Source organism: Chelonia mydas, chromosome 24 (assembly GCF_015237465.2).
Source record: "Chelonia mydas isolate rCheMyd1 chromosome 24, rCheMyd1.pri.v2, whole genome shotgun sequence".
In the NCBI taxonomy this organism is placed as follows: domain Eukaryota; kingdom Metazoa; phylum Chordata; order Testudines; family Cheloniidae; genus Chelonia; species Chelonia mydas.
The window spans coordinates 11,612,376-11,684,262 of record NC_051264.2 but is presented as its reverse complement, the minus strand read 5'-3'; the positions used below and the strand labels follow the sequence as shown (position 1 = coordinate 11,684,262).

The following is a 71,887-nucleotide window of genomic DNA, read 5'->3' as shown; positions in this document are numbered from 1 at the left end:
CTCTGGAATCCCTGGGTGAGTGTCTCTGGGCTGTGTGTGGTGGGAGGTCAAACGGGGTGAGTGGAACAGGCCTGTCTGGCCCTACCCGCCACGGGTCTACAAAGGCGTCTGAGGGCCACCCTGAGGAATTGCCCTGCTCCTGGCTCAGGAGGCTCTGCCCTAGGCCGCACCCCAGAATGCAGCCTCCAGGGATGACAACCATCTCCAGCCCAGGTGCCCAGGTTGCTGCAAGCTGCAGTGACAGCCGGGGCCCCAGGGCTGCCTGGAGGGGTACAAGCTACAAGGAGCCAGGGCAGAGTGAGAGCAGCCACTGCTTGCCACCCACCTGCCAGGTGCACACCACTTTACACCCGCACTGGAGCCACTCCAGGCTGACCCAAATCAGCCTCAGCTCCTTGCACCGCTGACAGCCACTTCCAAATGCCTGGTGTTCTCATTGCCCCAGCTGCTGTCACTACGATGCCCTGCCCAGCTGTTACCCCTCTGCTACTTCCCTGCCCAGCTGTTTCCCCCTCTGCAGCCCCCTGCCCAGCTGTTATCCACTCTGTTACCTCCCATCCCCACTGTTACCCACTCCACTACTTCCCTGCCCAGCTGGTACCCCCTCTGCTGCTCCACGGCTCAGCTCTTACCCCTCTGCTACATGCCTTCCCAGCTGTTACTCAACAGCTATACCCTGGCCCACCTCTTACCCACCTGCTACTTCCCTGCCCAGCTGTTACCCTTCTGCTACCCCATGGCCCAGCTGTTACCCCCTGCCCAGCTGTTGCCCCTCTGCTATCCCCTTCCCAGCTGTTATTCCCTCTGCTAGCCCCTTCCCAGCTGTTATCTCTCCTCTACCTCCCACCCAGCTGTTACCCCTCTCCTTCCCCCTGCCCGAGGTGTCATGGAGTCCCCAGGCAATGCTCTGGAACTGCTCCCACGAAGCCAGTCAGGACTCTGGGGAAGTCTCCTTTCTGTGAACAGGTTTCAGAGTAACAGCCGTGTTAGTCTGTATTCGCAAAAAGAAAAGGAGTACTTGTGGCACCTTAGAGACTAACCAATTTATTTGAGCATAAGCTTTCGTGAGCTACAGCTCACATCCGATGAAGTGAGCTGTAGCTCATGAAAGCTTATGCTCAAATAAATTGGTTAGTCTCTAAGGTGCCACAAGTACTCCTTTTCTTTCTGTGAACAGACTGTCTTCAGGACACACAGCTCACACAACTTCCACCTTCCTGAGTCTGACCTCGGAGCATTCAGCATCCTCTGCCCCTCCGTGCGCTTCCCACAGTGAGTCTGCCCAGGCGGGGTCCTGGGGAAGCCAGAGGTTCCTGCGTCCCAACTGTGCAGTCAGACGTGACTCTCAGCCAGCCAGTAAAACAGAGGTCTATTAGATGACAGGAACATGGTCTAACACAGAGCTTGTAGGTGCAGAGAACAGGACCCCTTAGCTGGGTCCATTTTGGGGGGCAGTGAGCCAGACAACCACATCTGCACTTCACTCCATGTCCCCAGCCAGCCCCAAACTGAAACTCTCTCCAGCCCCCGCTCCCCTCCTCTGGGCTTTGTCCCTTCCCAGGGCCAGGAGGTCACCTGATTCCTTTGTTCTCCAACCCTTTAGCTCTCACCTTGCAGGGGGGAAGGGCCAGGTCATCAGTTGCCAGGAAACAGGGTGTTGGCCATTGTCTGTGTCCAGACCCCTGCACACACCTGCCCTCTAGGGCTCTGCAATGATCATACACCCTTACCCCACCACCTAGATACTTAAGAACTGCATAGGGGAAACTGAGGCACCCCCACAATATTCAGAGGAAACACTAAGAACAGTCCCGCTTCGTCACACAAGGGTCATGAAGCTGCTGGGTGCTCAGCAGGTGGGAAAACCAGGCTGTTCTTGGGGCACCCATTTGTGAAGATCTGGGTCTGCATGGAGCAGAGCAGCGCAGGAGCCCTATTAACCATCCCCACCAGCCTATGTGCACTGAGGCCCTTCCCTGGCTCTTCCAGCTCTCTCCTCAGCTGCCCCCAAGACCTGGCATCTGCCCTGACTCCAAACGTGTCTTGTCTCTCCCTGCCGAGGCTGCTGGGCCTGACAATGAGCAGGGAAAGTGCCACTACTGCATCAACTTACAGCAGCAGCTAAAGCTTCAGCGTCTCGCAGGGAGAGGCAGGTGGAGCCACTAGGAGCCTCGCTGGGTCCTGCCCTGGGGTAACTGGGGCTGTTCCCCTTGCGACAGGCTCCCTGCATCTCCATCCCTGGATGGCCAGGTGCACAGGCCACTGGGCTCTGGTTTCTGATGGTCCCAAACATCCTCCCAGGCTGAGCAGGCACAACCAGCTCCAAATCCAGCCTGAGCTGCCTTCCCTCTTCCCACCTGCTGCCCAGCCCAGCTTCTCCTCCACCAGCCACTTCCCCCATGCTGCACATTGGCCCAGCCCCACGGCTCTGTGCATCCCGCCCGGATCCCCCCGTCCACATGGCTCTGTGCATCCCCCCCCATCCCCGTGGCTGTGTGTATCCCCCGACACCCCCATCCCTGTGACTCTGTGCTGGGAAAGCGGCAAGAGAGCATGTCCCCCCCCCAACACTAAGACATTAGCTCAATAATCTTCAAACGCCACCTTAAAACCTCCCTGTTCTCTTTAGTCTGTGACTGATTCTCTCTCTAAAGTATTTTACGAGGCCGCATATTAAGCCTGCAATATGCAAATACAGCATGTAAGGCAGCCTAACCAGAATTGCAGCTCGAAAGCATGCTGTGCCCAGCTCCTCAGGTTGTTAGTGACGGCTCTGTGCATTTCAATTCGCGCCACATTCCCGTTCCTGATGCAGTGCTGGCGTGCCCTGCCAGCCAGCAGCTCTGGGTTCATCCTGAACCCAGCTGGCCTGGGCAGGCACCAATGAGTCCAGGCGCCAGGGGTGAAAGTAAGTCTAGAGACTTACCGGTACGGGCTGTGCTGGGGCCGGCTCTGGCCCCTGGAAGGGGCGGTCCTTGGGCGGAAGGGGCGGGGCTGGGGGAGGTCAGAGCCAGACCCAGCCCACCCTGTACTGGCAAGTGCCTACTTCCCCCTCCCGGGGGTAACAGTGGTAGCCTGGGGCTCTGGCAGCGGTTTAAAGGGCCCGGGCGGTAGCGGTGGCCGGAGTCCTGGCCCTTTAAATTGTCCCCGGAATCCCACCGCCACTTTCCCAGGGCTACGGGGATGGGGCTCCGGTCGCCACTACCGCCCCGGGCCATTTCAATCGTCCCCGGAGCCTGCTGGAGCCCTGGGGAAGTGGCGGCGGGGCTCCGGGAACGATTTAAAGGGCCCAGGGCTCGGCAGCCGCTACCGCCCTGGGTCCTTTAAATCGCCGCCCCAGCCCCGCTGCCGCTACCCCATGGCTCCGGCAGCGGGGCTCTGGCAGCAATTTAAAGGGCCGAGGGCTCCAGCCGCTGCTGGGAGCTGCAGGCCCTTTAAATTGTGCCTGGGGAAGCCGACCCACCCCGGTACGGTGCACTGGCTCTTGCCGATATGCCGTACCAGGGCCTACCGGCTTACTGTCACCTCTGCCAGGTGCTCTCCTCCTCCCCCAGTGCAAGCACCTTCTACCCTTATGGGCTTGTACCAGGACAGTGTGTGGGCTGGCTTTATTTATAACCATGCCCACCCTGTACCTGCCCACCCCTCCCCCCTCACTGCCCCAACCACGGCAGCACAATGGCATCTGGGATAGTATGACGGTGCCTGTCCCAAGAGCTGGCCAGGGCTGGAGCAGGAGGGCTCAGAGGGGTCCCAGTCCCCAGTGCAATGGTGCACCGGGGTGAGCTATGCCGACACCAGCCCTGCCCGGTTGCGCAAGGTCAGCTCAATGGGGACTGGAATCCCCGGGGTGAGCGAGGCCCAATGAGGGTTTGATCTGAGCAGGGAGAACTGGCTCAGTACCAAACTGATGGTTCCTAAAACTCAGCCAGTCATCCTCCCCCACCCAGAGAAGGAGGGGCGCTGTGGGGTCTGGGCTCAGTGGGGCAGGGCAGGGGTCACACACTGCAGCGTCCCCCCGTCCCCCTAGGATTTCTCTGCTGGACGTCACATGTGCTTCTCCCTCTGTCCAGCACTGCTTGAGGGCGCGATGCAAGGCCTGGGCCCCTAGGCGAACCCTCCCGCCCTGCCCTGGGCTGCAGGCAGGCATGAGCGCTGGAACCCTGCACTCCATCTGGTGTGGGCTGTGTCCGTTCCCAGGAGGACGATACAGCACACCTGCACTCCCCAGTCTCAAAGCCAGACCTTGGACCCGCATCCCGGCCTGCCGCACCATGGCTCCGCAGCCCCCAGGGACCACCCACAGCTGTGTCTGTCTCCATGGAGGTGACTGTGGGGGTCAGAAACAGAAGCCAATCTCATAGCTGAGCACAAATATCTGCAGGGAGTGGGATGGCCAGACACTGAAGTGCCAGAGTGGGAGCAGGGGCATGCAGGGTGCTGTTTGGGGGCTCAGGGTGGTGGGCAGAGCAGGGTCTTGGCCACAGGTGAAGCAGACAGCACCTCTCTCTACCCCTCCTTGGCCAACAACGGCCCCATGTGCAGGGAAGGGCTGGCTTGGGGCCATGGGCAGAAGGGCGGCTCGGGGTGGGGTGGGGGCACACGTGACAAGCGTGATGCTTTATCTGTCCCCATACACAACTGTTTGTCTGTCTGTCCGTCTGGGGGGAGTGGGCCCTTGAGGCACCCATGCGCCTCACCCACCTGTTGCAAGTCTCACTGGCATCCCCTTTGGGTGGGCACTGTGTGCTGGGATGTAGAGGAACATGCCTGGCGCTTTGAGCTGCCTGGCCACCATTACCCCCTGCACTCCAGCAGGGGGCGCTGCTCTCTCAGCTGGGTTGGCCCTGCCCTTGGGTTCTGGGCTCCCCCAGTGACTCTGGATGCCCGACATACCTGAGCTTTGCTGTGCTGCTGGGATGCGTCCGGGGAGATGGTGTCCTCTCACCTACCTGGCGATTTCTGGCCGTGGATACGAGCAGCACCACCTTGCCCATCCCAGCTAGGCCTGCTCCTCTGCCGCCTGCCAGTCCTCTCTGGAGTCCCGGCGGTAACCTCTGACTTGGGAATCTTTGCTGCCCAGGGCCTATGCCAGGACACAGCTGGGCCCTGCCTGATGCCAGCTCAGGACTGATCAGCTTCTCCGGGGAGTGCAGTTTGGGAGCCCAAGTTCTCTCTGTTAATCATCCCGATGAAGACGTCGGAGGTCGGTGGGAGGGGTTCAGTCCAGGGTACGACTCCAGTGCATGAGTTGTGCTGGCAAAGCAGCCTGCACGTGTGGGACAAGGAGATCCAGCTCCGCCCCCCTCCCAGCAACCTGTCCTGAACCCCATCACACCCAGCCAGCAGGGTGCAGAAGGGGGAGGTTTATAACATGGTACTTGGACAAAGGCACAGAAGGAGGAGTCCCACCGGCTGTTCCAGGCCCTGCCCGTTCGAGCTGACAGTTCGCCCCATCCCACACCCCAGCCTCGCAGCTGTGTGCCCAGAGGTGTGGGAGCATGTGGGGCACCTGGCCATGCAGGCATTGTTCTGCGCAGGTAGACACTGCCCTTTGAGCTGGGGCAGGAGTAAACAGGGAAGCCCCAACCAGGATGAGCAGGCCCTGGTTCTGCACCACCACAAGGATACGCAAGTGTGACAAAGAGGAAGGCTCCCCAGCTGGATGAAGGACCCAGAGTCAAGACCAAGGATGGAGCAATCAGTTCTGACAAAGCAGTTCAGAATCACAGCTGGGACGATGACACTTGTTTGCATTTCCAAGCATCTTCCACACCCAGGTCCAGTGTCACGGACCCCAGGATTGTGCTATGTGCCCTGCTTTGCAACAGCATCTAGGAGGAACCCCTTTGTTAGGCCAGACCCCCAAGAGCTTTCACTTGTCCTTCAGGGTCGACCACACAGCCTCACTGCCTCCTGAGACTGAACCTCTGGGCTCCAGCTTCAAGTCGTGAGCTCTGCCCAGTGAGAGACAGTCTCCTGGGAGAGACTTGCCCACTCTGCAGGAACTAACCCACCTCAGCCAGTATTTGCAGTGACCCTCAAGCAGCGTTTTCAGAACAATCGGGTTTATTAGTTGACTGGAACCCAGCATAGGAAGTCCATAGGTCAGCGCAGACACAGGAAGGTGAAAGCAAGGACCATTCTGCTCAGCCCAGAGCAACTCACCAGCCAAGATGTATTTCTGACTTCCTTCCTCAGTCCTCTCCCGGCTGAGAGAGCCAGGCTCCTTCCAGAAGCCAAATCTTTACTTCCCCCCTCACGCCTCCAAGTCCTTTGTTCTGAGCTGGGGTCTCTGCTCAGCTTCCCTGCTGAGAGGCAGGGAAATCCTCCTGCCTCTGGGTCTTTGGTTGCTAGGTGTCTGTGTCCTGGTGACTCGATTTTCCATAGACATGGGTTGGCCTCACTGAGACAGCTAGGCAACACCCATCCACCTACGTCTCTTGGTCTGCCCTGAGAGCAAACTTAATCCTGTTGCCCCCACCTCCCCTCCACACCCAATAAAACAATAAATAAAGTAGCAATAAAATATATGCAGGATAAACTGAAGTACTGGGTCTCAGTTCCTTGCCGGTGAGGCTGGGTCTTGGTTCCTGGTTAGTGGGGCTGCCACTTAGTGCTGATTGGGGCTAGAGGACTATTTTCAAAATTCATAGTTTGATGGAAAAATCTGGCCCACATCTGGGGAATGTGTTGCTAGCCGTGGGCTCTAGTGCTGCCTCTCCAGGGCCTGGCCCTTCACCTCCACCCTGCTGCTCTTGCTCCAGCAGGCACTGGCCTTTGGCACAGCACTGAGGACCTGATCCAGCTCCACTGGAGCTGATGTCCAAATGCCCAGGGACTTCAGTGGCTTGGGATCCAGCCCTTGCTCACATGCCCAGTGCTTTGTCTCCTCTGCAACGGGGGACTAGCTGCAGTTTCCCCATGGCTCCTGAAGGTATAATTGTGCAGATGTGCAATAGGGTGTAATTAGGGGGAACTGGAGAATTAAATGTGGGCGTTAAACTTGCCACACACACAATTCGCTTTATGCTTCAGACTCAAATCATGTTAACAGCAACTCAGAAAGTAATAAAGGGAAGAAAAGAGGAAGAAGCAATAATTACCACTGAGCGGAGATTAATAGCAGCCTCGGTCAATTGTGACAGGCTTTTCCCTGTCTCTGAGCAGTAACATGCCGCTGCCTTTACTGTTATCTTCAGTACAGGTTCCTATGCAGCAGATGCCCCTTGGGCGTCTCAAAACAGTTGCCCCAAAAGCTGGCTTCCTGCCCAGCCACGTGCACTTGCCTCCCCATCCCTAGCATGTGAACCTGGGCCTTGGAGCATCTCACCTCTTGTAGCTCAAAGAATGTAAAACTAACTAGCATCCAAAAGCAGGAGAGAGCTTTCTCTCCGACACCACCTGCATAGCCATTCGTTGACTTCCACGATTCGACGGTCTCTACCCAGGCCTTTTCCTTCCTCGGGGAGGATGGACGAAAACACCACTTGCGCCTCAAACTCCTTTATCCTTCTTCCAATTTAATTCTGAATCTAATTTTGGGCCCAACTCTGTCAGTAACCTGTGTACAGAGAGAAGTTAATTTACCAAGCGATTTTTGAGTTGACTGTGTCCCTTTTAACTTATGGGAAAGGGGTTTCAATGTCTTTTCCCCATCCATCTAATTTACATAATGCATCCTTGGTGATGTCATCTTTGTGCTTGAAGGGGAATTGAACTGCAGATATGACATCACCTGAAAAGCCCAATCAGTGCTGAAGTCCTATAGGCTAAGAACTATACCAGGAGCAGTGTCCACAATCAGAGGAGGAATGGGGACAGCATGGAGCAGGAGCACCTGTCTAGAATGAATCACTCTACTCCCCCATGTCACATGCCCCATCATGCCCATACATAGAGCAGTGGCTCCAGACATGAGCTGTTAATATTCACTGCATCTGCACTCGGGATGTCCCAGACTCATCACACCTTGTCAGGTTGGACACAGGATATTTGTAGATAGGTGGAAAGAAATCTGGATTCAGACTGAGCAGACACCACCAAGTCCATGTGGACCGAATCCTGCCAGTTGCAAAAAAGAAATTTTGAAGAAACAAGTTTCTGGGAATAGAAATATTATACAAAATCTTCATGTAAAGAAAGGTTTTACATTAAAAAATAAAATGTTTAAAGGAGCTCTTCAAAAACAGAGTTAGTTTGCTTTTTAAAGTTATGCCTAAATAAATTGCCCAGAATACAAAAAACCCCAGCCAACCAAAACCTGCTCTAAAGACTTATCACTTGTAAATTGTAAAGAAAGCTTTACAATCCAGCGTATAGTATAAAACCCACAACTGATGGTTTTTACATTAAAAAATGATTTTTTTAAAGGACAAAAGCCCTGGCTTTCTGACCGCAGGAAGTTCAGTGATAAGGCTACAGCCTCTGCCTTGGTTACCTGAAGAAACAGTCCAAAGACCTTCCCCCTCCTTTCCTGACTTTTTTTTTCCCCCCCAATTTAAAACTGTCATCTTTTCCTGTTCTTTTGGTTAACATAGTTTTTACTCATCTCAAATAAAGTTTGGAGTTTTTTTTAAATAAACTTTTAAAAAATGATCGTGTATGCAGTGTAGTTGTAATGTGCGGTCCCAGGACATTAGAGAGACGGGGGTGGGGGGGTGGCTTATGTAATATCTTTTATTGGACTAATTTCTGTTGGTGAGAGAGACAAGCTTTCCAGCTACACAGAGCTCTTCTCCCAGATCTGAAGCAGGGTAAGACCTGAAGAAGAGCTCTGTGTGGCTCGAAAGCTTGTCTCAGAAGAGTTTCCAAATCTCACGAGATAAAAAAGCAAATCAAGGCCAAAAATCAAGCCAATCCTGCTTCAAAACAAGCCCAAAACAAGCCCGATCCATTTTCGCTCCCAACAAATAAGCCCCACACAAGCCACACTTCAAAAGGGGTCAGAGTAGCAGCTGTGTTAGTCTGTATCCGCAAAAAGAAAAGGAGTACTAATGGCACCTTAGAGACTAACAAATTTAGTTGAGCATAAGCTTTCGTGATGCATCCGATGAAGTGAGCTGTAGCTCACGAAAGCTTATGCTCAACTAAATTTGTTAGTCTCTAAGGTGCCACAAGTCCTCCTTTTCTTTTTTCAAAAGGGGTGTTTTTGAAAAAATTCCATAATGTATTTTTAGCAATAATATAGAGTACACACAACAAAAAGGTATATTATGAACTTGTAACCATTCTGCCAGATAGAGACTGCAGAAAACAGGGATAGGTTCAATATGTTGGGGGTATTTTTCTTTCAACAACACTTTGAAAGAAAAAAGAAAAGGAGTACTTGTGGCACCTTAGAGACTCAAATATGCTCAAATAAATTGGTTAGTCTCTAAGGTACCACAAGTACTCCTTTTCTTTTTGCGAATACAGATTAACACGGCTGTTACTCTGAAACTTTGAAAGAAAGTCTTCTTGTCTCCACTCCGGCTCCTCCCCCAGGCTCCCAACCACCCACCCCTTGCGCCTCTCTGGCAGCCCCCCCCAGCCCACCACTCGCGCCTCTCTGTCCCCTCCCCCAGGCTCCCAACCGCCCACCCCTTGGGCCTCTCCAGCCACTCCCCGCCCACCGCTTGCACCTCTCCGGCTTCTCCCCCAGGCTCCCAACTGCCCACCCCTCGCGCCTCTCCAGCCACACCCCCGCCCACCGCTTGCGCCTCTCTGGCTTCTCCCCTAGGCTCCCAACCGCCCACCCCTCGTGCCTGTCTGACTGCTCCCCCGCCCACCGCTCACGCCTCTCTCTCCCCACACTCTAGAAGTGCTAAGTAAACACATGGCCTGCAGACAAGGCGCTATGGTTTTAATTTAAAAGACAGGGTGGTGGGGAGAGAAGTAAACTGGCCCCTTCTAGTTGTATTTAGAAACCTGCCAAAAGCACCAGTCCAAGTCTCCCACAGATAGGTTCCTTTGAACTAAACCTCCTATAGTACAGTCGAAAGGGAACTCTGACCCTTCCTCTGCACCACGTGCAGTCCTCCCCTCACAAATGCTAAAGCACATGAAAGTTGTCAGTACAGCATCAACAACATGCCAGGCTCTTTAGAAGGGTATTAAGACCCGGTCCCTGCCCCCAAAGAGTTTATGGTAGGTAGGCAACATACCAATGCAGGGAGATGGAAAGAAGGCAATAGAAAGCCACATACCTGAACACCAAAGTAAGGCGCAGTGTCTGGTTAGTTCCCTAATTTTTTTAAGCGTGTGTTGGCATGGAGGAGCGAGTGGGTACATGGCAGCTTGGTGCTGAGAGGGGGATCCAACCAAAGCAGATGGAGTGAGAGTCGGTTCCCGGGGCTCTTGGTTCCCTGAATCCTTTCCCTCATTGGCCTGCAGTGCCTTGCCAAGAGAGCTGACCTAGAGCGTTGGCCTCTCCCCATTGGCCCTGGGGACTATCAGTCTCCTCCATATCCTTTCTTTTGGTTGGAGGCATTGTGCAACTGGGAGCCAATCATGCTCTTCCGCGGGAAATTCAAAAAAAAGCAGCAGCCACTCCCGGATTGGAAGCCCCAAACAAGCAACAATCAATAAGCCACTTAAAGCAGGAAGCCAAAACAAGAAGCAAGAAGCAACAAGCTGCTTAAAGAGCCGGGAAAGCCCAAAACCAAGCAACTCAAAGAAATTACAAGCCAGGCCCACTTAAAACAAGTGAAAATTGGCTTGTTTTGAGCCTAGTTGGCAGTCGCCAACTGAAGTTGGTCCAAGAAAAGATGTTACCTCACCCCCCTTGTCTTTCTAAAAATGTAATATGTAAACCAGGACATGGCAAGAGAGCAGCCCTCGGCTTTAGGGGAACATTGATAACTTACTGAAATCTGTTGTAGTGAAACCGTTTTGTAGGCAGCCATTCTTTGTCATGCTTTAGCATGGGCAAGCGTGTGTCATGCAGAAACACTTTCCTACATTACAAGGCATTACCTCCCCCATACAATGGACTGTCAGAAATCATCAATAAATCAGATTCAGAAAAACTCTGGAAGATTACGTGTTTGGAGACCTTTTGTAGCAGGACCTGCAAAGCAACAGTTATTTCTGGTTTTGGTTTTTGTTTATTACATTCTTGTCATGAACTTTTTTTATGGGCGGTAGATTGCTGAAGACTGTTTTTAAGAAAGACGGGTCTGGACATGTTGAAACATGTTTGGGCTTGTCTGGACATGCCTGACTCACTTTAGGCGGCACATTCCCGAAACAAAGCGGCACAACAATTTTGTGGGGGCAAGTAAGTGTCACTGCCGCCATTTACAGACAATGTTTTCCTGCACCAGCTTGCGCCCGGTGCATAGTGCGTACTGAAAGGGCACAGCAACAGAGGTTATGCAACAGCCTTGATGCTGTAGGCTTGATGGGGGCTGTGATTTGGTAAGCTTTGCATGAGGGGTTGACCTGTTCATATGACACAGGGCCCACCACCCTTCCCCTCTCCCACCCTGTGACGGGGAGCTCCATAAAAATATGCCTGACAAATTCATTTTCAACTGACATTTTATTTACAACACACGCCATATTTTCATAACATATCCGGTTTTGTTCCCTATCATACTCAAACTTTTAGGGTTTTTTTTCAGCACGGTTTTGTGATTTGCTGAACAAAGTCGACGTTCAACATGTCGTATTAAACATGTATCCGTCGGCTTGATTGTTTCCTCTAACGCTCTGTTTGGGTCCTCAGTCACTTTGTCCATCAGCTCTGCCCCTTGAGCTAAATGTTTCTGGGTTAAACAGAGGCACTGCAGTACCTATCCCAGTGTGATGATAATATGTAGAACACTCTCCATGCACAAATTGCCAGTAATTCCTTTGATTCCAGTTCACACAGTCGTGACTTCTCTGGCAGGGGGCATCTAGGAGTAACCCCGGGCAGTCCTCAAATCGTTTCTCTCTCAGGCAGCGCATAACAAGTCCATGCACAGCCACTCGCACAAGTGCACACACATAACAGTTTTACAGTTCTGGCCTCGCACAGGCTTAATACCATATTTCTTCCTCAACATTAAAGAGTACAGGCCTATAGGATAAGCACCCTCTTCTCTTTCAGCATCCTGCTGAGCATCTGGCATTGGGTCTGAGCAAAAACAAGATCAGGCCCAATCCATTTGCTCTGGCAGACAATTGGTGTCCACATTCTCCAAATACTCTGAGCATCTTTGTACTTTTATATGATGTGCTTTTAAAACCTTTTACTTTGTGTGTCAAGAGACCCCTTCAGCTCGCAGCTTTTACAATAAAACAACTGCCTCTGGATGGACTCGATCCAAAAGTCTCTAGCCAATTGAGCTACCGTGGCCAGGTCCCCTCCAAGCCCCTAAACATTCTTATGTAAGCAGAGACAGGATGAGCTCTACCCTGACATCTGGTGGCAAGTCATGGTGGGTTGTGGAAAAGAACTTCAGGGGCTGATCTCATTTGCATAGGCACACCCACCCCGCCTAGATGGTCACTTTGGCTGTTGTAGGAGCCCCAGTTTCTCTGTTATTGGTGCAGGAATAAACTGTTATTATCCTGATTAGGTGAATCAAGGACAGTGAAACTGTACTTGGCCTTTTGTTATGCTGGAGGGACTCGCCATCAACTAAGCAGCACTCGTTAGGCAAGTGTCATGGGTTCCAACTCCGAGTGAATGGAGAGAGGTTGGGGATAGATATTAATGCCTGGTGGTATGGGTCCGGGGGGGCCGTCTTACATACTAATTGCACCTTCCTCCTCCTGCACTGTAGAATATTGGAGCTAGTTTTGATTCTTATAGGAGTTTAGTTACAGGCTGCTAAGCTGAATTCACTTTGGGCTAATGGTGTGCCAGCATTGGGGCTCCCCTACTACAAGCTGAAATCACTGAGTGTTGTGTTAAGTAGCAGGGGGCCCAAAGCTATATTGTGGAGCAGTTTGCGGGACAGCTGGAGCAGCTTATGGGACGGCTGGTGGAGCGGAGCAGGGCAGTTTGTGAGATGGCTGGAGTGGCTCATGGGATGGTTGGTGGAGCAGAGCAAAGCCCCACGGAGAGGTGGGGCAATTGGCTTTGGACCACGTAAGGTACCCTTTAACGCCCCCGTTTCCACCCAGGTTGGGAAGTAAAACTCTGTAGATAAACTTTTGAACTCTGGGGCTGCACTGACCAGGGACAGAGACTTTTGTGTTGTTGGACTTTTGGGACTTTTGGGTTGCTGAACTCAATAACCAAAGGCCCAATATGCTTGGAGTGGGTTTTTGCTCATGGGCTGTGTTCTGAATCCTGTTGGTGGTGTTTCCCCAACATAATGCCACATTGTTTCTCTCTGTTATTAAAAGGCTTTTGCTATACTCAGACTCTGTGCTTGTCAGAGGGGAAGTATTGCCACTTGGAGGCGCCCAGCGGGGGTGGTATATATTTGTCCCAGGTCACTGGGTGGGGGCTCGAGCCAGTTTTGCACTGTGTTATTGGAATGGAACCCCTAGATACTGAGCCCAGCCCTTGTTGCTGCCAACTCTGATGGGCAGAAGGGTTACACTTACATACAACGTAGCTGTGACTCACTTCCGTACAACCCTCCCTTTGAATCATTTGGGTCTCCTGCTTGGGATCCAGAGTCTCAGACAAACTTGGGTCAGTGGTCTGGCCTCATATTTCTCCTCCACATTGTCCTTGTGATCACAATCATCGACAGCTATTCCTGTTGGCCCGCTCCCATGACACGTCTCACACGCCATATGTGTCAGTGGTATATTTGTTTCTTCATTTCCCACAATTTTCACCCATATAACATCTCTTTGTGAGCCACTTGACTGCTGGTGCTAGCAAGGGACTTCTAGGCGCTTCCATGTTCAACCAACAGGCCTCTTGAAACAGATCATTCTCTTTTATGTGAAAAGCTGCGCTATACTCTTAGCCAATAGTTCAGGGCTAATCTTTCAAAAGTCCATGGATCTCCCTCCCTAAGTAAGGAGGAATTTCTGTTTAAGGGCACAGGAGGATGGGAGCTGTTGCACCCTTAGTTTTGTATTATTTGTATATCTTATACTTTCCTGAGTCAGTTCTGTTACAACCCAAACCAAACCAAGTTTTCTGATGAAAAGGCAGGGGTGGGGAATTATATGCGTCCGTGGTGCCTGGGCTCCAGCAATATTCAGGGCATGGGCTCCTGGCTCCACCAATGTTCGGGGCTGGGTCTCTCCCCCGGCCCCGCCTGCCACCATAGGCGCACATGTGATGGCAACCTCCCCCACCCCCGGCACCCACCACAGGGGAGGCGAGGGGGCTTCCTGGACCTGCGAGGGGTCCTAGGAGCACGTGCAGTGACAGTGGTGTGGGGAGAGTGTGCTGCCAGGGGGGAGGAGAGGCCCCTTCCGCTCGCTGCTGCCAGCAGGGAGAGGGCTGGGGGGAGTCCTCCTCTCTGGCCCCAGCCGGCAGGGCAGCCTGCCTGTACCCCAGCCTCCTCATCCCCAGCCCCACCGCAGAGCCCACACCCCCAGTCACAGCCCTCAGACCCTAACCCTCTGCCCTAGCCCTGAGCCCCTCCCACACCCCAAACCACTCATCCTCTAGGACCCTGGAATGTAATAATAAACAGGAATGTACCTGTTGCTTTTCGGGTCCTGCTACAAAATATCTCCAAGCCTGTAATCCCCCAGTGTTTTCCTTAATCTTAGTTATTGATTATTTCATTTGTCCATTGTATGGGGGAGATAATGCCTGGTAAAGGAGGGAAGTGTTTCTGAATGACACACTCTTGCCATGCTAAGGCATGACAACTAACAAAGAATGGCTGCCTACAAAATGATTTCACTACAAAAGGTTTCAGTCAATTATCAATATTCCCCTAACACTCAGGACTGCTCTCTGACCCCCATGACCTGGTCTACCTGTTAAACTTTCAAACATTTCTTTTTAAAATAAACTCATTATCTGATAGGATGGGAACCTGTATGGTCAGCCAGAGAAGATGAAAAGATGACAGTTTAAAATTGAAAAAAAAAAAGGCAAGAAAGGAGGGATGGGGCCCTGTGGCTGTTGTTAGGGGCTTATTCCTTCACCCACTTACTTCCCTGGTCCTTCTCGCATGAACAGAGAGCAACAATACCCGAAGTCCAAAGGTGCAAACAATTCGATGTTTACTGGGGTGAACTTCCAGCAAGCATGATTCTAGTTTCCTACCTTAGTGTCCCCCTTCCCGGCTCTGACACCACAGAGCCTTACCTGTGTCCCTGTTCCCATTCCTGCCCTTAGCCAAACATGATTCCAATTTCCCCACCCCTATTCCCTGTTCCCATTTCCCCCACACACACCCACCCACTCATTCACTTCCTGATTGACTGCAGACTATATAGTAAAACTTGAGTTCTGCTTAGCTATACCTTAACCAATCATTTTCCTGAAATTTAACTAACCAATCCTAACATACTGTAACATGATTATGTAACCAATTATACCCCACCGCCTTAATTAGTTTACACCCAGCAAAATTAATTATACAGCAAACAGAAACAATCACAGAACCAGACAGAGATTATACAGACAAACAATAGCAAAGTGGGAACTATAATGACAAAACAATACAGAAGTGAGGATTTCACGTCCCAGCTATTGATAAGTGACTTCTTGCCAGACAAGATGCTATCAAACTGTTGGGGACACTGGGGCATGGCCACTAGGTAACTCGAGGGGATGGAAGACCACGAGTGTCGATGAAGCCCCCTCGCACTAGGCCCAAGTGTCCTTGGCCCCCCCTCCCGCCTGGAGGCACTCGCAGCAGCTCTGCGTACTAGGCCCAAGTGTCCTTGGCCCCCCCGCCTGGAGGCACACACAGCAGTTATGCTGAGAATCTGCAACAATATGCTGCAGAGTCAGACTGCCTGAAATTAAGCAAGGCCAAACAGGGCAGATATAAGAACAATGCTGAATAAAGCAGCTTTATGTATGGTTTAAGAAATGATACAGAGCACAAGGGAACTAGCTGGGAACTGGATTGGCTGGCTATATGGATACTTAGGGCAGTTTGCTATTGGATAAGTATGCTGGGGAAAAGGATGTATAAAAGCCTGTGTAACTTCCTGCTCTGTGTGCAGCATTTGAGATTCTATTCTCCCTGTATCTTTTTGCAGCTGCAAATAAACTTTTCTGCTTCTTCACCCTGTTGTGATTATTGGGTGTAGCACACCAGGTAGCGAACCAAATCCAGCTGTTGTTTAGCTTCTCAGCACTGGGTGTCAGCAACAGCTTTTGGCATCCCTGAGTGAGCGACGAGGCTGCAATTTAGCCTTGCCCGGACCCCTCCTGGAGGTCGAGGATTGCGGCGAGAATCGTTGCCCAGTGCGCACCGGTGAGTTCACCTGGGCCTCGGAGGAGACGCGATTTGATCGACCCCGGAGGGCACAACGGTGCAACGCACTCATATAGTGGAGAAGTAGTTGTGGACGACGGTGAAGAACCAGTCCCTTGGATAAGGTAGGAACCTTTTGAAATCTGGATTGTCTGCTCTGTTGGAACCTGGGGACACCCAGAGTTACCCTGTAGGTATGGGACAAGGACAGAGCTCAGGGGTTAGGGCACGGTGTACGCCCCTAGAATGCATTCTAGCAAACTGGAAGGTATTTGGTGCGGATCCGATGACTAAGAGCCAATTAAAACGATTCTGTACAGTTGACTGGCCTCAATATCAACTAGAGGACCAGGAGTGGTGGCCACCAGGAGGGTCAATTAATTACAACACGATCCTTCAGTTACTCCTGTTCTGTCAGAGAACAAGGAAATGGAATGAACATATGTATGTGCATTTGTTTCTGACTTGATATTTTACAGCACTGTAATCTGACTCCGACTGGTTCGGTAGTAGCTAATGTTAGTCCCCAGACCCCCACCCCCACTGTGATGGCAGAGCCGGTGTCCCCTTCGGCCCCCATATCCCCACCTTATAAGGGTAGGATGCCTCGGGTTACAGAGATTGCCCCCTCGGTGGGACTCTATCCTTTGCTTACCGAGACTGTTGTGGCTTGCCCAGGGGTAGACGGACGCCAGGCCACCACTATGCAAGTTTACCCCCATGTGCCATTCAATCCAATAGACTTAGCAGCTTTTAAAACACAGGCTGGGGAATTCTCAACGCACCCAAGCAGGTTTATATCAGTCTTTGAGGGGTGCCTCAGTAGTCACAAGCCGGATTGAGACGACTGTAATATCGTCCTAAGAACTCTGTTGTCTGAGGTAAAGGAATCAGGTTACAGCTAAGGCAAGGGGAGCGTCAGCGTTCAAGCGAAAAAAAAAAAAAGGAAAGGAAGCTATCTGTCAAGTTCCTACCCCAAGCGCTCGTAAGTGGCTCAGGGCATTTCTGGGTATGGCAGGCTTTTGCAGGATATGGATCCCAGATTTTGGACTGTGGGCTAAACCCCTGTACGACTGTGTAAAAGGAGCAGATCATGACCCCTTCTATTGGACCCCAGAGGCTGACAGGGCATTTAAAATCCTGAAAAGAAAATTGATGGAAGCCCCGGCTCTGGGCCTGCCGGATCTCTCTAAGCCGTTTCAGTTGTATGTACATGAACGAAGGGGGGTGGCCCTAGGAGTGCTCACACAGCTGTTAGGAGCATGGAGACCTCCCGTGGCTTATTTTTCTAAGCAACTGGATCAGGTTGCAAAGGGTTGGCCGGCATGTTTACGGGTGGTCCCAGCTACTGCCCTAGTGCTTGAGGAAGCCGAGAAGCTAACATTGGGAGGGGTTATGCAAATCTATACTCCCCATATGGTCCGAGCCTTATTGGATGCAAAGGGAGGGCTTTGGCTCACCCAGGCTCGGATTGCTCTGTACCAGGCTAAGCTGTTAGAGAACTCTGAAGTCACCTTACAGCCTTGCCCCTCCCTTAACCCAGCCACCCTCTTGCCAGAAACAGAGGAACAAAAACATGACTGTTTAGAGATCATAGATGCCCAGTATTCCAGCCGTCCGGATTTAAAGGATGTACCCCTCCCAAATGCAGATTATGAGTGGTACACTGATGATAGCAGTACTGTAATAGATGGGCAAAGGAGGGCGGGTTATGCTGTTGTGACCCTCCATGACATTGTGGAAGCTGAAGGTTTGCCTGCTGGGACCTCTGCCCAGTTTGCCGAACTAATAGCCCTGACCCGTGCACTTGAACCGTCAAAAGGAAAGCAGGTCAACATTTTACTGATTCAAAGTATGCTTTTGGTGTGCTACATGCTCATGCTGGCCTATGGAAGCAAAGAGGAATGCTGACAGCCCAAGGCTCCCCAGTCAAGTACGGGCCCCAAATCCTCCGGCTCCTAGAAGCCGTACAACTTCCCTCGGAAGTGGCGGTGGTACACTGTAAAGCCCATCAAAGGGAGGATCAAGATGTGACCAGAGGTAACGCCCAGGCAGATAGAGAGGCTAAGCATGCTGCCACCCTGCCATCCCCTCAGACTGAGAACGCCCATATGCATGCCCTTATCCCATCAGTAGGAGAGCTTCCAACCCCTCAGTACTCTGGGGAGGAGAGACAGCTAACTGACAAACTCGGTCTCTGGGAAAAGGAGGGATGGCTCCATTCCCCAGAAGGGAAGGTCCTCTTACCAAAGGGCCTGATCCAGCCAGTGCTGCAGAAACTACATCAAACCACTCATGCTGGCAGGGAGGCACTTATCCAGCTAATGGGAAAATACTTTATCACTTCCGGACTCCAACCCCTGGCTGCCCAGGTACAAGCGGACTGCTTAGTCTGCCAAAAGAATAACCCCCGACCGGGACATCCTGTGCCACCTGCTGCCCTAGAACCCACTCCGGGCCCCGGACAAGTGTGGCAAATAGACTTTACTGAGTTTCCCCGGACCCAAGGGTTCAAATATCTCCTTGTCATAGTGGATCGGTTCAGCGGATGGTCAGAAGCCTTCCCATGCCGTAACTGCACTGCCAGAACAGTGGCCCTCAAGTTTGTTAAGGAGATCATTCCTCGCTTTGGACTCCCCCTGTGGATGGAATCTGACAACGGGACACATTTCACGTCAAAAATCATTCAAAGCATCTCACATGCCTTACAGATCCCCTGGAAACTCCATACGCCCTGGAGACCGCAAGCCAGTGGGGTAGTGGAGCGTACTAATCAGACCCTTAAACGGCATCTCTCAAAAGTGTGCAAAGAAGCCTCACTGCGATGGACTGATGCTTTGCCCCTCGTCCTACGCCGTATCCGCGTTCTCCCTAAGGGTAGATTAGGGCTCAGTCCCTTTGAAATTATGTTTGGAAGGGCATGGCCTATGAATGGCACCCCGGTTCTGTCAGGGGAATGGGAGTTGGGTAATGTTTTTTTGTCACAGTATATGTGTTCCCTGTCTGCTGTTCTTTTGTCTCTTCACAGGTATACCAAGGATTCCCAGCCTCTCCCCTTAGACTCTCCCGTCCACTCCTTACAGCCCGGTGACTCCGTGCTTGTTCGTACCTGGAAAGACGAGCCTCTCCAGGAAAAGTGGAAAGGACCCTATACCGTCCTGCTGATCTCCCATACAGCGGCAAAGATCGAGGGACACAAGAACTAGATCCATCACTCTCGTCTGAAGGCAGTACCCGCCCCCTCGTCAGCAGAACAGTGGACCGTCCAACCTGCTGACTCCTCATCTAGTGACGATCTTGGGCTAAAGCTACTGTTTAAAAAACACAAATAGTGGGCACCTTAATGCTAAAATGGGCCCATCCAGATACTGGAGACCCTGGGTTAAAAAGACTCTGGTGATAATTAATTGGGTAACATTGTTATTCTCTGTATTGGTATTTCCAAACTGTGCATATCGGGAGCATAACTCCTTTGTTTCGCTTGCGCACCATGTTGCTACTTTAACAAACCAGACTGATTGCTGGGTATGTGCTCCAACTCCACTGTCCCCCAAAACGGGAATGCCCCTTGACATGCTGCCCCTGACCCTAGCAGAATCAGCCGCCACCAAAGAGCAGGAAAGAACGGACTCGCCGTTCTGGAATAAGACCTCTTTACAGCAAGCCACCTATCAGGACCAGGAGTATTCAGTTGCAGTACTCACTGAGGGAGTGTTATGTTCTACCCGAAACCAATCTGATCACTATGGGCGTCCTGTGGGAAAAAGCTCCTGTGTTATTACACAGTGGGCTGATGGGTATTGGATAAAGACCGAAAGGGGAGGTCAGCAGTGTGAGTGTAATGGTTCCTCCCCTTTTAGGGAAACTCTTACAAATACTCTTACCACAAAAGAGGGGTTTGGAAATATAACTTGTCGTCCAGTTAATATCTCCAATGTAGCAAGCCAATGGTGGGTTTGTAATGGTCCCTATGCCGAGTGTTATTTGAACGGCACAATTAGAAACGCCCCCACTTGTACCCAATCAGGAGGATGGGATGCCCCCTTAGGGGCATATGAACTGTTTGGAAAAACAGCCTTAAATATCCCAGGAATCCCCTTAAGAAACAGTCCTCACTGGGCCCTACAGGGTCACTGTATGTGGCTGAAAGGCTTACAAGGTGCTGCCAGCCAACTGGACAGGTAGCTGTTATATAGCTCATGGAGTTCCTCATCTGTCAATAACTGCCACACTGCCCAAAGGAAAGATTAAAAATGCCTGAGACACCTCTGTTGAGTCACGAGAAAAGACCCTGCGGCGACTGACTACGGCATTGGAGAGCAATATGAAGAATTCCCTCACAACCGAGAAGCTTGTAGGGTGCTCTGTACTGGGAATAGCGCCACTGTTTACCGGGCCAGCCATGGCATGCATAGGCCGCTATACTGTAAGGCTGCAAATGGTACTTGAGAAAGTTGCCTTAGAGTTAGAGGACTCGGTTAGTGATTTAGGATCAGCAGTAAAAACATTAAATAAAGAGGTACAGCAGCTCAGGATGTTTTCCCTCTAAAACAGGCTGGCTTTGGACTATCTCTTGGCATCCCAAGGAGGGATTTGTGCCCTCGTCAGGCCCCGATGTTGTGTATATGTAAATGATAGCAGTTATGAGATCTATGAAGAGGTGGTACAGGCTGAGGCCCATGCCCGAGCCGGAGCACAGGTTGCCTATACTGCCCCAGAGAGCGATTGGTTGCAAACCTTGTTTTCAAGCTGGGGTTTGTCATTTTGGCTTGGTGGTTTATTTAGCCTGCTATTGAAACTTCTTTTTCCTGTATTGCTTGTATTACTGGTATTATGCTGTGCAGTATCATGTGTCAGGGCCCTTTTGCAAAAGTTAATAAGTCATTCTCTTCAGGGCTATCACAAAGTGCTTATGCAAAGTCCTATTGTAAAGAAATAAATAGCCCAAGTGAGAAAACTCAGATCCAAGGCTGTTGAGTGTTCTCAAAGGAGGGAGTTGTTGGGGACACTGGGGCATGGCCACTAGGTAACTCGAGGGGATGGAAGACCACGAGTGTCGATGAAGCCCCCTCGCACTAGGCCCAAGTGTCCTTGGCCCCCCCTCCCGCCTGGAGGCACTCGCAGCAGCTCTGCGTACTAGGCCCAAGTGTCCTTGGCCACCCTCGCCTGGAGGCACACACAGCAGTTATGCTGAGAATCTGCAACAATATGCTGCAGAGTCAGACTGCCTGAAATTAAGCAAGGCCAAACAGGGCAGATATAAGAACAATGCTGAATAAAGCAGCTTTATGTATGGTTTAAGAAATGATACAGAGCACAAGGGAACTAGCTGGGAACTGGATTGGCTGGCTATATGGATACTTAGGGCAGCTTGCTATTGGATAAGTATGCTGGGGAAAAGGATGTATAAAAGCCTGTGTAACTTCCTGCTTTGGGTGCAGGATTTGAGATTTTATTCTCCCTGTACCTTTGTGCAGCTGCAAATAAACTTTTCTGCTTCTCCACCCTGTTGTGATTATTGGGTGTAGCACACCGGGTAGCGAACCAACTCCAGCTGTTGTTTAGCCTCTCGGCACTGGGTGCCGGCAACAAAACTAAGTTTCCTTTTACATCTTCTGGGCACTTCCCTTTCTCTGGAGGCGATCGGCATTATCGGGACAGGAGTGTATTCCTAACAGCCCAATAGCACCTTCTTTCAATGTGACTAGCTTGGAATGTGAGGATGTGACCGGTCGCTTCCCAGCTTATGGCTGCCTCTGTTGCTTAGTCAAAGGCCTTAGCCTAAGAACAGGGCCTCAGACTGTCACAGCAAGAGAAGGACCTTACAACTGGCAGACAGTGATTTTGATTCTTTCTTTTATACCTCTAACTCGCCAAGTGATAAGAATACACCTAAATTCTTAAACTACAGGCCTTTGCAGACAGGCCTGAATATCTATATCCTAACAGCTGTTTCTTCAGAAACCAAGGCAGCCACTTGAGCTGGTGCCTTAAGCCCAGTGAACTCCAGGCAGGGAGCCTACCTTGCCCCTCCACAGCACTCTCCATGTGCTGCTCTGTCCCAAAGGAAGGGGAATGCCACCATTCCCATGGTGCAGAGCCTGTAATCAGTGCAGGACTTCCCTCAGGTCACACAGCAAGGGAGTGTCAGGACAAGAACTTGCCCCCTTATCCTTCCCGATCCCCTGCTTCTCCATGTGCAAAATGGCACTGTCAGAGCTGGGCCCTTCATTACAGATGGGGAAGCCAAGGGGCAGAAAGGCTGGCTAGGTACTCAGCTGAGTGCCCGGGATCTTGGGCTGGTCATGGCCAAGCCTCTCACAGTCTCAGCTTCCCCAGATGCGAAACTGGGCTAAGGATATTCACCTGCCTCATGATCAAATGCTTGCCAAGTGCAATATAATGGTTCAGGTCTCTAGATCAGTGGTTTTCAACCTGTGGGCCGCAGGCCCTGGGAGTCCACAGAGCATGTCTAAGGTTTCCAGAGGTCCACACTGCCATTTGAAATGAAAAAAGGTTGAAACCCATTGCTCTAGATCTAATGATGTAAGCACAGGCGCCTGATCTTCACCATTCAGCAGGGGAAACCTTTGGCCAATGCAGCATCTGGGGAGAACCAGACTGACAGAGGCAGACAGATACTGTGAGAGGCACCTTTCCATCACCACCTCATAGAGTGATAGCTCAGCTCTGGGGCTTCGCCCTGGAGGTTCAGGCCTTTGTGGCCCCAGACTGGGCAGGGAGCATGCACCCCGTTCTCCAGGGTGCACTGCTTCCCCTTTGCTGCCAGCAGCAATTCACAGTGTGGATCTCTAAAGCTCTGGGGTTTGAGCTTGGCCTCGCAGGGAGACCTGCCCCCTCTGTGTGTCACCAGGATGTTCAAGGCCAGCCAGGGCTCTTCTGCACAGCCCAGGATTTGGGAGGTAAGTGTAACAGCATTTGTATCGGGGACAGCATTTGTCTCAGCAATTCATGTCCTAGCTGCACTGACAGAGCCTGACTCTCTTCACAAGCAGGGCAGGAGTCAAGGCCCAGAGCTTTGGCTTGGGGATGGGGTTTGGGGGAAAGGCTCAGTTAAATGGGGAGCGCCTCTCACTGCCAGGACATGCCGCGTGGTGTTTGTGGGTATTTCTCTCTCTCTCTCACACACACACACACACACAGAGTCTATGTAACAGGCAATGAGTACAACAAATTCTCTCTCTCTCACACACACACACACACACACACACAGAGTCTATGTAACAGGCAACGAGTACAACAAATTCTCTCTCTCTCACACACACACACACAGAGTCTATGTAACAGGCAATGAGTACAACAAATACTGAGACTGCTGTGTGCATGGGGAGTGTCTCTGTCAGTGGGCACAGCTGGCTAGGCTGGGCCCCACCCTGCACAGGAAGGGGTTGATAATGGCCGTTGCCCCATGAACAGCATGAAATTGGCTTGAACAGGCAATTCCAGACTCCGCCCCAGAACGGGATTGGTTGGACATGTTTCCTCTTCCACCTCCACTCAGGGATAAATCAGGTCCCTGCACCACGGCAGGTTTCGGGGCAGAGCAGCCCAAGGCTTCCCATCTCCCTTCTCCACATTCCTGCCCCTCTGAGTCTCCCCTCTGGGTCGCTCTGCAGGTGAAGAACATGGAGAAGCTGCAGCTTTGACTCCTCGTCCTCGCTGGCCTCTTGGGAGCCATCGCCCAGGAAGATCCTGCTGCACAGGGTGATCAGGCCGGAGTTGGTTAGGGCTCTAGACTTGGAGACTTCAGTTAAATCTTGAGTTAGGTGAGCTACCAGGGGGGCATTACAGACTCAAATCAGACTACAGAGAAGCACAGGCAAATCTCCCCGGTGCGGGAAAGACCCCTGCATTTTGTCAATCTTGGGGCAAATGCTGGAAGACTCATACTGCGCTAGTTAAATGTCTTGTGAGTTTCTAATAATTATAGATGGTTTTCTAACATAAGGCAACTTTGTACAGTATCTTCCAGTGGCTAACGGTGAATTAATTGGTCGCTGCACAAAAAGTGATAGTCTGGATGCAAATGATCACAACCTAATTGCTACATTTGTTATTTGCAAACACAATACAGTCATAAAGACATTTGGCACCCTAAAGAGGCCAATTTTCCAAATGTGAAAACAATCATGAGCTAAATTGATTGGGAGGAAAAAATTAAAAGGCAAAATGTGAGCAATAATTGGGGGTTGTTTAGAATCTTTTGTTAGATTCTAAAAAGTCACAATTACAAAGAAGACTAAAAAAAGCATCCTGGATAAAAAAGGAAGTGAAAGCAGAAAGGCACAGGTTTTAAAAACAAGTTTGCAGAGGCGAGCCAGGAACATTATAACAAAGGTGGGGCAGAAGTGTCTGTCTAAGACCCAGTGTTCCAAAGTGCTGTAAGAGCCATGCTGTAAGGGGCCAGATGCGCTGCATCCGAGAGTGCTAAAGGAGTTGGCTGATGTGATTGCAGAGCCATTGGCCATTATCTTTGAAAACTCATGGCGATCGGAGGAGGTCCCGGACGACTGGAAAAAGGCTAATGTAGTGCCCATCTTTTAAAAAGGGAAGAAGGAGAATCTGGGGAACTACAGGCCAGTCAGCCTCACCTCAGTCCCTGGAAAAATCATGGAAAACGTCCTCAAGGAATCAATTCTGAAACACTTAGAGGAGAGGAAAGTGATCAGGAACAGTCAGCATGGATTCACCAAGGGAAAGTCATGCCTGACTAATCTAACTGCCTTCTATGATGACATAACTGGCTCTGGGGATGAGGGGAAAGCAGTGGACGTGTTGTTCCTTGACTTTAGCAAAGCTTTTGACAAAGTCTCCCACAGTATTCTTGCCAGCAAGTTAAAGAAGTATGGGCTGGATGAATGGACTGTAAGGTGGACAGAAAGCTGGCTAGATCGTCGAGCTCAACGGGTAGTGATCAATGGCTCCATCTCTAGTTGGCAGCTGGTATCAAGCGGAGTGCCCCAGGGGTCGGTCCTGGGGCCAGTTTTGTTCAATATCTTCATTAATGATCTGGAGGATGGTGTGGATTGCACCCTCAGCAAGTTTGCAGATGACACAAAACTGGGAGGAGTGGTAGATACGCTGGAGGGTAGGGATAGGATACAGAGGGCCCTAGACAAATTAGAGGACTGGGCCAAAAGAAATCTGATGAGGTTCAATTCAACAAGGACAAGTGCAGAGTCCTGCACTTAGGACGGAAGAATCCCATGCACCGCTACAGACTAGGGACCGAATGGCTCGGCAGCAGTTCTGCAGAAAAGGACCTAGGGGTCACAGTGGACAAGAAGCTTGATATGAGTCAACAGTGTGCCCTTGTTTCCAAGAAGGCCAATGGCATTTTGGGATGTATAAGTAGGGGCATTGCCAGCAGATCGAGGGACGTGATCATTCCCCTCTATTCAACATTGGTGAGGTCTCATTTGGAGTACTGTGTCCAGTTTTGGGCCTCACACTACAAGAAGGATGTGGAAAAATTGGAAAGAGTCCAGCGGAGGGCAACAAAAATGATTAGGGGACTGGAACACATGAGTTATGAGGAGAGGCTGAGGGAACTGGGATTGTTTAGTCTGCAGAAGAGAAGAATGAGGGGGGATTTGATAGCTGCTTTCAACTACCTGAAAGGGGGTTCCAAAGAGGATGGATCTAGACTGTTCTCAGTGGTAGCAGATGACAGAACGAGGAGTAATGGTCTCAAGTTGCAGTAGGGGAGCTTTAGGTTGGATATTAGGAAAAACTTTTTCACTAGGAGGGTGGTGAAGCACTGGAATGCGTTACCTAGGGAGGTGGTGGAATCTCCTTCCTTAGAGGTTTTTAAGGTCAGGCTTGACAAAGCCCTGGCTGGGATGATTTAGTTGGGGATCCGTCCTGCTTTGAGCAGGGGGTTGGACTAGATGACCTCCTGAGGTCCCTTCCAACCCTGATATTCTATGATTCTATGTGTATGCTGACATTGTCCTGAACGTGGGGCTGCCTCACCAGGGCCAGGGTGGTACAAAGCTGAGGTCACCTGGTCAAGGGGCTCCAGAGATGTGGTGTCAGGGTAGAAGGAACCTACCAGTAGAACTTCCTTGTTCTAATAACTTGTTTTTTCACATATCTGTGGGAGGCTCAAACAATGGCCCTGATCTGCCCCAGACTGGGATAACCAGATTTGAGCTCTGCTTCCCCAACACAGAGCTGGGTACTAGCTATTGTTACAAAGTTATTTGCTAGTCTGTCCTGCTCTAAACATTGGCATGTATCTGCAATATGTGCCAGAGGAGTGATTAGCATGTGCATGGTGAGATGGAGCATGTCAGGCCTGGGGTGCTGTGTGGTGGTACTCAACTGTGTTGCAGAGAGGTATTTATGCTGCAGTCACTGGGTGACTTAGGGGCCCAGGTAGTACACTATGCTCCCAAGAGTGCTGTGTTCTAGGCCTGCCCTTCGCAAGTTTCTGCAAATGTTGCTGTGTGTGTTACTACTCAACATGTTTAGCTGGACCTTAACCAATCATTTTACTAAAATTTTACTACCCAATCCTAATATAGTGTAACAAAATTCTTTAACCAATCCTACCCCACCACCTTAATTGATTTACACCTAGCAAAATTAATTACGTAACAGACAGAAACAATCAAAGAACCAGACAGAGATCATACAGACAAACAATAGGGAAGTAGGGACCATAAAGACAAAACAATAAAGAAATCAGAATTTCACAACCACAACTCTTGATAAATTATTCTTGCCAGACAGAATACTATCAAACGAAGTTTTCTTTAGCCGTCGTAAGATCGGTTTCTTTACCTGGTGATAGTGGGTGCTATTAGGACAGGATCTCCTTCTTAACAGCCCAATATTACAGTGTTTTAATGTAATTTTGATGGAATATGAGGATGTGACTTCCTGCTTCTTAGCAAGTGGCTGCTGCTCTTCTAATCTGGCTGCAGACAAAGGCCTTAGGCCTTACAATATGGCTACAAGCCTTACAATTAGGGTAACCAGGTGCCCAGTTTTCAACTGGAACACCCGGTCAAAAAGGGACCATGGCGGCCATTAAAAGTCCGGTCAGTGGTGCTGCCGGGCTAAGACAGGTTAGTCCCTACCCGTTCTGGCACCATGCTGCACCCCAGAAGCAGCCAACAGACACATTTTTGTCCCCTGCACAAATTCTGCCCATTCCTTCCCTTTGATTTGCCCCCCTCTTCCCACCTTCTGCCTTCCCCTCCTCCCCCAAACCCGTTTATAGCAGGGAGCAGGTTCTGATAGCAAGTGAGGGCAGTGGCTTCAGCAGATATCACAGAGCATCCTCAGATTGCTCCAGCCTGCTCCGTCAGAGCAAAGGTGCAGATTAGCTATGGTTCAGGCTTTCTGTTCAAGCGCTGATTTTAATACTCTAAAATCCACACGCCTCGGGTCCCATTTTCAAAAGTGACAAGGCCCTTAGGACCCTGAGTCTAACGGAGAGTCAGTCATGTCTGTGGCTCAGTGACACACCTAAAAATGGGATTTAGGCTTTTAAGTCACTTAAGTGCTTTTGAAAATTTTACCCTGATCTTGATGTAAAGATTCTGGGGGTAGAAAATTTACTGCACTCCTTAGTGAGCAGTTCCCATGGCTAATCGCCCCACTGTTCAAAATGTGCATTTTATGAGACACGGTTGTGACAAGCAGGCTCACAAGCAGATAAGGGGGCACCACTTTCCACCCTTAATCCGAAGGGTTTCACACACAACCTAGAGCCACTGAGCAGGTCTCCCAAGTTAAACGCCATTGAGCATGGTCATGGAGCAATATGAGGGGGTGTTCACGCCACACTAGCCCACAAAGTGTTAATGTGGCTCGGCAGGTTTAAGTAACCTTATAAGCCCGCCTCTCTTAGGCTTCTGCTCCCACACCCTGCTGGGTACCCCCTTCCTTCAGGGCCAGGATCCCAGGACTTCTCCTCTCCCCCCAGGTCACCTCCTTTCCCTCTCTAAGCCCAAAAAGTGACTTCAGGCTTCCACGCTGCATCCCCCTTTCTGCTGCCAGCTTCCTGGCTTTATAGGAGCCTTGCCTGATCCTGCTCAGCTGGACTCCCTCCTCAATCAGGGCTTGTCCATCAAGCCTAACTCTCCCTCAGATGGGTTTAATCAGGTTATTTAACCCTCTCTGAGCCACATTAACCCTTTGTGGACTAGTGTGAGGTGAACACCCCATCGCAGGCAGGCGCTTCTAAACCTCCTGCCTTCTGGGTGGTCCGTGGGAGGGAGTCAGATGGCATGAGGGATAAAGGAGGGATTTACGGGAATACGGACTGTCCATTGGTCAAAAAGGGTTGAGTTGGCATTTGGCAATGACTGCACAGCCTGCTCTCTGATTGGCGGGGGGAGGTGTGGGCCATACATTGTTCACACTTTGACACACGAGGGTTACTGGTAAAGGGGTGTGGAAGTGGAAGAGCAGATGGTGCTGAGGTCCAAGACTGAGGAGTCCAGGGCAAGCTGCAGAGCGGCGCAAGCACTGGAATGAAGAGCAGAGTCTGTAGTGAGGGGCCTGAGTAGTGATACCATCACACCAGTACCAACACCCAACATGTCCTTCATCTCTCCCAGACCTTTATCGAAAGGTGTTTGTCTTCCGGAAGGACCCTAGCGATGCCCATGTGGTCTTGAAGCCGGAACCGGAGTGGCTGCTGCAGAACTTCACCATGTGTCTGAGATCCTTCACTGATCTGACTCAGCCATACAGCCTCTTCTCCTACGCCACCAAAGCCCAGGACAACGAGATCCTGCTCTTCAAACCCCAAACCCAGGGAGTACGGACTATACGGGGGGGGGGGGGATTTGTGACTTTCAGAGTCCCAGAGAACTGTATGGACTGGGAGCATGTCTGTGCCGGCTGGGAATCCGTCACGGGCATAGCCCTTACCCAGGAAGGGCCTGCAGAAAGGCTACTCCATCAGTGCCAAGGCTGTGATCATCCTGCAGCAGGAGCAGGACTCCTTCGAAGGCAGGTTTGATTTATATATTTCTTTTACAGGTGAAATGACTGACGTGTACATGTGGGGGTATGGTCTGTCACCAGGTAAAATGAGAGGTGCATATCAGTCTCTGCAGCTGCCCCCCCGCGCCCTGGGCTGGAGGAACTTAAGCTATGAAATAAAAGGTGATGTGGTTGTGAAGCCCAGACTGAGAGACACGCTGATCATATGAGCACAGGCTGCATTTGGGCACAGTGCAGCCAGGGCCGGCTCCAGGCACCAGCGAAGGAAGCAGGTGCCTGGGGCAGTCAGTAGAAAGGGGCAGCACTCCATCCGTCATCGGGGCGGCATGTCCGGGTCTTCGGTGGCAATTCGGCAGCGGGCCCTGCAGTCCCTCACTTCCTCTTCGGCGACACTTCAGCGGCAGCTCAACCAGTCTTGGTTTTTTTGGTTTTTTTTCTTCGTCGCTTAGGGCGTCAAAAAAGCTAGAGCTGGCCCTGGGTGCAGCCCCAGCCCAAAGCCATGGAGCTCCAGCTCCGGCTGTCTCATTTCAGAGAGGCTGACCTCACCCAGGGCGTGCTCTCTGCGTCTAAACCATGATGATTCTGACATAAAGGAGAATGTGATCTTCTGCACCTCTGGTGTTCATGTCATTCCTTGTCACACACACGGGGAGAAAGCACAGAGCTGGGAAAGGCCATGAGGTCCAATCTAGCTCAGGGCCAGATTAAGAAGGTTCAGGGTACTGGGCACAGAATATCCTGAGCATCCCCCACCCCTGAGGCCTCCCCTTCATGTTTTAAATATTTTAGGAAGGACGCAGGGGGGCTCAGTTTCAGATTTTGCCTCAGGGCCCCAGAAACTTTTGTGCTATGCCCCCAGCTTTGGAACAGTCTCTTGGAGGAACTCCTCTGATGTGCCGGACCCCCAGAGACTCTCATGTGTCCTTCAGGGTCATCCACACAGCCTCACTGCCTCCTGACTCTGAACCTCTGGGCTCCAACTCCTGCTTCATGGGTGAGCTCTGCTCAGTGAGTCTAACTAAGACAGACCCCTGGGAGAGACTTGTCCACTCTGCAGGGATTGATGCACCTCACACCGCATAACCAGTGACGCTCTGTCAGGGAGTCGTCAGGCTGATGCTCTGGAACTGCTCCATATGAAGCCAGCCAGGACTCTGGGGGAGCCTCCTCTCTCTGAGCATACTGTCTCCAGGGCAAGAAGCTTACACAGCTTTGACCTTCCTGGGTCTGACCTCAGAGCATTCAGCATCCCTTTCCGCACTGTGCATTTCCCGCAGCGAGTCTGCCTGGGGAAACCAGAGGGCCCTGTACCCCAACTCCGCAGTCAGCAGTGACTCTCAACCAGCGTTGCAAAAAAAAAGGGTTTATTATTCAACAGGAACAAAGCATAGAATGGAGCTTGTTAGTCCAGAAATCAGTGACTTTCAGCCAAGTCCATCTTGGGGGGACTCCGGGCCGGACGCCCTGGACTCCCCGCTCTGAGTCCCAAAATGCAGACTGCCCAGCTTCCAGCAACCCGAACCCGTTGCTCCTCCTCCTGGTCTTTGTCCCATTTCCCATGTCACCTGGTTGCATCCCCCTCCTGGAGCTCAGGTTATGAAGGGCACTGGCCATAGCATACATGCAGGCAGCTGGAGCAGCCTCATCTGTCCAGGAGGGTCTCAGCAAAAGTCACACCCTTATTCCCATCACCTAAGCTTGGGTGCAGCACAGAGGGAACCTGAGGCACACACAGTACTCATGCAAAACAGTAAGACTCACATAGGCTGACATACAACATAACAAGGGAAAATCCCCACTTTGTCACACACACACACACACACACACACACATACACAGCATTTCCAAAACAGCCGGGTTTATTAGTCAGCTGGAACACAGCAGAAGGAGGCCGTAGATTAGCACAGAGACAAGAAGCCATTCTTGTCAGCTCAGAGCCCAGCCACACTGTAGCATAGGTGCCGACTCCGTGGGGAAAATAGTGGGTGCTTGGCACCCACCAGCCACCCGCCAATCAGCTGTTTGGCAGGCCCTACTGATCAGCTCCTCCCCCTCCTCCCGCCCACCAATCAGCTGTTCGGCAGGCCCTACTGATCAGCTCCTCCCCCTCCTCCCGCCCACCAATCAGCTGTTTGGCAGGCCCTACTGATCAGCTCCTCCCCCTCCTCCCGCCTGCCGCCAATCAGCTGTTCGGCAGAGGCAGGAGGTGCTGTGGGGGTGGGAAGAGGCGGAGTCAGGTTAGGGTACACTCCTGGCGGGGAGTTGGGAACAGAACCGGGAAGAGGCAGAGTGAGGGTGGGGCCTCGGGGGAAGGGGTAGAGTGGGGGCGGGGCCTTGGGGCCTAGCGTAGGAGGAGCATTCTCCCCCCGCCCCCCTGCAGGAAAAACTGAAAGTCAGCGCCTGTGCGCTGTAGTGAAGCCCATGTTCGGACTCTATCTGTTTCTGTCTGATTTCCTTAGTCAGTTCCCAGGTGAGAGAGATCCCAGCTTTCTCCAGGAGCCAGCACTTCTCCCTCACCTCCCAGTCCTTTGTTCTCCAGCTGGGCTGTTTGCTCAGCTTCCCTGCTGAGATGTGGGGCATTGGTTGGCTGGTGTCAATATGTAAGAATAAAGCCTTTGTCTGCAGCCATATTGTAAGGCCTAAAGCCTAAGGCCTCCGTCTGCAGCCAGATTAAAAGAGCAGCTGAACAGCAGCCATTAGCTGAGAAGCAGGAAGTTACCTCCTCACATTCCATCTAAATTACATTAAAACTAATGACAGGTTTCAGAGTAGCAGCCGTGTTAGTCTGTATCCGCAAAAAGAAAAGGAGTACTTGTGGCACCTTAGAGGCTAACACATTTATTTGAGCGTAAGCTTTCGTGAGCTACAGCTCACTTCATTGGATGCATTCAGTGGAAAATACCTCTGAATGCATCCGACGAAGTGAGCTGTAGCTCACGAAAGCTTAGGCTCAAATAAATTGGTTAGTCTCTAAGGTGCTACAAGTACTCCTTTTCTTTTTATTAAAACTAATGTAACATCAGGCTGTTAAGAAGGAGATCCTGTCCTAATTGCACCCATTATCACCAGATAAAGAAACAGATATTAAGATGGCTAAAGTAAACTTAGTCTGACAGCATCCTGTCTGGCAAGAAACCACTAATCAATAGTTGTGGTTGTGAAATCCTCATTTCTTTATTGTTTTGTCATTATGGTCCCCATTTCCCTATTGTTTATCTGTATGGTCTCTGTCTGGTTCTTTAATTGTTACTGTCTGTTATATAATTAATTTTGCTAGGTGTAAATTAATTAAGGTGGTGGGGTATGATTGATTAGAGAATATTGTTACACTATGTTAGGATTGGTTAGTAAAATTTATGTATAATGATTGGTTAAGGTACAGCTAAAAAGGACTCAAGTTTCACTATATCAACTGGGGTCCAAAAGGAAATTCTTTGGAACCAACTCCAGGACACAGCCCCAAGATCAGAGTTGCCAGACCTCAACACTCTGCCAATGATTCTGTGCAGAAACTGGAGTCCCTCAGGTGGACCTGATCCTGACTGGCCAGCAAGGAAAAGTTTATCTGTATTATTGGGAGAGGTGAGCACGGTATGTGTAGCATGTGCAGTCTGTTTTGGGGGATTGTTAATAAATAGAGGTTAAGTAGGATATTACTGTATAAGGCTCTTTCACTGGTAAAAGACCCCATAAACCCACAAAAGATTAAGCCCTGAGTCCACAGGGAAAGGGTGTTTTCCCGGAGCCCACGGAGGGGTGAAGTTAGGTGCTTTTTGCCTGGAGCCCTAGGAACTGGGAAAGGGTGAGGGTGCCTAAATTAAGAGGGTTACGTCTTGAGCCCTAGGAAGTGGGTAAAGGTGGATGCCCTTGAATGTGTGAGTAACAGAGAATTTTGTGCCCGTACCAAATTTGGTGGAGAATGCCTGAGCAGCCTAAGGTCTTTTGGACTGAACTGATAGAATCTAACAGAGTAAATAATAGCAAAGTACCTGCGCCTTCTGTCAGAAGGGGTCGCTACCTATCTGACAGAATGACCACCCCAGAGCAACAAGAGAGAAAGGGAAAGAAGAAAAGAGACCAGAAGGGTTGGGGGCTAGTTGAGGAGCCCACCCTCCTTGCTAAATGGTTAGTGGGACAAAACCTGTGGGAAGGGGCAGTTCAGCAAAGAAAGCAGGATCAGGCCCAGACAAGCAAGATAAAGAGATTGGAAAACAGGTTGGGAGCCTTGAGGGCATAGTGGCAGGAGTAACAGGCATGGGGATTTCAGATCCCTGGGACAATACCTGGAATGATGATATCTGGGCTGATGGAGGTGTCATTTTGGGAGATAAGCAAGTGATTTAAGGAAAGAGAGTGAGAAGTTAACTCTGCAGAGGCTGGAGGGAATTAAGCAGTGGAACGTAATAATGTTAAAAAGGAAAAGTGTTATAGAAAGAGAATTCTTGGTTTCTTTGCAGCCATTCTGAAGGAAATATGGGCTCTTTTCCAAAGGAATGTCTGTAAATAAACCAGGCAAAGAGACAATCTGATTTAAATCATTTGACTATGAACAATTTATTCAAATTCGCTAAAAGGCATAAGCGGTTTCCATTGGAACTTAGCTGCCCCCAAATGTATACAGATGTAATCTATGTACAGCTGTGTAAAAATTAAAGCAGTGTAAGGGATGTTAAGCAAAAGAGTATGTATGAATCTCTGTGTGTGTGTGTATAAATATATTGTGTAAATATGTGAAGTGTTTAGGACCTAAACCAGCACTCCTGGCTTGTAAAACTCTGTTTTGTAGGTTTAAGATAAATTGGTTTCTGTTTTGTTTTGTTTTGTTTTTAAATAATATCACTAAAAATCAAGTTGAATCTTTCGTTCAAAGTTGCAAAACTGACAAACACTTTTTGCCAGACACAGGCAACTAGTGTTGTTTGGCTTTGGTATTTAGATTTAACCCTTAAGGTACCTCAATGCTTTATGAAGTTCAATATCTTTTTAAAGACCAAAGTTGTGACTGCAGCAGGGCAGTCAAAACCAGGAGAATGGAAAGAGATTCTGGATTTGTTTTTTGGTAACAAAATAGCAGATAAGAGCTATAGTAAAAGAATAAGAAATTTAAAAAGACAGTGCCCCTCTGGAACAACAGCAGGGGTGAGGTGCACAAAACAAAAAAAGCAACATTAGAAACACTGAGCCTTAAGGTGGCTCGGAGTTATCAGACTGTCACTTTGATAAGGGTACATGAAAACTCTGTGAGCACAAAAGAAAGTTACACCTTATGTAATAATTGATATGGCTAATATAAGGTTATAGAAGTTAAACTATGAAAGGAATGTGCATTTTTCTCAGGACATGTGCAGTGTCTGTTGTAGAAGGGGTAAAAGAAATGCAAACAAAACATGCTACTGAATTAAAATCCTATTAGGGCTCCTAAAAGGAGCCACTGTAGTTTGTGTTTTCTTTTTCAGATTGCAGTGTGTTTTGGAAGCAGGAGTTGAAAGTAAAAAGTAATCAAAACGCTGGTGGAAGTTGATTGTGTCCCTTTTAAGACAGAGTCTCTGAGCTCTGCTGGTGGCTTTGGATCCAAAAGCAAGCCAGAAAGCATCTGTGTTGATGCAAATTACCTAACTGATAGATGAAGGAGAGAACTGCCCATAAATGCCAGCACAAAGGAGCTGCAGATAATGAACATACCTGGTCAGCAAACAAACTACCTGAAACCAAAAGGCTCAAATTATGACCCTCCAGAAGAAGGTGGAAAAAGAAGTCAGCCCTAAGAATAAGAGGGACAGGTTAACCCTAAGTAGAAAAAAATATATGTTTTTGTGTGTATGCCCAGTGCTAAAATCTGAAGACAAATACAAAAGGGGTCTGCTTATATGCATGACACCCCTACCTTTTAATTCACCAAACCCCCAAGGATATAATTTATGGTATAACAAGATACCTTGAATAGATTTGATACTAATGTTACTGTTAATATTAAACATTGGGATAAATTTAAGGTTAATAAGTACCCCTGTAACAATGTATAGTGTGTATGATTTTTGGAAAAATCCTTTAAGGTCATATGGTGATGATGCTTCTCAGCTATTACCTGTGAATAACCTTAAAGTGTAGCACAGCAGAAAAAACATTACAAACCTGGTCTCCTGTATAAGAAGGGAAACTGAGGTACACCACATCCTGAATTTAATGACTGAACAGTGGGATAATTTCCCCTAAACCCTTAAAGGCTAAAACCCACTAAACCTGCCTATAGAACAAAAACACAGGAAAGTATGGGGGTAATTCCTCTGTTTTGCCTGCAATCAGCAAGGGTATTTGTAAAAGGAAGGGATATTTTAAGCAATAATCTGCCACCCCAAAAGGGGTAGAAAGATGTTTTTTGTCTTTCAGAACTTTAGGAAAAGCTGGTGCCAGCTAAAGAGCAACCAGAATACCAACCAGAATACCAGAATACTGTTGTGATGAAGATTGTGTTTTGTGTTTTATGTTTTGTGTTGTTTGTTTTATGGTGTTTGTCTTGTTGCTTGCATTGTTGTGTATTGTGCTACAAAAAGAGATGATACTGCATTAGGCAGAAAAGGATTAATAAGCATTTAAACTGTATTTACAGATACAAATGTTGCAAAAGGGCAGAGGTCAAGGAACGCCAGTCTGTTAACAGGGAAACATCCACAGGTGGCAAAGGCACCTTAAAAGGCAGAATATGCCTGAGGCACAATGGGAATGTTGATGGGAATGGAAGAATAAACATAAAAAATTTTGAAGCACAAAGTGAAATGACCAAGGGGAAAAAAGGGTATGTGAAAACATTGTGAAAAAAGCTAATGTACTCAATGCTTTTTTTGGTTCTGTCTTCACTAACAAGGTCAGCTCCCAGACTACTGCACTGGGCAGCACAGCATGGGGAGGAGGTGACCAGCCCTCTGTGAAGAAAGAAGTGGTTCGGGACTATTTAGAAAAGAGGGACGAGCACAAGTCCATGGGGCCGGATGCGCTGCATCCAAGAGTGCTAAAGGAGTTGGCGGATGTGATTGCAGAGCCATTGGCCATTATCTTTCAAAACTGTGTCCAGTTTTGGGTCCTACACTACAAGAAGGATGTGGCCCCACTACAAGAAGGATGTGGAAAAATTGGAAAGAGTCCAGCGGAGGGCAACAAAAATGATTAGGGGACTGGAACACATGAGTTATGAGGAGAGGCTGAGGGAACTGGGATTGTTTAGTCTGCGGAAGAGAAGAATGAAGGGGGATTTGATAGCTGCTTTCAACTACCTGAAAGGGGGTTCCAAAGAGGATGGATCTAGACTGTTCTCAGTGGTAGCTGATGACAGAACAAGGAGTCATGGTCTCAAGTTGCAGTAGGGGAGCTTTAGGTTGGATATTAGGAAAAACTTTTTCACTAGGAGGATGGTGAAACACTGGAATGCGTTATCTAGGGAGGTGGTGGAATCTCCTTCCTTAGATATTTTTAGTCAGGCTTGACAAAGCCCTGGCTGGGATGATTTAGTTGGGGATCGGTCCTGCTTTGAGCAGTGGTTTGGACTAGATGACCTCCTGAGGTCTCTTCCAACCCTGATATTTTATGATTCTATGATTCTATTGGTTGCTTGGGGAGAAAAAATCAGTAATAATTGGCAAGACTTCATAGAATATCAGGGTTGGAAGGGACCTCAGGCGGTTACCTAGTCCAACCCCCTGCTCAAAGGAAGACCAATCCCCAATTTGGCACAGATCCCTAAATGGCCCCCTTAAAGATTGAACTCACAACCCTGGGGTTAGCAGCCTAATGCTCAAACCACTGAGCTATCCCTCCTCCCAGTCTTAATCAACTTCCAGCATGCAAGCCCAGCTGAATTCACTTGGCTGTTGTATAAAATTGTATGTAAGGAGAGAAGGCCATTGCAACACTTTCCCTGATTACTATAAGGAGCAATACAGTAAATGCCCAGTGAAGGTATAGATGCCCTAATACTATCTCAATGTGAACTACTGAAGGTTATTGGATTTCCCTGGCAGCCAGGAAGGGTGAGTAGCCTAAAGAAAAGGCTCCCAAGACGTGTATTGAACTGCTTTGGGTAAAACTGGATTAGGAGTTGGAGTACTGGATGCTATCAACATAGAGGTAATGGCAAACAAACTAAGTTACATTACAGCTGAAATACAAGAATTGGGAAAGCCCATCAGTGCATCCTTATCAAAATTAGGAATGGAGCAACAATTATTTTCTAAAATACAGCCAGTATGGCAACAGCAAGGTGAAAAGAATTTGTTATTGTTAGCAGGGACTATGGAATCAATACAAGAAAATGTGTCCCTAGCATTAGCCTGTACATAGGCCCAGGAAATAAGTGAGCAATTGGTCATTCAAATAATCTGGGAAGGCATGCAAGGAAATTTAACTTTGGAAATAAAAAAGTTGTGGGAAAATGTTACAGAAGGGGAGAAACAATTAATGGCGTGGTGGAAATTGGTAAATGTTACCCTAAATAAAGATCAAATGGTTCTACAAGCATATGTAGTAACTGTACACCCCAGTCTAACTATTCATATATATCCAGTGGTACTGTGGGAATCCAGCTAACAAAAAATTTGGTTATGTATTCCACTGATCATCATTCCTGGGCATGTAAAGGAAACGAACAATGGAAAGTCATTGACATGTTTCAGTGTGTGGCCCATGAAAATTTGGGATATGTTTGTGAAGATCAAAACATTTACAAGAAAGAGATAAATGTTTCTATCTTAAAGACAAAGGAATCCAAGGATGTATGTTTAATATATTCACTGAACAAAAGTCAGCTGTTGTATATGCAGGAAGGGGATGTGTTTGTGTTAGAAGTCATTGTCCGATGATAGTAGTAGACGATAAGGAATTGTATTTTATGACTTATTTAGTTTATAGATGTTTTTGCAGCATTACAAGATTAAAAGTTGTGATTTTGAATACTATGTACCTGTATGGACTGTAAACTACTTGAAGTTTAAACCACAACTGTATCACAATATAATGCCTGTAAACTTAGGCATGAATATGACTGTGATAAGAAAATTGTTAATCCATCCTATGTTACATTCGTATTCACAAGATATTGCAAAGACAGGAGAACAAATACGTATTGAAGTATAACATACGTATTGAAGTACAACACGATAATACAAAAATCACTCATGTACTGAAAAGTATTGCAGATGCAGAACATCAATCCTGGTGGAAAACACTACTAGGATGGGCAACTTCTTCAACTGGCATACTAAATATAATGGTTCGCCCGATTGTGGTGATCATTGGTATCCAATTGGCTTTATTAGTGAGCATAATAACTTTGGCTTGCTGGATGAAGAAAACTGTTAGAAGACTACAGGAAGCTGGCATGCAAAGTCAAATAAGGCCCCTGTTAATTATACCCAGGAGGCAAGCCCAAGCTCAGCAGGTCTGAGTATTGGACTCCTGGAATAGTAATGACGGCTTTGGTAAAAGCATCATTAAGGAGGGGACTGTAAGGATAAGGCCTTTCTCTGCAGCCATATTGTAAGGCCTAAGGCCTCTGTCTGCAGCCAGATTAAAAGAGCAGCCAAGCAGCAGCCATTAGCTGAGAAGCAGGAAGTTACCTCTTCACATTCCATCTAAATGTAAGCGGAGTCAGAATGAGCTCTACCCTGACATCTGGTGGTGAGTTGTGGTGGGTTGTAGAAAAGAACTTCATGGGCTGATCTCATTTGCATAGGCACACCCACCCCGCCAAGATGGTCACTTTGGCTGCTGTAGGCGCCCCAGTTTCTTTGTTATTGGGGCAGGAAGAATAAACTGTTATTATCCTGATTATGTGAATCAAGGACAGTGGAACTGTACTTGGCCTTTTGTTATGATGGAGGGACTCACCATCAACTAAGCACCACTCACTAGGCAAGGGTCATGGGTTCCAAAACCAAGTGAGAGGCAGGCAGGATGGGCCCTCTGGTGAGGGTCTTATGTGCTAATTGCACTTTCTTTCTTCCCTGTAGAATATCAGAGCTAATTTTGATTCTACTAGAAGTCTAGTTACAGGCTGTTTAGCTGAATTCACTTTGGGCCCATGGTGTACTAGTACTGAGGCTCCCCTACTACAAGCTGAAATCACTTAGTGTTGTGTTAAGGGGGGGCCCTGAATATATATTGTAGAGAGGCTGGCAGAGTGGAGCAGCTTATGGGATGGCTGGTGGAGCGGAGCAGCTTGTGGGATGACTGGAGTGGCTCATGGGACAGCTGGTGGAGCAGAGTGGCTGGCAGAGCAGAGCAATTTGTGGGATGGCTGGTGGAGAGGAGCAGAGCGGAGCCCCACTGAGATGTGGGGCAATCAGCTTTGGACCACGTAAGGTGCCCTTTAACCACCATGCCCCCCATTTCCACCTAGGTTGGGAGGTAAAACTCTGCAGATAAACTTTCAAACTCTGGGGCTGCACTGACCAGGGACAGAGATTTTTGGGTTGTTGGACTTTTGGGACTTTGGGTGATTTTTGGGTTGCTAGACTCAAGAACCAAAAGGAAAGGACACAGCCCAATTTGCTTGGGGTGGGTTTTTGCTCATGGGTTGTATTATGAATCCTGTTGGTGGTGTTTCCCCAACATAATGCCACCTTGTCTCTCTCTCTTATTAAAAGGCTTTTGCTACACTCAGACTCTGTGCTTGCAAGAGGGGAAGTATTGCTTCTTAGAGGGCCCAGCAGTGGTGGTATATATTTGTCCCAGGTCACTGGGAGGGGGCTCAAGCCGGTTTTGCATTGTGTTATTGGAATGGAACCCCTAGATACTGAACCCAGCTCTTGTTGCTGCCAACTCTGATGGGCAGAATGGTTACATAAATTACATTAAAACAATGTAATATCAGAATGTTAAGAAGGAGATCCTGTCCTAATGGCACCCACTATCACCAGATAAAGAAACAGATCTTAAGATGGATAAAGAGTCGCCAGACCTCAACACTCTGCCAATGACACCGTGCAGAAACTGGAGTCCCCCAGATGGACCTGATCGTGACTAGCCATCAAGAAAAGTTCATTTCCTCTTATTGGGAATGGTGAACACTGTATGTGTAACCGTTCTGCCTGTCAGAGTTGGCAGCAACAAGGGCCGGGTTCAGACCCAAAAGTCTCTGTCCCTGGTCAGGGCAGCCCCAGAGTTCAAAAGTTTATCTGCAGAGTTTTACCTCCCAACCTGGGTGGAGATAGGGAGGGGGGGGCTAAGAGGCACCTTACGTGGTCCAAAGCTGATGATCCCACCTCTCCATGGGGCTCCGCTCTGCCAGCCGCCCCATGAGCTGCTCTAGGCATCCAACAAACTGCTCTGCTCCACCAGCTGCTCTACTCGCTGTCCCACAAACTGCTCTGCTCCACCAGCTGCTCTGCTCGCTGTCCCGCAAATTGCTCCACCATATATCTTCAGGCTCCCCCACTACTTAACACAACACTCAGTGATTTCTGCTCTTAGTAAGTGTCACGGAGTGTGGGGGAGTCCAGGCCCTGCACCCCTCTTCCTGGGATTCAGAGACTCTCAGCCAGCCAGTAAAACAGAAGGTTTATTGGACAACAGGAACACAGTCCAAAACAGAGGTTGTGGGTACAACCAGGACCCCTCAGTCAAGTCCTTCTGGGGGAGCAGGGAGCTTAGACCCCAGCCCTGGGGTTCCCTGCGTTCCTCCACCCAGCACCAAACTGAAACTAAACCCCCCCAGCAGGCTCCCTTCTGCAGCCTGTCTTCACATTCCTGGGCAGAGGTGTCACCTCCCCCTCCCCCTCCCCCTCCTGGCTCAGGTTACAGGCTCTCAGGTCTCCCATCCCCAGGGCACATTCCCAGGTCAACACTCCCCCCTCCCTGCTGCATCACATTATCACAGTAAGTTTAGCTCTTTTGTGATTTCAGCTTGTAGTAGGGGAGCCTCAGTGCTGGTGCACCATTAGCCCAAAGTGAATTCAGCTCAGCAGCCTGTAACTAGACTCCTAATAGAATCAAAATTAGCTCTAAGAAAAGGAGTACTTGTGGCAGCTTAGAGACTAACCAATTTATTTGAGCATAAGCTTTTGTGAGCTACAGCTCACTTCATCGGATGAAGTGAGCTGTAGCTCACGAAAGCTTATGCTCAAATAAATTGGTTAGTCTCTAAGCTGCCACAAGTACTCCTTTTCTTTTTGCAAATACAGACTAACATGGCTGTTACTCTGAAACCAAAAATTAGCTCTGATATTCCAGTGGAGAGAGGAGGAAGTACAATTAGCATATAAAGCCCTCATCGGGGGGCTATGCCACCAAGTATTAATACCTGTCCCCAGCCTCTCTCAATTCACAGAATTTTGGAACCCATGTCCCTTGCCTAGCGAGTTGATGGCGAGTCCCTCCATCATAACAAAAGGCCAAGTACAGTTGCACTGTCCTTGATTCCCATAATCAGGGTAATAACAATTTATTCTTCCTGCCCCAATAACAGAGACACTGGGGATTCCACAGCAGCCAAAGTGACCATTTGGGCAGCTATGGCCTCATTCTAGGCGGGGTGGGTGTGCCTATGCAAATGAGATCAGCCCCTGAAGTTCTTTTCCACAACTTGCCACACCTCACCACCAGATGTCAGGGTGGAGCTCATCCTGACTCTGCTTACATATGTGTAGTGTGTGCAGTCTGTTTTTGGTAATTGTTAATAGATACAGGATAAGGATATTACTCTGTAAGGCTCTTTCACTGGTAAAGGTCCTGCAAACCTGCAGGGTTACACCTGAGCCCTAGGAACTGTGAGAGGCTGTCCCATCGACAGCACTGTCTACATGGGGAGTTACGGTCAATAGAACAATGTCGCTATGGGGTTGGATTTTTCTCACCTCTGAGCAACAGTTATACCAATGTAAATATGTAGTGTAGACCAAGCCTTAGCCTGTCATGAGAGCAAACTTAGCCTTCCCCTCCCAACTGGGTAGCCATGCAAATATAGGGGAAACTGAGGCAGACAGTGGATTCATAAAAATATTACAGAAAATTCCCACTTTGTCCCAGGCCCTGCTGTCCTGCACTCACCTCCCAGCAGTGGCTCCTGTCACATGGGGCTGGGCTTGGTTTTGCTCCCTCCAAGCATTGCAACCTGGTGCACAGAGCCACAGTGTCACAGCACCAATCACTGAGTTCCACAGGTTTGGGGGCCTGTGGTCCAGGCCTCTCCAGGAATATGGCCCTGATGATTAGGGCTGATCAAAAATAGTGAATCAATGGAACTCCCATGATGCACCATGGTGTTTCAGAAAGAGGGGAGACTGTGGTGCATCATGGGATATGTAGACCCCAGTCAACTATGGGGTTTGAAACACCAGAATTACAACTTGTGTGAGACACCTGGCTTCCCTCATTGGGGGCAGGTCCTGTGGGGGCAAGGCGGCGTGTCAGTGCAGGGTAGCAGAATCCCAAATGCCACAGACCCCGCGCCGGCGTCCCCCCCCCCATCCCGAGGGGCACGCCGTGGACCCCGCGCCGGCGCTCCCCTGCCCCCGCACACGTTCTCTGCTAATTCCCCAGTGCCCAAAAGGTGTGACTAAGGCCTGCCAGTGGGACAGTAGCTCTCCATCGCCCCCTAGAGGCTCGGTGGACCGATTGAAACCTGTCACAGTCTCCCAGCCTCGTTCCAGTACAGAACAGAAATATTTACTGAACACTTCCCCCTTTCCTGCCATCATGGCTGACAGTGTTGCCGCTGCTCTCCCGTAATGGATCTGTATGAACACTGGGATTTTGTTTGTTCTTGACAGATTTAAAGAATGCCTTGACTGCCCATCATCAGAGGCGTAGCTGTGTTAGTCTGGATCTGTAAAAGCAGCAAAGGGTCCTGGGAAACCTTACAGACTAACAGATGTATTGGAGCCGACAAAGTGGGTATTCACCCATGAAAGCTCATGCTCCAATACGTCTGTTAGTCTATAAGGTGCCACAGGACTCTTTGCTGCTTTTGATTGTCCATAACACACTGGCCACAGACTCTTGACATCTGTCCCTCTGATTCTTCCCTCTGGTTTATTCTGGAGGTGAAGAAGATGCAGAAGCTGCAGCTTTAGCTCCTCCTCCTCACTGGCCTCTCAGGAGCTGTGGCCCAGACAGGAAGGGGCAGAGATAGCTGTGCCGGGGGAGAAGGGCAAGCACTGGCTATGATGCCCTCTGTACAGGGAAAACAGGGTTTGTGCTTCTGCAGGCAGAGAGCAGCCGAGTCCCTGGCACTCTGGAGGGTGCATGGGTCACATTTTCCAGTCTCCCTCCCTACAGCCCCCAGCCGAAGATGGGACTCCCGATAATGCCCCCATCCAGGGTAGGGCTTCTGTTGGACTCGGGGGTCTGTCGGAGCTAAGTCCCCTGGTGCTCAGCATTTAGCCCCATTGGATCTTGGCACCCACCTCGAGACAGTGGGGCCTGATGTCAATTGAAGCGCTGGGGCTCAGTGCCTCTGAGGGCCAGGCCCCAAGACACCCAGAAACAGCAATGCGGAACCAGCGCGGGGTAGAGGAGGCTTTGGGAAGACATGCGTTGCTGCACACATCTGATGGCACTGCTTTGGTGCCACAGGTGTGGCTAGAGACATTTACTGAAGTGCCATAAGAATGTAATCACCAATCAGCTGCGCCCTGCCCTACCTGCCTGAAGGGGGCATGCTGTGACAGCACAGGGGGGTCCATTGGGGCAAGCTGCCACAGCGTAGGAGGATTTGGGGGGCATTGCAACAGCATGGGGAATCTATGGGGGGTGCTGTGACAGTGCAGGAGGATTGGGGGCTCCATTCTGGCCAGCAAAAGGGGATTGTGGTGGGCACACTGCAGCCAGCATGTGGGCATTAGCAGATGACACAGGGGCTCGGTGAGCAGCACAAGGGGTTGGCAGAGACACTGCGGGAAGACAGGGGACTTGCAGGGTCGTTCCCCGGTGCAGTCGCTGCGTACCCCGGCCCCTGCAGAGGAACAGGCTTGGCTCCATGTTCTTCCTTCTCCACATTACCAGACAAGCCTGCAGTGAGGATTCAGCCGCGGCCCCCCTACCCCAGCCCGGGCAGAGAGCTGCAGTGTGACGTCCCAAGAGATCCTGGGTAAGGAGCTCCCCTCCCCTTGGCTGCTCTCGCTCTAGTGATCCCCTTCCCAGCGCACCCACTCCCACCCTGCGCCCAAGAGCTCACCCCTCCCCACATTGCGTCCACCCCACCCTGCACCCAAAGCGCTCGCCCTGCCCCACCCACAGTGCCCCCCCCACCCTGCACCCATAGCACTTGCCCCTCCCCTTCCCATCACACCCACCCCCATCCTGGGCCCCTAGTGCTCACCCCTCCACCTCCCATCACACCCACCCCTACCCTGGGCCCACAGCACTTGCCCCTCCCCCTCCCATCACACCCTTCCCCACCCTGGGCCCATAGCTCTCGCCCCTCTGCCTCCCATGACCCCCACCCTGCACTTGTAGCACTCCCCTCACCCCTCCCACCACGCCCACCCTGCACCCATCGGTAGAGCCCAGGACACAACGCAGGTCACGCCGAACGTCCCCCCCTGCAGCTTTTGCTGAGCCCTGCACTGTGCATGGAGCAGTGGGATCAGATCTGCCAGAGCACAAACCTTCCACCCCACACCTACAGAGAGTCCTGCCCTAGTGGGACGCTGGGTCCAGAGCATAGACCAGCCAGTGCGGGACCAGCCGGGCACCTCCCTGTGGCCTCTCGCCTGCTCTCTGAGTTCTTGTCCTGAGCACGGTTGCCACATTGGGAAATCGCACTGCCTTTCGGGACAAACCCCATATATCCTGCTCCCTAAGAGATCCAGGCCTGGCTCTGCCCTGCCCCGCCTCATGCCCACGTCGTTGCAGAGGCCAGAGGGGGTGGTACACCCTGCCAGATCTCACTGGTAGCATTATACGCGGCCTCTGCACTCACCCCGTCCTGGTGTGAGCGACGAGACAAAGTGCCTGGCACCAGAGGACCAGGCCTCTTGGCCCTGGCGTCCTTCACGTGCTGTCGTGGAATGGCTGCAGCATTGCTGTGTGCTGATATCACCTGCCGGGGCCTGCCCCAGAGGCACTGCAGTGGAGGTGCAGTCAGACCTGTCCCAGTGTGTGCCCCTTGGGAAAGCGCTCCTTATCTCAGACTAACCCCCCTCCTCTTAGCCCCCTGGAGTTCCTGTGGACAAAAGAAGGTAGCGATGTCCCCCTGCAGATAAACCCTGACCACATCCTCATCCTCACCCTCCCCCCGTCGGCAAGAATGAAACCAGCACCTACATCTGCACGGCCACCTGTGGCTGGGGCAGCTCCGTGGCCAACTACAGCCTGGAGATGATCAGTAGGTCCCTGCAGCCCTCGGCCCAGTGAGGGCACATGGCAGCAGCCAGGGCACTGAGCTCCCTCCTGCCCCCCCAGGAGGGGGCTTTCGCCAGCACCAGCATCCACTTTTGCGCCCTATCTCCTGGTGAGCAAAGTGCCAATGTGGCCATGTGCTGATGGAGCCTTTCAATTAAAAGGGCCTTATTTGACTGCTGCTTCCCCAGGAACATGCTGTCTGGGACTTGGGGAAGGTGGCCGTGGGGTCCATCTGTCCCCAGCCCCAGTGACAGCAGGGGGCTGTTCACTTCTCCACTTCCCCGTGACCAGCAAGGGGTGCAGTGTGTACCCACCACTCCCCTCTCCTGGAGGGAGCAGATCCAGTGCCCGAGCCCATCCTGCCCTTTTGGTGAGTGGGATCTGCAGCTGGTGTCAGGAGAGGGGACAGGGTCAGGCTCTTGGTGCAGATGGAGGGGCCTCGGGGTGGTGTACAGGGGAATCTAGCATGGACAGTGGTGATCTCTCTGTTCAAATCGATAGGGCTTCCCCAAGGGTTAATGCTTCCCCCCACCCCGCATCTTTCTAGGGGAGTTGAATGCCTACCCCTATGTGGCACTTTGCCTGCATTCCCAATGAGTTACCCCACTTCTCAAAGCTCACAGTGCGGGGGTCCAGGCTACAGTGTGTTGGGGGGTCCCTGGGGTGCAGCATGTTTGAGGGGGAGTGTCCTGGGAGTGGAGTATGCTGGGGGGGGGGGTTTCTGGGGGCAGAGCATGTTTGGGGATGGGGGCCAGGGTCAGAGTATGTTTGGGGGGGCTGGGAGCAGAGTATGTTTGGGGGGATCCCAGGGACGGAGTGTGCTAAGGGGGATGCCTGGGGTGGAGCGTGTTTGTGGGGAGGGACGGTGCAGCGTATTTAGAGGGACCTCGGGGTGGAGCATATTGGAGGGAGGGGGACCAGGGGCAGAATGTGTTGTGGGTGGGGGCTTGGAGCAGAGTATGCAGGTAGGAATAGCTCAGTGGTTTGAGCATTGGCCTGCTAAACCCAGGATTGTGAGTTCAATCCTTGAGGGGGCCATTTAGGGATCTGGGGCAAAAATTGGGGATTGGTCCTGCTTTGAGCAGGGGGTTGGACTAGATGATCTCCTGAGGTCCCTTCCAACCCTGATATTCTATGATTATATGTTTGGGGGTTTGGCGGAGCATGTTAGGGGGGACAGGGTGGAGAGTGGTGGGGGGTGCTTGCAGAAGGCAAGGGAGATGCAGGCACCCCGATTATGCCTGGGGAGGAGGTGGGCGCCAGGGCCAGTGCAGAGCACCTGGGATGGGAAAGCCCTCAGCCCACTCCCACTCTTCTTGCTCGGGCCAGTGGCTAGGTATGGAATAGAGGATGGCCTCAGTGAAACTAACAGCCCCTGACCCAAAGTGTCCCATCTGGGTACACGTTCTGAATGTACCTGTGGCCAGGCAGCCTTGCAGCTGTGACCTTCCCACAGCCACCACTCACTATGCCCACCTCCAGAGTGTCCGCACGCTGCCTGGGGGCCACATGCAGCCCCAGCACCCGCCGTGCCCACCTCCGGAGTGTCCGCACGCTGCCTGGGGGCGACATGCAGCCCCAGCACCCGCCATGCCCACCTCCGGAGTGTCCGCACGCTGCCTGGGGGTGAGATATGGGTAGGGTGACCAGATAGCAACTGTGAAAAAACGTGACTGCGGTGGGGGGTAATAGGTGCCTATATAAGAAAAAGTCCCCAAAAAAATGGACTGTCCCTATAACAAAGGGACATCTGGTCACCCTAGATATGGGGCTAGCCGTAGGAGCCAGTTTGCCCTGTTGCATCTGGCACCCATGGGCACTCGCTCAAAGGTGCGGAGGAAAGTGTCGGGGTCATCATCGGGGCCCATTTTACAAAGGCCCAACCCCATAGTGCAGGTGCCATCTCCCCGCAAGGAACTCACCAGTTTCTGCAGGAGTTGTTGCTGCACCCCCGCTTGCTCCTTAATAAAGTCCTGTTCAGTCCTCTGCTGCTCGGCCTGCCAGGCAAGTAGAGCCTGTCTCTCCATCTGGTGGGATTGCTGGAAGGCCTGCAGCGTCTTCTGCATCTCCTCCAGCTGCTGAGCCAGCCACTGCAGGGTTCCCCTCCATCTCCGGGTCACCAAACTGTAGCTCTGGCACAAAAGGATCTCTAACAAGCCCCCATGTGTCACAGGGTGCACGGCCAGCCCCTCTTCTTCCGGGCCCAGTTGCCCTCCCAGATAAGTCCAGGGAGACTTCAGCTCTGTGCAATACCCATGTCCTTTTTTCTTTAAGCATTTTCCCACCACCAGTGGCCAACTGTATACAATCCTTACAGGTGTCTCACCTACCACAGGCTGGGTCAGTAACCAGCTAGAGAGCTTCCACCACTCTCTCTGACTGACCTCTTCCTTCTGGCTCCTTCCCAGCCTTTGTAGCTCCTGCCTAATAGGCTGGCAGGTGTTGCCAATCGCCAGGCAGACATAAGGCTTTTCAACCAACCCCAATATATCCCCCTTAATTGGGGCTGGCATGGCAGGGGCTGATGAGGTGTGTTTGCAGCAGCACCATGCCACAGCTGGGATAGTAGAGTGTGGGAGGGGGTGAGGGAATTAGCAGAACTGGGTACGGCCCAGGCCTGGGATAGCATGGTGTGGGGGAGTAAGGGGCACTGACAGAGTTTGGTCGGGCACGGGGCTGAAATATCAGCTTGGGGGAGAATGGGGGTGGGCATTGGTAGAGCTGAGTCGGCCCCAGGGCTGGGATAGTGGGGGGGGGGGGGGGGATTTAGGGGCCTCAGGGGTTAACTAGGAAGAGTGGTTCCAATCGGGTCCCTTACCCTGACGGAGAAACACCCCTTCCCCCATCTCCCTTCTCCTCACAGACCTCTTCCGTAAGGTGTTTGTTTTCCCAAGAGCATCCAACGACTCCTATGTAATCCTGAAGCTGAAGCCAGAGCAGCCACTCCAGAGTTTTACCATGTGTCTGAGATCCTACACTGACCTGCCCCGGCCGTATGCCCTCTTCTCCTATGCCACCAAGGCCCATGACAATGAAATCCTGCTCTCCAAATCCAGCTCCGGGAAGTACAGTCTATATGTGGGCGGGGGACGGCGGAATTTGTGAGCTTCAGAGACCCGTATAAACTGGGAGCATGTCTGTGCCGGCTGGGACTCCGCCACGGGCATAGCCAAGTTCTGGGTGAACAGGAGCCCTTACCCAGGAAGGGTCTGCAGAAAGGCTACTCCGTCAGTGCCGAGGCTGTAATCATCCTGGGGCCGGAGCAGGACTCCTTCGAGGGCGGGTTTGAACTCCCAGAGTCATTTGTAGGGGAAATCACAGATGTGTACATGTGGGACCATGTCCTCTATAACATGGAGTCTACAATGTGGGGTGGGTCCTTTTCCCGCTACATCTTTGGCTGGAATAATTTGCACTATGAATTAGTCAGTGACGTGTTCCCGAAACCCAGGCTGCAATTCTGATCCTGTGAACACGGGCCACATTCAGCAGCGGTGCAGCCCCAGCCCAAAGCCATGGAGCTCCAACTCCTGCTGTCTGCTTTCAGAGAGTGACGTGCCCCAGGCTGTGCTGTCTGCAGCCATAAAACAGACATGCCAAACCCATGAAAAAAACGCAGAAATTGGGCTTGTTTTTGGCTTAATTGGCTAGTGAGTTGCGTTTTGGCTTAGTTTTGGCTTGTAGCTCGTTTCTTGTTGTAGCTTGTTGCTTCTTTTTTTTGATTGACTCCCGGCAAGCAGGGGCAAGAGAGGGAGAGTCAGGGGTGCACAGTGGGCCCACCACAGTCCCAGACTGCACATTGGGGGGATCTAGTCACATAGAGTGTTGGGGTTCTTAGGGATTGGTTTGTTTTGGCCTTGTTTTGAAATGGGATTAGCTTGATTTTTGGCTTATTGTGAAAGTTGGGGTGCTTATTTACTGTGTGAAAGTTGGCAACTGTGCCATAAACCCTGGCAAGTCTAGCACAAAGGAGAATATGATCTCCAGCCCTGAGGGTTTATGCCATTCCCTGTCGCACACACTGAGCCAAAGCACAGAGCTGAGAGAGGCTGGAAGATGCTGTCTAGGCCTCCCACTCTGGGCCCCAGCACTGGATGCTCCTCAGTGAGCTTTCCAGCGCTTGGTCCAGTCTGCTTATAAATGTGCCTGGCATCACGGCTGGTGCAGCTCTCCGTGAGCTTTCCTCCTCGCTGCAGATCTCATGGGCAGGATGGGATCCTGACATGCACTCAGCACCATTTGCCTGGGTTCCTCCCACTAATCTGGTGAATTCTGGCCCTGCAGAGCTGTGCCGGGCCCTGCCTTTCACTGCTGGGATAAGCCCTTGGCACAGAAAGACCCAAATCCCATTGGCTTTTCATGAAGGCACACGTCATTGCAAACTCCTGCCCATTCCCTCAGTGTATCAGCATTGCCCCTTGCTAGACAGCGCCCTCCTCTTGAAAAGCTTGGCTGCTGATTAGCTCCCCCCTGGACCTCCATGGCTGGCTGTACATCTCCATTTTCCTACTGTCTGTTTAGCTATAATCCTACCTGTTGCATTGTTTCTCTAGGCTCCCACCCCTCCCACTCACCTCCTTATGTCCGTGATTTTCTCACACAGGCATTCTCCTCACTCTCTTCCAGGTCACTTAGGTCTTAAGAGGCTCTGAAATGAGACCAGAAGGCGCCATCCCCTCCCGCTCTCATTCTATCACCCTCTAGCGTTTCCTACTGTTTATGGTCCTGCTGGAGCTCTTGATTCATATCGGCTAAGGGGCTGTTTAATTGCAGTGTAGACGTTCCAGCTTTGGCTGCAGCTCAAGCGCTGGGACCCTCCCACCACCCAGGACCTCCCTACACCCCAATTAAACAGCTCCTTTGCTTGAGCCCCACCAGCCGGAGTCAGCTGACATAGGCCAGCCAGGCTGTCCAATTGCAGTGTAGACCTACCTTGAGTGAGAGCAACACAGAACCCACTAACAGCTCACAGCCATTCCCATTCAGCCAGCCCATGCTGGTGCAGCAGAGCATGGCGGCTGGGGAACCATTTGCTCATGGGTGTGGTAGCGCTGCTGGATGCCCAGCGACCCTGCCCCATTCCATGAGTGGGCTGGCGGAAGCAACACATCTACACCCTCAACCACCAAATCATTATAACATTTTCATGGTTAAGGTCTCCAAGCTGATCCAAGCCTGGGCCCACCCATGGTTCTTAGCTCTGTGCTCAGCTCAGGTCCAGGCCATGGGTGGAGCTCACGGCTGTCAGCAGCAGGGATCCTAGTTTGCCATGATAAAAAAACAAACTTCTCTGATAAAAACTATAAAAGTTTGCATTTTTCCACAATTAAAATGAAAGGCTGAACTGTAGTTTCCCTAGGCACCATACCTATAGGTATCAGATGAACACAATGGTATATTGATATACAGTAGAAGCCCGTTTATCCAAGCCTCCATTATCCAGCTCTCCGTACGAACCGACCCACCAGTCTCCTAGGGCTGACAGCCCACCTGCCAGCTGTGCGGGGCTGACAGCCTGAGCCCTCTATCTTAAAAAAAGGGATTGAAAGCTCTTTGCCAGTTCTCCTGATTATCCCAATTTTTGATTATCCAGTCTCGCCCCGGTCCCAGTTAGATCGGATAAATAGGTTTCAGCTCTTAATTTAAAACAAATTCAAAAAGCAACCACAAGAGGGAGTGGTTATGTTTATTGAATAAATGGCACTGGCACTTTCAGTAAAACTTAATTAATTGTTAATATAGGTTTTTATTTTTTCACAAAACGTAAAAACTAAAGATTTTCTGTAAGAACGCAAATTCCACATTTTTCCCTGGCAAACGGATTTCTAGGCTCCCTGATCATCAGGAGTTCAGTCCTGGTTTCTCAGCCTCCTGTTTTTGCACGCTGAATGTGAGATAGAGGAGAGGCTCAGGGAACTGGGACTATTTAGTCTGCAGAAGAGAAGAGTGAGGGGGGATTTGATAGCAGCCTTCAACTACCTGAAGGGGGGTTCCAAAGTGGATGGAGGTCGGCTGTTCTCAGTGGTGGCAGATGACAGAAGAAGGAGCAATGGTCTCAAGTTTAGTGTCAAGTGACACTAAACTGGGAGGAGTGGTAGATACACTGGAGTTAGGGATAGGATACAGAGGGACCTAGACAAATTGGAGGACTGGGCCAAAAGAAATCTGATGAGGTTCAACAAGGACAAGTGCAGAGTTCTGCACTTAGGACGGAAGAATCCAATGCACCACTACAGACTAGGGACCGAATGGCTCGGCAGCAGTTCTGCAGAAAAGGACCTAGGGGTGACAGTGGACGAGAAGCTGGATATGAGTCAACAGTATGCCCTTGTTGCCAAGAAGGCCAATGGCATTTTGGGCTGTATAAGTAGGGGCATTGCCAGCAGATCGAGGGACGTGATCATTCCCCTCTATTCGACATTGGTGAGGCCTCATCTGGAGTACTGTGTCCAGTTTTGGGACCCACACTACAAGAAGGATGTTGAAAAATTGGAAAGAATCCAGCAGAGGGCAACAAAAATGATTAGGGGACTGGAACACATGACTTATGAGGAGAGGCTGAGGAAACTGGGGATGTTTAGTCTGCAGAAGAGAAGAATGACGGGGGATTTGATAGCTGCTTTCAACTACCTGAAAGGGGGTTCCAAAGAGGATGGATCTAGACTGTTCTCAGTGGTAGCAGATGACAGAACAAGGAGTAATGGTCTCAAGTTGCAGTGGGGGAGATTTAGGTTGGATATTAGGAAAATCTTTTTCACTAGGAGGGTGGTGAAACACTGGAATGCATTACCTAGGGAGGTGGTGGAATCTCCTTCCTTAGAAGTTTTTAAGGTCAGGCTTGAGAAAGCCCTGGCTGGGATGATTTAGTCGGGGATCGGTCCTGCTTTGAGCAGGGGGTTGGACTAGATGACCTCCTGAGATCTCTTCCAACTCAGATCTTCTATGATTCTATGATATTCAGCATACACCGCTCCATGGTATAAACACTCTTATGTATGTTTTGATGATGTGTATTCTCCATCCTACTGCAGCGTACAACACTGTTATATTATGTCTTGGCCTGTTTTACTTGACCCCAGCATGTAACCTCAGATTATCCACATGGCATCAAGTAAATAAAAATCATTTGGGAAACGAACAATGTCATTTGTGGCAAGATCTGCTCTGCACTGCTCGGGGATTTGGGGCCAGTAAGTAGGAAAGGCTCTATAGTGTTCTTCAACATATAATTCTGACAGGTGTCCTTACCCCCTTTTTAAATGTATGTCCCACCCCCAGCCTCATTTTTGGACATGTACACTTTCTGTGCAGGGGCCATTTTGACATTTTAAAAAATTATTTATGAGGAGCATTAAGACTAAATAGTTTTTTCACATTTAGAGTTATTTTTAAGGTTAGAAGTTTAGAAGTTAGAAGAATAAAACGGTTTTAGAGAAAACTGTTATGCCTTTTGAACTAAAGGCATTAAATATTAGTAATAAGTATTTTGGGGAAAAGAATAAATTTAATAAATTTAGGTTATTTTGAAATAAAGTCTCAATGACACTTTTTTTAGAGAAAAATAATTGCATTTTTTAAATAAAGGTATTAAATATTCATAATAGAGCATGCATTTTAGAGGAAATTAAGGTGGGAGGGGGGCTGACAAGTAACCAAGTGCGAGAAGCTGTATTAAATAAAAACAAAAAAATACAAGTATGTGTTTTCTTACAGATACTTAAGTCTTAGAATAAGACAGGTCAGAAATGACAAGGTTGTTATAGAAAATGTATTTCTCAGAGAGGTTGGGAGTTTTGGGGGTGTAACCTTCTTACTTCAAGCTGATAAAAACGTGATAAAACTCTGAGCAGAAAGTAGGCTGAAGCTTTGCTTATAGATCAAGATGCTTACACTTTGTACAAGCTGGTAAGAATCAAGTTTAAAAGAAATAGAAAAGTTGTGTCTAATGTGGATGCGCAGAGTCAGGCTGGTTTGGTCAACATGGCCCCTACTCTTTACCACAAAGATAGTCGTAAATATATTTTAACAGTCATAGACATTTTGTCTAAACATGCCTCGGTGGTAGCCCTAAAGAATAAACCTAGGTGAGAGGAGGCAACAGCGTTTAAAGCTATTTTCAGCCAAGGTCAGGTGCCTTAAAAGTTACTGACAGACTGAGAAATAGAGTTTTTAAACAAAATTTTAAAGATGTTGTAAAAACACCCAGGAGTACATTGTTTTGTTACCAATAATCAAGGCAAGGCAAGGATTGCAGAGCGGTTTAACAGATGTGGAGGTATTTTGCCTCCTGTAGCACCTTTCAATACATCAACCTGCTGCAGGTCTTCATATACAGATACAACAGAAGAGATCATGGAACTATCTGAGGATGACCGATTAACATTACCCACACTAACTTGCTAAGGGGATGGAAAATGGACTATGGGGACATTTTTAAATGAAAGTCACTGCAGTTCCTTTTTAATAAAGGAGATCATGTAAGGGTACCTAAATCAGAAGGAGCTTTCGAAAACCTCTACCGATGGATCATGGCAGGGGTTTCAAAGGGCTGTGATCTGTGTACATATTAAAAGCTTATAAAGAAGAGGAAATATATTGTGTTTTTACTCTGAAGAATTACAAGAAGTGAACCCCAGCTGGACCATGTTTACAGACTAGAAAAGGTTCTGTCAAAGAAAGGACGGGGGAGAAACAAGTATTTTCTGGTGAAATGGAAAGGGTGGCCTGAAAAATGTAACAGTTGGGTTGAAGTGTCTCATATTCAAGACCTCTGAGAAGAGGAAAAGTGACTGAAGGCTGATTTTATGTCACCTTACCTAGCAACACATCAGCAGGGGCTTTGTCTCATAATACTAGATCCAACTTCACAACACAGCTGGCTAAGCCTTTAAATCTGATCCGAAATTGAGATGTTGCTTTGCCAGAGATTCACTGTTGTCACTTGTGGAACATGATTTCTTATGATTTACCATTTGTGGTGGCATCAGAGAAAGAGAGCCACTACTACTGTGTAGACGTGGGCTATTAGTCAAGCATTTGACATTTAGTAGAAAATATCAGAGAAACTATTAACAGTGATGCCAACCCCAGGAAATTGGCTGTCCGGGTCATTTATGATGTAGTGACCAGACAGGTTCGGTTAGAAGCACCGGTGCAAACGATGAAAAGCTCTTTGTTTGTTTCTTCCGTATGGGGGAATTGGCAACAATATTAGGAGCAATCCTGAAACAGAAATGCAAGATAGCCCCACACCCCACAGATGTTACCCAGGGTGGGGGAGGTTCTTTCTTCATACGTGTACACACGGATAGAGTGGAACATTGGTTAGCAGGGGACTACAATGTGCCTAGGTGACACTGTGTTCCCATCTGCGGCAGCGGCAACGAGTTGATCACTCTCACGTATGATAAACGGCATTATGTCCCCATGAGCCAACAGCACATTGGAACCATCACTATTGAAATAAAGATGGACTAGAATAAACACGTTTCATTTCGGTAGGGGGATCATTAAACTTCATCTGCGCCCCAGGAATGTTGAACAACGGTGACTATAAAAATCTTATGGGGACCCCTCTCTATATAGGAACTAAAAGGCCCAAGCTGGTTATCCCCTACAAGGATATCATGGATTGCCCTTTATGTACAGGGCCGGTTTATGGGGGATTTGCGCACTCATTTTAGAAAAGCAGTGTCAATTTTGAGAAAGCATCTAGAAATTATTAAGCCCCACACGAAAACAGCCCTAAAAATATAACCAAAGCTGTAGTGAGCTGTATGTCTAGCACCACTATGACAAAAGTAGCGCACACATGAAAGATGAAGGTGCTGGTGTAGTGGTGATTAGGAGAAAAAGAGCAGCATTGTGCTGTCCATTTACAGGCCCTCTCAGACCCTTTAAAAGAAAAGCTGTCGGAATACGCCACAGTCATAAACTTAAAAGACTCCCTCGGCAGAGGAAGTGGAGCATCGTCCATGGTAAAAGGGATACATTTTAAAATACAAAATGGCTTTTATTGAGTAAGGTTCTGGAGAATGTGCCAAATCAGAGCTGAAGAGGAGAGGAGGCTGAGGGAGAGGCTGAGGGAAATGGGATTGTTTAGTCTACAGAAGAGAAGAATGAGGGGAGATTTGATAGTTGCTGAAAGGGGGTTCCAAAGAGGATGGATCTAGACTATTCTCAGTGGTAGCGGATGACAGGACAAGGAGTAATGGTCTCAAGTTGTAGTGGGGGAGATTTAGGTTGGATATTAGGAAAAACTTTTTCACTAGGAGGGTGGTGAAACACTGGAATGCGTTATCTAGGGAGGTGGTGGAATCTCCTTCCTGAGAAGTTTTTAAGGTCAGGCTTGACAAAGTCCTGGCTGGGATGATTTAATTGGGGATCGGTCCTGCTTTGAGCAGGGGGTTGGACTAGATGACCTCCTGAGGTCCCTTCCAACCCTGATATTCTATGATTCTATGATTCTATTTCAAGAAGCTCCCACCCAAGCAATCCTTGAGAATAGCTTTGATGTGGAATTGCCGCCTTTGGCCATTTTAATGGTGACTGCCCCTCTAGAATTTTTTTATTTCGAGACGCAGGGATCATGTACTTAGTGTACACTACGAAATTACGTCAAATTTATAGAAGTCAGTTTTTTAGAAGTCGTTTTTATATAGTCGATTGTGTGTGTCCCCACACAAAATGCTCTAAGTGTATTAAGTGCATTAACTCGGCGGAGTGCTTCCACAGTACAGAGGCTAGTGTCGCCTTCCAGAGAGTTGCACTGTGGGTAGCTATCCCACAGTTCCCGCAGTCTCCACCACCCATTGGAATTCTGGGTTGAGATCCCAATGCCTGATGGGGCAAAAACATTGTCACGGGTGGTTCTGGGTACGTGTCGTCAGGCCCTCCCTCCCTCCATGAAAGCAAAGGCAGACAATCGTTTCATGCGTTTTTTCCTGAGTTACCTGTGCAGATGCCGTACCACGGCAAACATGGAGCTCACTGTCACCGTACGTCTCCTGGGTGCTGGCAGACGTGGTACTGCATTGCTACGCAGCAGCAGCTCATTGCCTTGTGTCAGCAGACAGTGCAATAGGCCTGTAACCATCGTCATCATGTCTGAGGTGCTCCTGCCTGCCTCGATAAGGTTGGTCAGGAGTGCCTGGGCAGACATGGTCGCAGGGACTGAAATAGGAGTGACTCGACCAGGTCATTCTCTTTAGTCCTGCTCTCAGTCCTATTGCACCATCTTCTGCCGAGCAGCCAGGAGATGAGGATGGCTAGCAGTCCTACTGCACCGTCTGCTGCCAGCCAAAGATGTAAAAGATAGATGGAGTGGATCAAAACAAGAAATAGACCAGATTTGTTTTGTATTCATTTGCTCCCCACTCCCTCCCTCCCTCTGTGAAATCAACAGCCAACAATCATTTCGGTGAGGTCTGTTGGGGCACCTTGAAAAATTTAATGGAGATTCAGTCCTGCCTGAAATACTATGGGGACGAATAGCTCAGTGGGTTAAGCATTGAGTTGAGCATTGGCCTACTAAGCCCAGGGTTTTGAGTTCAAGCCTTGAGGGGGGCCATTCTGTGTAACAGTTGTTTTTGTTTCTCCTTGATGTAAAGCCACCCCCTTCATTGATTTTAATTCCCTGTAAGCCAACCCTGTAAGCCATGTCGTCAGTCACCCCTCCCTCCATCAGAGCAACGGCAGACAATCGTTCCGCGCCTTTTTTCTGTGCAGATGCCATACCAAGGCAAGCATGGAGGCCGCTCAGCTCACTTTGGCAATTAGGAGCACATTAAACACCAGGTGCATTATCCAGCAGTATATGCAGCACCAGAACCTGGCAAAGCAAAACCGGGCGAGTAGGCAACGTCAGCGCGGTGAAGAGAGGGATGAGGACATGGACACAGATTTCTCTCAAAGCACGGGCCCCTGCAATGTGGGCATCATGGTGCTAATGGGGCAAGTTCATGCAGTGGAACGCCAATTCTGGGCCCGGGAAACAAGCACAGACTGGTGGGACCGCATAGTGTTGCAGGTCTGGGACGATTCCCAGTGGCTGTGAAACTTTCGCATGCGTAAAGGCACTTTCATGGAACTTTGTGACTTGCTTTCCCCTGCCCTGAGGTTCAAGAATACCAAGATGAGAGAAGCCCTCACAGTTGAGAAGCGAGTGGCAATAGGTACAGGTAAGTAACCGTTTTCATGTTGTCTCCACAGGTACCATTGCAGGGAGTGGCCCAGATGATACATCTGGGGTAAGGGAGCAGAAGGAGACTCCACCAGTTGAAAGGCATGAGATGCACTGTCTTAAGGTTGGGGGTTCCACGACCACCAATCTCAAGAGAAGGAGGTGGGTGGTGGTGGTCGGGGACTCTCTCCTCAGGGTGACTGAATCATCTATCTGCCGCCCTGACCGGGAAAACAGAGAAGTCTGCTGCTTGCCAGGGGCTAAGATTCACGATGTGACGGAGAGTCTGCCGAGACTCATCAAGCCCTCGGACCACTACCCCTTCCTGCTTTTCCACGTGGGCACCAATGATACTGCCAAGAATGACCTTGAGCGGATCACTGCAGACTATGTGGCTCTGGGAAGGAGGATAAAGGAGTATGAGGCGCAAGTGGTGTTCTCGTCCATTCTCCCCGTGGAAGGAAAAGGCCGGGGTAGGGATCGTCGAATCGTGGAAGTCAATGAGGGCTACGCAGGTGGTGTCGGAGAGAAGGCTTTGGATTCTTCGACCATGGGATGGTGTTGCAAGAAGGAGGAGTGTTAGGCAGAGACGGGCTCCACTTAACGAAGAGAGGGAAGAGCATCTTCGCGAGCAGGCTGGCTAACCCTAGTGAGGAGGGCTTTAAACTAGGTTCACCAGGGGAAGGAGACCAAAGCCCTGAGGTAAGTGGGGAAGCGGGATACCGGGAGGAAGCAAGAGCAGGAGCGTGTGAGAGGGGAGGGCTCCTGCCTCATACTGAGAACGAGGGGCCATCAGCGAGTTATCTCAAGTGCCTATATACAAATGCACAAAGCCTGGGAAACAAGCAGGGAGAACTGGAAGTCCTGGCAAAGTCAGGGAATTATGATGTGATTGGAATAACAGAGACTTGGTGGGATAACTCACATGACTGGAGTACTGTCATGGATGGGTATAAACTGTTCAGGAAGGACAGGGAGGCCAGAAAAGGTGGGGGAGTTGCACTGTATGTAAGGGAGCAGTATGACTGCTCAGAGCTCAAGTATGAAACTGCAGAAAAACCTGAGAGTCTCTGGATTAAGTTTAGACGCGTGAGCAACAAGGGTGATGTCGTGGTGGGAGTCTGCTATAGACCGCCAGACCAGGGGGATGAGGTGGATGAGGCTTTCTTCCGGCAACTCACAGAAGCTACTAGATCGCACGCCCTGGTTCTCATGGGAGACTTCAATCACCCTGATATCTGCTGGGAGAGCAATACAGGTGCACAGACAATCCAGGAAGTTTTTGGAAAATGTAGGGGACAATTTCCTGGTGCAAGTGCTGGAGGAACCAACTAGGGGCAGAGCTCCTCTTGACCTGCTGCTCACAAACCGGGAAGAATTAGTAGGGGAAACAAAAGTGGATGGGAACCTGGGAGGCAGTGACCATGAGATGGTCTAGTTCAGGATCCTGACACAAGGAAGAAAGGAAAGCAGCAGAATACGGACCCTGGACTTCAGAAAAGCAGACTTTGACTCCCTCAGGAAACTGATGGGCAAGATTCCCTGGGAGAATAACATGAGGGGGAAAGGAGTCCAGGAGAGCTGGCTGTATTTTAAAGAATCCTTATTGAGGTTACAGGGACAAACCATCCCGATGTGTAGAAAGAATAGTAAATATGGCAGGTGACCAGCTTGGCTTAACAGTGAAATCCTTGCTGATCTTAAACACAAAAAAGAAGCATACAAGAAGTGGAAGATTGAACAAGTGACCAGGGAAGAGTATAAAAATATTGCTCAGGCATGCAGGAGTGAAATCAGGAAGGCCAAATCACACCTGGCGGTGCAGCTAGCAAGAGATGTTAAGAGTAACAAGAAGGGTTTCTTCAGGTATGTTAGCAACAAGAAGAAAGTCAAGGAAAGTGTGGGCCCCTTACTGAATGAGGAAGGCAACCTAGTGACAGAGGATGTGGAAAAAGCTAATGTACTCAATGCTTTTTTTGCCTCTGTCTTCACAAACAAGGTCAGCTCCCAGACTGCTGCACTGGGCAGCACAGCATGGGGAGGAGGTGACCAGCCCTCTGTGGAGAAAGAAGTTGTTTTGGACTATTTAGAAAAGCTGGACGAGCACAAGTCCATGGGGCCGGATGCACTGCATCCGAGAGTGCTAAAGGAGTTGGCGGATGTGATTGCAGAGCCATTGGCCATTATCTTTGAAAACTCATGGTGATTTGGGGGAGGTCCCAGACGACTGGAAAAAGGCTAATGTAGTGCCCATCTTTAAAAAAGGGAAGAAGGAGGATCCTGGGAACTACAGGCCAGTCAGCCTCACCTCAGTCCCCGGAAAAATCATGGAGCACGTCCTCAAGGAATCAATTCTGAAGCACTTAGACGAGAGGAAAATGATCAGGATTCACCAAGGGAAAGTCATGCCTGACTAATCTAATTGCCTTCTATGATGAGATAACTGGTTCTGTGGATGAAGGGAAAGCAGTGAACGTGTTATTCCTCTACTTTAGCAAAGCTTTTGACATGGTCTCCCACAGTATTCTTGTCAGCAAGTTAAAGAAGTATGGGCTGGATGGACGCACTACAAGGTGAGTAGAAAGTTGGCTAGATTGTCGGGCTCAATGGGTAGTGATCAATGTCTCCATGTCTAGTTGGCAGCTGGTATCTAGCGGAGTGCCCCAACGGTCGGTCCTGGGGCCAGTTTTGTTCAATATCTTCATAAATGATCTGGAGGATGGTGTGGATTGCACCCTCAGCAAGTTTGCGGATGACACTAAACTGGGAGGAGTGGTAGATATGCTGGAGGGTAGGGATAGGATACAGAGGGACCTAGACAAATTGGAGGATTGGGCGAAAAGAAATCTGATGAGGTTCAACAAGGACAAGTGCAGAGTCCTGCACTTAGGACGGAAGAATCCAATGCACCACTACAGACTAGGGACCGAATAGCTAGGCAGCAGTTCTGCAGAGAAGGACCTAGGGGTGACAGTGGACGAGAAGCTGGATATGAGTCAACAGTGTGCCCTTGTTGCCAAGAAGGCAAATGGCATTTTGGGCTGTATAAGTAGGGGCATTGCCAGCAGATCGAGGGACGTGATCGTTCCCCTCTATTTGACATTGGTGAGGCCACATCTGGAGTACTGTGTCCAGTTTTGGGCCCCACACTACAAGAAGGATGTGGAGAAATTGGAGAGAGTCCAGTGAAGGGCAACAAAAATGCTTAGGGGTCTGGAACACATGAGTTACGAGGAGATGCTGAGGGAACTGGGATTGTTTAGTCTACGGAAGAGAAGAATGAGGGGGGATTTGATAGCTGCTTTTAACTACCTGAAAGGTGGATCCAAAGAGGATGGATCTAGACTATTCTCAGTGATAGCAGATGACAGGACAAGGAGTAATGGTCTCAAGTTGCAGTGGGGGAGATTTAGGTTGGATATTAGGAAAAACTTTTTCACTAGGAGGGTGGTGAAACACTGCAATGCGTTACCTAGGGAGGTGGTGGAATCCCCTTCCTTAGAAGTTTTTAAGGTCAGGCTTGACAAAGCCCTAGCTGGGATGATTTAGTTGGGATTGGTCCTGCTCTGGGCAGGGGGTTGGACTAGATGGCCTCCAGAGGTCCCTTCCAACTCTGTTATTCTATGATTATTCTGTGATTCTAATAGCTCTGTGGAAGCTTGCAACGCCAGAGAGCTACCGGTCAGTCGGGAATCAATTTGGAGTGGGCAAATCTACTGTGGGGACTGCTGTGATGCAAGTAGCCAACGCAATCAAAGATCTGCTGATATCAAGGGTAGTGACCCTGGGAAATGTGCAGGTCATAGTGGATGGCTTTGCTGCAATGGGATTCCCTAACTGTGGTGGGGCGATAGACGGAACCCATATCCCTATCTTGGCACCGGAGCACCAAGGCGGCAAGTACATAAACCGCAAGAGGTATTTTTCAATAGTGCTGCAAGCTCTGGTGGATCACAAGGGACGTTTCACCAACATCAACGTGGGATGGCCAGGAAAGGTACATGACACTCGCAACTTCAGGAACTCTGGTCTGTTTCAAAAGCTGCAGGAAAGGACTTTATTCCCAGACCAGAAAATAATTGTTGGGGATGTTGAAATGCCTATAGTTATCGTTGGGGACCCAGCCTACCCCTTAATGCCATGGCTCATGAAGCCATACACAGGCAGCCTGGACAGTAGTCAGGAGCTGTTCAACTACAGGCTGAGCAAGTGCAGAATGGTGGTAGAATGTGCATTTGGACGTTTAAAAGCACGCTGGCGCAGTTTACTGACTCGCTTAGACCCAGCAAAACCAATATTCCCATTGTTATTACTGCTTGCTGTGCACGCCACAATATCTGTGAGAGTAAGGGGGACACGTTTATGGCGGGGTGGGGGTTGAGGCAAATCGCCTGGCCACTGGTTACGTGCAGTCAGACACCAGGGCGGTTAGAACAGCACAGGTGGGCACGGTGCACATCAGAGAAGCTTTGAAAACCAGTTTCATGACTGGCCAGGCTACGGTGTGAAAGTTCTGTTTGTTTCTCCTTGATGGAAACCCCCCCACCCCTTGGTTCACTCTACTTCCCTGTAAGCTAACCACCCTCCCCTGCCCCCTTCGATCACCGCTTGCAGAGGCAATAAAGTCATTGTTGCTTCACATTCATGCATTCTTTATTCATTCATCACACAAATAGTGGGGTAACTGCCAAGGTAGCCCGGGAGGGGTGGTGGAGGAGGGAAGCACTGGGAGGGGTGGTGGAGGAGGGAAGGACAAGGCCACACAGCACTTTAAAAGTTTAAAACTTTAAAACTTATTGAATGCCAGCCTTCTGTTGCTTGGGCAGCCCTCTGGGGTGGAGTGCCTGGGTTGCCGGAGGCCCCCCCACCGCGTTCTTGGGCATCTGGGTGAGGAGGCTATGGAACCTGGGGAGGAGGGAGGTTGGTTACACAGGGGCTGTAGCGGCGGTCTGTGCTCCTGCTGCCTTTCCTGCAGCTCAACCGTACACTGGAGCATATGAGTTTGATCCTCCAGCAGCCTCAGCATTGAATCCTGCCTCCTCTCATCACGCTGCCACCACCTTTCAGCTTCAGCCCTCTCGTCAGCCCGCCACCTCTCCTCCCGGTCATTTTGTGCTTTCCTGCGCTCTCACATTGTCTGCCTCCACGCATTCATCTGTGCTCTGTCAGTGTGAGAAGGCAGCATGAGGTCAGAGAACATTTCATCACGAGTGCGTTTTTTTCACCTTCTAATCTTCGCTAGCCTCTGGGAAGGAGAAGATCCTGTGATCCTTGAAACACATGCAGCTGGTGGAGGAAAAAAAAAGGGACAGTGGTATTTAAAAAGACACATTTTATAGAACAATGGGTACACTCTTTCATGGTAAACCTTGCTGTTAACGTTACATACATAGCACACGTGCTTTCGTTACAAGTTCACATTTTGCCTCCACCCCCACTGCGTGGTTAACCCCTCACCCCTCCCCGCTCCCCATGGCTAACAGCTGGGAACATTTCTGTTCAGCCACAGGCAAAGAGCCCAGCAGGAACAGCCACCTCTGAATGTCCCCTTAAGGAAAGCACCCTATTTCAACCAGGTGACCATGAATGATATCACTCTCCTGAGGATAACACAGAGAGATAAAGAACGGATGTTGTTTGAACGCCAGCAAACGTACGCTGCCATGCTTTGTTCTGCAATGATTCCCAAGTGGCTGGCCTGGAGTGATAAAGGCTTTGGGAGTACATCCAGGAGAGCTTTATGGAGATGTCCCTGGAGGATTTCTGCTCCATCCCCAGACACGTTAACAGACTTTTCCATTAGCTGTACTGCCCGCGAATGCCAGGGCAAATTAATCATTAAACATGCTTGCTTTTAAACCATGTATACTATTTTAAAAGGTACACTCACCAGAGGTCTCTTCTCCGCCTGGCGGGTCCAGGAGGCAGCCCTGGGTGAGTTCGGGGGGTACTGGCTCCAGATCCAGGGTGAGAAACAATTCCTGGCTGTCAGGAAAACCGGTTTCTCCACTTGCTTGCTGTGAGCTATCTATAACCTCCTCCTCATCAACATCTTCCTCGTCCCCAAACCTGCTTCCGTGTTGCCTCCCTCTCCACTGAAGGAGTCAAAGCACACAGTTGGGGTAGTGGTGGCTGAACCCCCTAAAATGGCATGCAGCTCATCATAGAAGTGGCATGTTTGGGGATCTCTGGTTTTCTGGTATGCTTGCCTCAGCTCCTTAAGTTTCACGCGGCACTGCTTTGGGTCCCTGTTATGGCCTCTGTCCTTCATGCCCTGGGAGATTTTGACAAGTGTTTTGGCATTTGGAAAACTGGAATGGAGTTCTGATAGCACGGATTCCTCTCCCCATACAGAAATCAGATCCCGTACCTCCCATTCGGTCCATGCTGGAGCTCTTTTGCAATTCTGGGACTCCATCATGGTCACCTCTGCTGATGAGCTCTGCACTCACCTGCAACTCACCACGCTGGCCAAACAGGAAATGAAATTCAAAAGTTCGCGGGCCTTTTCCTGTCTACCTGGCCAGTGCATCTGAGTTGAGAGCGCTGTCCAGAGTGGTCACAATGGAGCACTCTGGGATAGCTCCCGGAGGCCAATACCATCTAATTGTGTCCACAGTACCCCAAATTCAACCCGGCAAGGCTGATTTCAGTGCTAATCCCCTTGTTGGGGGTGGAGTAAAGAAATCGATTTTAAGAGCCCTTTAAGTCAAAAAAAAGGGATTCGTCATGTGGACGGGTGCAGGGTTAAATTGATTTAACGCTGCTAAATTCGACCTCAACTCCTCGTGTAGACCAGGGCTTAGACTTTAACGACACATTGCTGTATGTGTGCTGCAAGGTTATGAAAGAAGATGGTGCAGACATCTCCGATGATACCAAGGTCATCTTAACAAATTACCCCATTGCCACCCTTTTTAACCAGCTGGATGTCACTTTAGATGAGCAAATTATTAGCCAGAGCAACAGTTATTACTCTTACAGACGTAATCCTTCTGCCAGGTGGAGCCGGTGGCAATCAGGGCTGGGTTAAATATCTATGGGTTCCTTTTCAACAATACAACACCAAATCGGCTCGAGCCCCCACCCAGTAACCTGGGAAAATTACATACCACCCCTGGGCTCCTCTGAGAGGCAATACTTCCCCACTCACAAGCACAGAGTCTGAGTATAGAAAAGAAACTTTTAATGAAAGGAGGGAAGTCACCCAACATTAGTTAGGGAAAATGCCACAAGCAGGATTCATAACCATAAAACTGTTAGCAGAACATCCCCCCCCCCCACCCCGAGTGCGTGGGGCAGAGTCTTCCGCCTCATGTCCTTGAGTTCTACAACCAACAGTTCCTTTACTGTGCCCCCGTCTGCTTCCTCACCATGCCCCACTCACAGTGGTTGTCCTTGGTCAGTGAGGACCCAAGGTTCAGAAGTGCATCTGTGTGAGCTCACTTCCCACCCAGGGAAGAGGGCACCTGGTTTGCTCCGCCATATGAACACTTGCTCTGACTGGCTGACCTGCCAGCTGCTGTTCTTCGCCGCTCCCACTGGCCACCCGCCTCTCTACAGTGACCTCTGCAGGTCAGTCTCTTAGCGATTTTCATCTGGACAGAAACACTGTTCCACCGCAAGTGCTTTCAGCTCTTATTGAGCATTTAATATAACAAAAGGCTTCTAAGGGAGCCTATTTAGCTCTTTTTTTTAAGCAGTGGGGAGAGGCAGGTTAAACCAGATGAGGGACCCTTAGGGAGAGTTCATTTCCTGGCTGGGACACCATCCCCACCCCTCTTACTTTCATAGGGCTCTGGCATTTGAGCCCCTGCCTTAGCAAGTTCCTTTCCATTGAGGGTGACCCCCTCAATCAGGACAGACTGCTCCCCTTTACTTAGGCAATAAAGATAACAACATGGTTAACAACATTTCACTACCCCTGAATTCAGTACTACCCCAACACCAGCCAAAGCTGATCACTTTGAGTAACACTTGTTAGGGGGCTTATTCCTTCACCCACTTACTTCCCTGGTCCTTCTCGCATGAACAGAGAGCAACAATACCCGAAGTCCAAAGGTGCAAACAATTCAATGTTTATTGGGGTGAACTTCCAGCAAGCATGATTCCAGTTTCCTTCCTTAGTGTCCCCCTTCCCAGCTCTGACACCACAGAGCCTTACACCGGTGTCCCTGTTCCCATTTCCCCCTTTAGCCAAACAGGATTCCAGTTTCCTCACTCCCATTCCCTGTTACCATCTCCCCCTTTAGCAAAACATGATTCTAGTTTCCTTACCCCCATTCCCTGTTCCCATCTCCCACACACACACACACCCCCGCCCTTATTGACTGCAGACTATATCAGAAAACTTGAGTTCCGCTTAGCTATACCTTAACCAATCATTCTCCTGAAATTTAACTAACCAGTCCTAACATATTGCAACATGACTATGTAACCAATTATATCCCACCACCTTAATTAGTTTACACCCAGCAAAATTAATTATACAGCAGACAGAAACAATCACAGAACCAGACAGAGATTATACAAACAATAGCAAAGTGACAGGTTTCAGAGTAGCAGCCGTGTTAGTCTCTATTCGCAAAAAGAAAAGTGGGAACTATAATGACAAAACAATACAGAAGTGAGGATTTCACATCCCAGCTATTGATAAGTGAGTTCTTGCCAGACAGGAAGCTATCAAACTAAGTTTCCTTTTACATCTTCTAGGCACTTCCCTTTCTCTGGAGGTGATAGGAATACAATCCTGTCCTGATAGTGCCTAAGAGCCCAGTAGCACCTTCTTTCAATGGGACTAGTTTGGAATGGGAGGAGGTGACCGGTCGCTTCCCAGCTTATGGCCGCCTCTGCTGCTTAGCCAAAGGCCTTAGCCTAAGAACAGGGCCTCAGACTGTGACAGTAAGAGAAGGCCCTTACACCGGCAGACAGTGATTTTGATTCTTTTACATCTCTATAACTAGCCAAGAGATAAGAATACATCTAAATTCTTGAAATACAGGCCTTTGCAGACAGGCCTGAATATCTATATCCTAACAACACTGCTCCTGTCTGGGGGACACCTACGCAGAGTAGCTGTGTTCAGGTAAATACAGTTTCCTCCTGAAGTCTCTCCCCGTCCCACCCAGCTGTCAGGAGAGAACTCATTCAGACCCTGCTTAAATTGAGCCCTTTTTAAATTGATTCTGACCCACAGCCACGATACCCTCGCTAGGAAGTTTCCCACAGGGCATTTCAGAAAGACACAGCGCATGCCCACGAGAGCACCATTTTGGCTGATGTGGGTCACAAGGGCTTTATGCACAGGGCTGACCTAACTGCTCACATCAGGAAGCTGAAGCTGCTGGGGCCTTCACACAGTGCTTTGTTTTTTTCAAGAAAAACTGCTGCTGAATGGTGATGCTGTTGCAAAAAATGTAATTGCAATTTTGGGTTGCATTACCAGAGGCATGGCATACAAGTAGCGGGAGGTGATAGCACTGCTCTGCTCAGTGCTGGTTAGGCCTCAGCTCGAATACTGTGTCCACTTTTGGTCACCAATGTATAGAAAGGATGTAGAGAAACTGGAAAGGATCCAGAGGCGAGCGACAAAGATGATCAGAGGGAGGGAATTCAGGCCTTGTGAGCAAAGGCTGAAAGAATTGGGTATGTTTAGTATGGAAAAGAGGAGATTAAGGGGGGACATGATAGCGGTCTTCAAATACTTGAAAGGTTGCCATTAAAAAGATGGTGAAAATTGTTCTCTTTTGCCACAGAAAGCAGGTCAAGAGACAATGGGTTCAAACTACAGCATTTCAGGATAAATTTCCTAACTGTAAGAACAGTAGGACAAAGAAACAGATTACCTAGGCAAGTTGTGGAATCATCTCCACTGGAGGTTTTCAAAAGGAGGCTGGAGCCATCTGTCTTGGATGGTTTAGACATAACAAATCCTGCATCTTGGCAGGGGGTTAGACTAGATGACCCTTGCGGTCCCTTCTAACCCTATGGTTCTATGATTCTATGACTTGAAAATTAAATTCACATGTAGCAAAGATACTTTTTGCCTCCTGAGTGGGAATGTCAATCAGAATTCTAATGAATGAAATGGGTGACAATTACTCTGGGGGTCTGTTTGTGCCGCTCAGAGATTCTAATGACCACTAATGCTAAGTACCCTGTGGACCAGGTAGGCATGAAGGTGTTTATAGTATTCTGCCTGGTAGTCATATCAGTAACCAAGAAAGTCTCTCTGTGAGGCAGTCACCCAAACAACTCATCAGCTTTATACATAATGACACCTTCGGCAGTAAGTACATTAAAACCTCTTTCAATGTTAAACATCACAACATTAATTTTGTGGCCTTGTATAGGAATAGCAAGCAGGTGCCAGCTAAACTTCTACACCCTGATTTTGAGAATGCGAACTGTGTGAGGGAGTGCATGCAGCTCATGCAGGGGTCTGGGAAATATGTAAAAGACCGAGTGCTCTTCATCTATTGTGGTGAATTTGTCCCGGGTTACATATGGTACACCCCCACCCTGACCCCGGACCCGGAATGAGCCCATCATTATTCTCTGATTAAAACTTGCAACCTGAGAGCAGAGATGCATTCTCCCCTGGCACTGCCCTCTACAGTCAATCTCATAGTAGGGATAGGGTTGACAATGTGCTCAAAGTTAACCACCGAAGGAATGTCTTGTTTGACTATACGTGAGTATGAACACTGTGCAGTTCACATGTATTTTATCAATGGATGCTTCGATTTAAAATGGATTTCCTAGCGACCTGCTCCCAAAGGGTTCTGTGTCCAGAAGATTGTTCACACACAAATGCCTGCATGTGTACACATGCACGCACACACACGCACGCACATACACATGCTCTCTCTACCTACCAAACTTGGGCCAGGCAAGTGTTTCTATTCCTACGGGTTTCTCCCAGACAGTAATGTCTATCCTGAAGCTATCATGACTTTTTAAAATTGTAATTCTGATAACATTGTGTTTCACCAGAGGCAGCTACAAGACCTCCTTGCAGTAACCTGTGGATATCACTGCATATTTTTTTAAAGAAATTTAGTAAGGGATTATCCATTGTTCAGATTGTCAAATTGTACACCAATGATTTACCAGAAAATGACCACATGGGGGTGCAGTTTGTAAAAAGGCAGTGGGGGGGGAGGGGGTCAGACATGCCCATTGTTTAATTTGTAATGAAAGAGGTGCCAGTGCTCAAGCAATTTTTTTTACATTCATAACTGATGCAGCAATTAAGCACTGGACATGCCCCCGACATGTTTTAACATATCCAGACCTGTCTTTCTTGTTGTGAGTTTAAAGATGTACCCCAAACCCTTTAAAAACAAATAACACACCCATTGGTTTCTGTTCAAGTATTTGTTTTACACAGTTAACCAGTCAGGCCTTCTCACAGCCTCTGGTTTTTGGGAAGCCCAGTTCTAAAAGGGGAGACGCCGCTTTCAGCCTCCATTCTCATCTGCCCTCTGGCTGGCTCTAGGCTTGTTTTTAGACATTCTGAAAACTCTGATGGCACCATGCCCTGTGACAGAGGTAGGCATATTTGGCTCTACCGGTGGTTTTAATAAAAACATCCTACCCTTTAGGCTGTCTCTTGTTAGTGAGAGAATGCGCATTAGTATCACCTGACTAAACTGAGTACTGTATGTTAAACCCCCACAATCACCACACCCCAATATACAGATGTTCCTTTATCATCCCAAGAGGAAATTTCTTTATGCTGACTCACTTTATTTAACAGCATTTCAGTGTTCTTCGTCCAGCAGGTAATTATCCCCTCCAATCCCTCCTGAGAGACACAGTCTGATGAACTCCCATCAGCTTCAGGAGGCTGATTTTGCTCTTGTTCAGAGAAAGAGACTTATTTTAGCCCTTTGCACTTCCCCTTGCTTGGCACTTACCAGGTATCTTTGCAGGATCTTGTGGAAACGGCTGGCCTTTTCCTAGTCGGATAAACCCGATCTTTGTAGATTGTCTTTCATCTCAGAGTGGTTATGGTCTGATATTTTCTGTGCTGCTAGAGGCCCTTCTCAATTGTTCTAGCTGATGACACAGAACCAGATACATTTTTTAAAGCATGTTCCATTATCAGGTATGTAAAAGTCCTGACAGTAGGGGGAGAGCAAAGCTTGACAAAGGACCAATAAAGCTTTTGCCTTTTGAGAGACAACTTATCACTCCATTTTTTAATAAACCCCATTGTCTTTTGTACACTCACTTCACAGGGCTTCAGGGGGGATGTTTCCTTTTAAAGGGTTGAGAGCTATTGCTGAGATGGCCACTACCAGGTCGTCGGAGGCACAGCACAAAATAGCCTTTCTCTGCTTCAGTCTCGCTTTGAGGAAGCTGTCCAAAGGGGTGGAGGGAATGGGGTACCAAGACGTGCCAGGAAGTTGCAAGGAATGTGTGGGAGGAGTTTGGGGAAAACAGTGCTGTATGGGCTGCAGGGGAGAGGGGCGAGCATGCGTCTGTTCTGACTGTAGCGTGATTAGAAACTTCAACATCTCTGTTTGCTCCTCCATCACTTTTATCATCAGCTCCTGGTCCTTTAGAATGCACTTCTCATTCTGCTTTCTGTCCTGCCTTTACTTTTCTCTCCATTTCCTACATTCTCTTTCTTTGGCCTCTGAGGATTGGAGCACCTCTCAGAACATGTCCTCCTTGCCATGCCTTGGTCACATCCTTATCTGGCAAAGGCACGCCGCTGGCATGTACGGGGTTCCCCTGAAGGTCACATATGCAGAAGCACAAGAAAGAATACACAGAAGCATGATTGTTAGTTCACACACAAAGAAAAGGAGTACTTGTGGCACCTTAGAGACTAACCAATTTATTTGAGCATAAATTGGTTAGTCTCTAAGGTGCCACAAGTACTCCTTTTCTTTTTGTGAATACAGACTAACACGGCTGTTACTCTGAAACAGTTCACACACACCATTCAATCATTACAGTAAAAAATACACCTCTTGTAACATACCAATCACTTTGTCAAGCACAAGTCTCGGCGAACACCCTAAATGTGGTGAGTTAGGCCCGTGTGGGGAGTGGGCATTCAAGATGGGGCAAGGGTTTAGGTGTTGTTTTCAGGGGATCAGTGAAGGCGACTGTGGACAATATTGTAAATTCTGCCACCATTTTTCACAGGCGGGGGTCATTGAAGCCAATATCTCACTCCTGAGGGTAAGCAAGGATGCAGGGGTGCATCTCCTGCAGGCATGCGGCTTCAGACCCGCTCCCTATGCTGCTTGTTTGTGTGCCGCTTTGGTCCCTGCACAAGTGATTTCCGAGTGGTGCAGGAAAGTTTCCTACAATAGGGGAAGGAACAAAGCAGCTCTGCCAAGGAACCTTCAGCAGAGGATTGGCGAGTACCTCCAGGAAAGTTTCCTGGAGATCTCTCTGGAGGATTCCTGTGAAATCTCGGTGTGCATCGACACTCTGTTCCACCACACTGCTTAGCTGCACGGGGGAATGTGGAGCACACTCAAACACAGCTAGTCTTGTACATTTCTATCCCTTCACCCACTTCTACAATATGCAGATCAAAACATAGCTCTACTTCATATAACCAAGCAGCATCAAATCAAAAAGATCATTTACCAGGGCTCTCCCCTCCTGCATCACGTGCACCAGAGACGGGCTATATCTCTCTGGAGTGGAAAAGAGGTCTTCACTCGCCATCCCACCAGACGACCCTGCCGTGTGCTCCACATCATCCTCCAACTCGACCTCCTCATCCACGACTTCATCCTTGGAGCTAGGTCCACTATCCGCTGCCTTCAGCCCCACCGAAGTATCCGCCTCTTGACGATGGAGGATGCTGCCAAGGATGGTGTCCAGCTCCTTATGGAAGCAGCAGGTCTATGGTGCCTCCCTTGCCTTCTGGTGTGCCTGCTACATCTCCTTTATCTTCGCTCAGCACCGCCCCATATCCCATTCGTAGCCCTAATCACACAAGCCATGAGAAAATCTGCCCGTAGGTATTGCAGTCCCTACGGCTGGAGTGCAGCTGGGACTGGACAGCCTCCTCTCTGCATAC

At 49.5% G+C, this 71,887-nt stretch overlaps 2 pseudogenes; both read left to right on the top strand.

Annotated features, from left to right (window-relative positions):
- Positions 1-23,977: 23,977 nt before the first annotated feature.
- LOC114020883 lies at positions 23,978-29,688 on the top strand (annotated as a pseudogene).
- Positions 29,689-38,773: 9,085 nt separating this feature from the next.
- LOC102947993 lies at positions 38,774-49,114 on the top strand (annotated as a pseudogene).
- The last annotated feature ends 22,773 nt before the right edge of the window (positions 49,115-71,887 follow it).